Raw genomic sequence first — 72089 nt, 5'->3', positions numbered from 1 at the left:
GGTTAATTCACCTAGTGTCTATATTTACTATAATGAGACCGAGTTATGTGACAAGGTATTATATATAAGACATTAATATTGCGTTCTGTTGGGAATTAGGATGCCTGAATTTGGGGACGCAGGATTTAGGGTTATCCATGAGTAAAACCTGACTGCCCGCAATAAGGCATCAAGTGCACATGCGTGGAGTATAAATCTCTCCTTGCGGTGTTATATCTGTTGGCCGCGCACACTGGATGCAACCGCGCTCAGGCGGAGAGGACTTGGCAGAGTAGGCGCTGGCTGTAATTAAGCTCGGGTCAGGATGACACTTTACTCGCACGTTAAGCCGTTTCCCGAACATCTCAGCGGATTTTATCTGCGTTTCGTGAAGTGATGTTATCACGAAACGTGTAGGGTCAGAGGTCACGGCACCTTGGAAGAAACCGGAAGTGCATCACGCGGTAGATCTTCTCACAGCTCACGGAGATTGTGTAGGAGCGGTTCCTGTGTGTTGCTGGGCTATTCATTGGGTTCCTTGCGGCCAGCGGGAGGAGTGTACGACTACCCCCCACTTGGGCAGGTGTCTGCAGAGGATTTTTCGTCCGGAGGATTTCCCTATTGCCTGGTGTTTACACGCTTGTTATTCCGGTCCTGTTGTAAGTAGGGTTTTGGGTTTTAACCCCTGATGATCCGCTGCTACAGGCATCCTTGTCTTAATAAATTAGTTATATTCATCAGCTTCTGTGTTACATGTTCTATGTTGTTTGGTGTTAGTTAGTACTGTTTTATGTTTATTGTGTTTACAATACACACTATGATGATTATTCTCTTTCTATTTTTCTGCATGTCACGAATCTACTGAGTGGAGCCTGATCTTACATTACGACTGATTGGACTATATCTTGGACTCGGTGGACATTTCATTACTATTTTGGGCGCTAGTCTGTATTTGTTTTTGTTCTGATTTTTGATGACCCAAAGAGTGGTGCAACTCTGAGCAATCTTCGGCAAGGAACACTTTCAACAGCTGAGTATGCCGCTGAGTTCCGCAGATGGGTTACCAATGCTGAGTGGAATGAGGCCTCCCAGAGATATCATTTTTGGCAGGGTCTCTCTGAGCAAATTAAGGACGAACTAGCCTGGGTGGTGCCTCCAGAGGGGTTTGAAGAATTTGTCCGTTTACGCGTTGAAATCGATCGAAGGCTTTCAGAAAGACGATTGGAGAGACAGGTTCATGCCAAACAACTCCAGGGTCAGAGATGTCAGCACCCCAAGACGTTCCAGGGAGACCGAGGAAGAGCCAATGCAAGTAAACACATTGCAAGGACCTATTTCAACTGGAGAAAGGAATAGACGCCGAACAGAAGATCTGTTTGTATTGCGGAAATGAGGGACATTATCTCGCCGATTGCCCAAATAACTCCAGGCGGTCCTCTTTCCAGAGCCCTAGGAGAAATCAGCTGCCTGCCATTTCAAAGACTGTTTTCTCTGCTTCTCAGAATAAAGGTAATCCTCCTTCTCTGCATCCACACTTCCTTGTCCCTATTATAATCGAGGAGGGAACACATCGTTTCTCTACCACAGTAATGGTCGACTCAGGAGTGGCAGGGAATTTTATAGACATAGAATTCGCCAAGAGCCATTCAGTACCTTTTATAGCCAAGGAATCGCCAGAAAAGATGGGAGTCGTTGACGGTTCTCCTTTGAGCTGTTACGCATGAAACAAGCAACGTAACACTAATCATAGAGCCCAATCACCAGGAGAAGATTTCATTTAGTCTCATTCCTTCACCGGTGTTTCCAGTGATTATGTGAATTCCATGGTTCATGAGCCACAACCCACTAATTGATTGGAAGACGAAGCCACTCACGTTTCCCTCGGAGCACTGCCAGGTAGCCTGCCTACCTTGAACTCCTATACCGGCTGTGGGAATACATAAGATTTCCTCGTCCCAAGAAAATCTACTGCCAACTCTATACTCAGAGTTTTGGGATGTGTGTGAAAAGAAGAACACGGATACACTTCCCGCACATCGTTCTTACAACTGCCCCATTGAATTATTACCGGGAGCTGCCACTCCTTTAAAAAAAATCTATTCCCTCTCAGAACCAGAATTGAAGGTCCTCAATGACTACCTACAGGAGAACCTGTCGAAGGGTTTCATCCGACCCTCCACTTCCCCGGCAGACGCTACTCTCTTCTTCGTGGGAAAGAAAGACGGTTCTCTATGTCCCTGCATTGACTATCAGGAACTAAATAAGATCACAATGAAGAACAGGTATCCGTTATCTTTGATTCCAGAACTATTGTAAAGAATTTGGTCAGCTAAAATCTTTACCAAATTAGATCTCCGAGGAGCGTATAATTTGATCCGCATCCGACCTGGTGACGAATAGAAGACAGCTTTCCGGACCCGTTATGGGCACTATGAAGGACTGGTGATGCCCTTTGGACTCTGTAATGCTCCTGCTACCTTCCTGCATTTAATTAATGATGTTCTCCGAGAGTTATTGGACCAATTCGTAGTGGCATACCTGGATGATATCCTAGTCTTTTCAGATAACATCATGGATCACCAGAAACATGTCTGGATTGTCCTATAGCGTCTCCATAAGACAAATTGCACATCCAATTAGAAAAATGCGAATTCGAAAAGACCCGCATGCATTTTCTAGGTTATGTCATCTTCCCTGAGGGTTTGAGTATGGACTCAGGCAAGATTCAAGCCGTGGTGGAATGGTCAATTCCTCGAGATGAGGACATTCAGAAATGTGTGGGCTTTGCCAATTTCTATAGACGTTTTATTTAAAAATTCTCTTGCATTATTGCCCCAATCACCTGACTCACACGGAAGGAATTCCCCTTCAAATGGTCTCCTGAAGCGGATGCGGCATTTGAAAAATTGAAGTCAATTTTCACATCTGCACCTATCCTCATCAGTCCAAATCAAGAACTAGCATTTATCATGGAAGTGGATGCATCCGACTCCGCTGTTGGTGCCATTCTGTCACAAAGAATTGGACCCAAGATGCTCCTTCATCCATGTGCCTTTTATTCGTACCAAATTTCAACAGCTGAAAGAAATTATGACATCGGAAACAAAGAACTTTTGGCTATAAAAGCCGCATTTTCTTAGTGGAAACATTTACTTGAGGGGGCCAATCACCCGGTTACTGTCTTTACCGATCACAGGAACTTAGAATTCATTCTATCTGCAAAGAGATTGTCTGCGCGACAAGCCAGAGGGGCTCTCTTCTTCACAAGATTTCACTTCCACATCTCATACCGCCCTGGCTCCAAGAATGGGAAAGCTGCTGCCTTGTCACGGTCATTGCCTAATCCTAGTTCTGATAAAGAGCAAGAAGAAACTATTCTTCCAAAAACAAATTTTTGGGGCGTTACATTTTCCGCCGATCTCCTCACACGAATTATGGGATCCTACTCAAATTACTCATTTCTTAAAAACCCGCCTCCGGAAGCTGAACTATTTCTATGTGATGGTCTGTGGAACTCTAAGGACCGTCTGTTCGTCCCTAAGGAGGTAAGATTAGAGGTGCTCCAAAAAATGCACGACTCCCGACCCGCTGGTCACCCAGGTGTCCTCAAGACACAGGAACTGTTGTCCCGCTCTTTTTGGTGGCCTAAATTAGCACAAGATGTTAAAGACTATGTCCTCTCCTGTGAGACCTGTGCTAGGACCAAGACTCCTCGATCATCACTGTGGGTTTGCTGCAGCCTCTTCCGATTCCTACTCGTCCTTAGGGGTCCATATCAATGGATTTCATTGTTGACCTACCCAGAGCAAGTGGACATAATACAATTCTGGTAGTGGATCGACTTACAAAGATGGCTCACTTTATTGCAGCACAGAATCTTCCTTCAGCGGACCAGACAGCCAAGTTGATTGTGAAAGAGGTGTTTTGGCTTCACGGGGCTCCAGATGAGATCATATCGGATAGAGGGGTGCAATTCACTTCAAAATTTTGGAGGACTACTGGTCCACTCTAGGAACTCGTTTAAATTTATCGTCTGGCTATCATCCACAATCCAATGGCCAGACAGAAAGGACCAATCAGACTTTGGAACAATACTTATGATGTTTTGTTTGTCTGCTCAAACCGAGAAAGGAGGCGAAGGCAGTTTTGCATTTGGATTCTTCCGCTAGAGGTATCTGCCAATATCCTTTCGTGAGATCTAGGGTGGAGATATACTCTGCTTTACCAAGAGAGTCAAGCAATTCATCCACCCTAGGCATTGGGTAAACATCGAATCTGGATACAGCATTTACCTTTCGCAGATGCACGCAAAACCTCACCTTCCCATCTGGTTTAGGGACCAACACTATAGGGCTACACCATTCGCTGTGGGACTCCTTGATCACGCCCAATTCCAACATGTCTATTATCTCCCTCTCTACCAGGTCTTTTCGGCCCTCTGGGAATCTATAGGGACGGGACCGTACTTTTACGCCAGGTTCTGTCTCAATCCTATGGGACACTAAATCAGTCTGCCCTGGAAGCTCAGAAAAAACATCTGGGAACTGGTCACATAATTCTAGTAGGTCTGACCTTTGTTCCATTGTTAACTGACCTCCCATCGGAACCTGATGGTCATTGTACGTACTACCCTTTGGAAGCTGTGGACCCAAATCCGTCTCTCCTTCCCGAGGGTGGATGAACAGAGATCTCATCGTTTTCCAGGGTTTCAGGAGGTTTACGTGGTAGATTTGTTTACCCTTCCTGGACCCTGGTTGAGAGATCTCATAGTTCACCTCCCCGGTGCGGCGGAGAACTTGGAAAGGACCCTGCCACTTCGCAAGGAGTTTACTCTCTGATGTCGGTAGTAGTAGCATCACTTGGTCCCAAGGGTGGAAGACCCTCAAGCGGGTATTTTGGTTGTACTGCCTCTCTTGACGTTCTTGAGCAGATTTGAGGTTTTCCTTAGCAAACTGACCTATCATGTCTTGGCGGTTTCTAAGGTCTATGACATACTGAAGGGTATTCTTGGAGGGGGAGGGCTCCTCCTCCCAGGATTCCTTCAGTAGGTCGAGAATACCCCGAGGTTGGCGTGCATATACACTGGCGACACACTTTATTCGAGCTCGGCTAGTCCCACGAATTCGGGTATACCCGGGTGTATTGAGGTTTGTGACTGTTTTCTGCCCGAGTGCATTGAGGTATTTTCCAGACATGGATTGAAGCATTTTATTCCCGCTGGCTGCAATACTGCACAGTATATATATATATACTGCATTACAATTCATGAATTTATGCCATCTGGTAGACACGCGAAGCATTGCAGCCTATTAAATCCTAATCATTATCATTTAACAGATCAGCCGCCCGTCAGCCAGGCATGAACCCAGGCTGGGAAGGCAAACGCAACGGGGCTTGTCAGAGGTGAGGAGCGGCGCATTCCAGGTATCTGCCAGGTACATACTGGGTATTTGCTCGAATAAAGTGTGTCGGTGCAGTAGGAGCTCAAACGGGGAGAAGCCTGTGGATGATTGGGGAACTTCTCGTACCGCAAACAGGAAAGGGAGAAATTCATCCCAAGCTCGCTTTTCAGTGTCCACAAACTTCCTAAGCATGGTTTTTAAAGTACGGTTAAACCTCTCTACCAATCCATCAGTCTGAGGATGGTAGACTGAGGTCCGGACGGATTTTACCTCCAATAACTTCAGGACATCCTGCATTAACTTTGCCATGAAATTTGTTCCCTGGTCAGTTAACATTACTTGGGGAAGTCCTACCCTAGAGAACAGTTCTTACAGCCTGTGAGCAACCTGTTTAGCAGTGGCTGATCTCAGAGGGAAGGCCTCAGGATATCTGGTGGAATAATCTACAACAACGAGTAAAAATTTATGTCCCTTCGCAGAGGGTTCTAAAGGTCTGACCAGATCTAACCCAATTCTCTCGAATGGTAAGGCTACCAAGGGCATAAGGACCAAGGGAGCCGGCTTCTGTCCTTTTTGGCTAGTTAACTGGCATTCAGGAAATGTCTCAAATAGTTTCATGATGTCACCATGTATGCCTGGCCAGTAAAACCGGGACGAGATGCAGTCCGTGGTCTTATCTCTGCCCAAATGACCACTCCATGGGAGAGTATGGGCTAGGGTGAACACTGTTTTAATCAATACTTTAGGGACTAGCATCTGTCAAATAACCTCCCCTGTTTGTGTAACCTTATTTACACGATATAGGATGTCATTCAATAGTTCAAAATGTGGAAACACTCTTACACCTTGTTCATCCATTATCTTGTTGTTGACCTGTACCACCTTCTCATATTGTCTAGCCAGAGCTGGGTCTTCCTTCTGCCTCTGACGGAAGTCAGGAAGATCCAGGTCTTGCAAAATTCCCGTATCTATCTGTTCCCGACCCTGGTCATCTTCGGCCATGACCTGCAGTCCTTTGGGCTGACTAATGTTACCAAGAGTCCCAGCCTTACTTAACCAGTCCTCTTTTTCCGCACGTCTCTGTTTACGTGTCTTTGGGACATGGTGCCTATGGGGAAAAATCTCTGGGGAAAAGGGAAACAAGTCTCCGGGCTTCACCGGTATGAGAGAAGAAGGCTCCTTGGAGTAAGGGGCCAACAATGTTTCAAAGTAGGGCCAGTCTCGGCCAAGTAGAACAGGAGCAGGTAGCCAGGGGGCAACTCCCACTAGTAGGCTAGCCTCTTGATCCTTGATACGCAGTAGAATGCTCGCCGTCGGGTATCTCTTTGTATCCCCATGGATACATTCGGTATTCCAAGGAGAGTCATAGGATAGTCTGTTGCTTGGAATTAGGCCCTCTAGGATCAGGGTTTTTCCAGATCCCGAGTCCAGCATGGCTTTTACTATTTTCCCCTCCAGAGATGCTGGGACTAACCACGGATTCCCTCGGAGAGAAGCTGTGGCAGTGGTTCTGCCATATGAACAGTCCATCTCATCATCTCCTGAGTCCGCAAACTCGGTCATCAGTGGAAGATCTCGACGGGGTTCAGTGTTTGGACCTCTCTGCTGTTGGATGGGATCCTCCCTTCTGGTTGGTGGTGGTATCCTCTCCACCGGATGGGTGACGGGAGTCCAGGTTCTCGGGGAATACTGTGGGTGACGGCCTCCCTTGAGTGATCCAATGGTCTCGGACCCGGGACGGGCGTCTCTGCGGGAATTTGTACCAGGAACCCTCCGAGATGGGAAAGGGTCTTCCGTTCGGGTTGACTGGATCTCCCGAGCTGGCGGGTTGTAGACCCCTCGATTGTCTGCTCTCCTGCCTCTGGCATCACTGGAAGCAACTGGTGTTTGCACGGACCGTTCCCAGCTATGTTGGGTGTCGTCACCAAGGATGTTTTCCACCAAGCGGACCGCTGAATCCAGGGAAAATGCAGCGTGTCTTTTTACCCAAGAGCGGGAGGAGGGGGGCAGTATCTGTATGAACTGCTCGAGCACAAACTGCTCAAGGATCTCTGCCTTGGTATGCTTCTCCGGTTGTATCCACCTGGTACATAAGTCTACTAAGCGGTGGGCTACGACCCAGGGTCTGTCTTTGTTTGTATATTTGACTGTCCGGAATCGCTGTCGGTAGGTCTCTGGAGTGAGGCCTAGGCGATCCAGAATAGCAGCCTTTAGATGCTGATAGTCCATGGCCTTGTCTGCTGGAAGAGCCTGCCTGCCTGAGCTTCTATGAGGAGTGGAGCCAGAGTTGTTACCCAGCGATCAACTGTCCAGCCGTGGGCCGTGGCTACCCTTTCAAAAGTGAGGAGAAATGCCTCTGGGTCGTTGGTTGGCTTCATTTTAGGCAGCATCACCGGTGGGTTATTTGGAATCTCTGGTCTGCCTTGGGGCTGGGCCTTCGACATGCAGTTAGAGTAGCTTTTCCTCTCGCCGGGCCTGTTGCTCATCTTGCTGGGCTTGTTGCTCAGCTTGCTGGGCTTGATGTTCTGCTTGCTTGGCCTGCCATTCTATTTGCTGGGCCTGTTGCTCAGCTTGTTTCTCTGCTAACCGGAGCTGTTGCTCAAGGAACTGAGAAAAAATGTTCTCCATTTTTTTTTTTTTGTGTGTGTGTGTGGCCCTTCACATACAGGGGCCGTCTGATATCCCACTTCTAACACCACCTGTGGCAGGATGACCTGTAGCCGAGGTGAGGGAACAGCCCACACGTGTAGTTTCAGGATAATGAAAAACGTTCAGTGGCTTTATTTCTCCACAGCATAACATAACATGTGGGTACACTGTCCCTTTAAACACCAAAAAAAATCCTGCTCCACATTGGGAGAACTGACTAACACTCCAGGCCTATCTAGCAGGCTGGCTGGCTAATCCATAACCAAACCGTAAGGGTATATTAAGCAGTCAGGAAAACAAATGAACAATTCTTACTTTGGTTGGAAGAGTTAGCTTGGTGAATCCGTCTGGCTAGCAGCTCACATAGCAGCATTCTCTGGTCTAAGGCAGCCAGCTACTGCCAGTAACAACATCCTTTTATACCTTGCTGGCTACCAGGTGTCAGCTTACATCCTGATTACCTAGCTTCCTCCTGAGTTAACCTGAGTGCTGGATGAAGCACTCAGACATATGTTTCCCAGGCATAACTGATAGGGGTTGACTTCACCCTGTCACACTTGCCCAGAAAGTATTTGAAGGCAAGACAGGAAAGGTGAACTTTGCGCCTAGACTCAAGTGATGACCAATCTAGTTCTTTGAGCATTTCGCAGTGATGTGTGTTGTAGTTGCATTGGAGAACGAAATGACAAATTGAATTGTGGAGGGTGTCAAGTTTGCCAAGGTGGGTTTGGGATGCCGAGCCATATACTATGTCTCCATAGTCGATAATGGGCATTAGCATCTGCTGTGCAATACGCTTTCTGACCAGCAGGCTTAGGGAGGATTTGTTCCTGTAGAGTACACCTAGTTTGGCATAGGTTTTGGATGTCAGGGTATCAATGTGCATTCCGAATGTTAAGTGGGAGTCAAACCATATGCCCAGGTATTTAAAACTAGTAACAGGCGTTAGGGTGGTGTTAGTGTTGGTTCTGACCTGGAGCTCAGTCACTGGAAGCTTTAAAAATTTAATCTTGGTCCCAAATACCATTGTTACAGTCTTGTCAGTGTTTAAAAACAGTTTGTTTTGGGAAATCCAGTTTTCGAGTCTCAAAAAGTCAGACTGAAGTATGTGTTCAAGGTCAGAGAGGCTATGGCTGTGTGCATATAGGATTGTGTCATCTGCATACATGTGTATTGAGGCTTCCTTACAAGCTGTGGGAAGATCATTGATGAACACTGAGAAGAGTAGGGGCCCCAGAACAGAGACTTGCGGGACGCCACAGGTTATATCCAGGGGGTTGGATTTAGAGCCTGAGATGGACACATGTTGGGATCTACCCGATAGGTAGGACTGAAACCAGTTTAAAGCACGCTTCCGTATTCCAGAGCTCTGGAGTTTGTTAAGCAGGATAGCATGATCAACTGTATCAAAAGCCTTTGGAAAATCTAGGAATATTGCACCGGTGAGTTGACCCCGTTCCATTCCACACTGGATTTCATTGCAAACTTTTAGCAGGGTAGTTACCGTGGAGTGTTTGGGGCGAAAGCCTGATTGGAATTGGCTAGGGAAACTTGTCTTGTTATAGTAATCGCTTAATTGGGAGTGGACACATTTTTCCATGAATTTGGATAGGATTGGGAGATTGGCCTGTAGTTTGAGACAGTGTTTTTGTCACCACTTTTGAAGAATGGGACAACTCTGGCTGTTTTCCAGGTCTTAGGGATATGGCCTGCAGACAGGATAGAGTTGACTATGGAAGCAATTGGTTTGGCAATTGCTGGGGCATCAAGTCTTAGGAACTTAGATTGTAGTAGGTCTGGTCCACATTGGCTGCTTGGTTTTAATTTGAGGAGCGCTTGTGTAATCTCCTCTTCGGATACTGGGACAAATTGAAAATTGTGGGCAGTGTTGGGAGGGGGTGGGGCTATATGGGTACTCCCAGAATGAGATTCAGGTTTGTGGTTTGGGTTGCGTTTCGCTAATAGGTTAGTAGCACACCCCAGTAATCATTGAATGCATTTGCAATGTCGGTGGGGTTTGTCAGAGTAATACCCCCCTTAGTAATATTACTTGGCTGTTGATGGTTAGAAGGCTGGAATATGTTGTTGATAACCTTCCAGAAGTTAGCTGGGTTTGATGTATTCTGGAGGAGATTGTCAGAGTAATATTGTGCTTTTGCATGCCTTGTTTGCCTTGTGCACATGTTCCGCAGGTATCTGTAGTGATTGAGATCTTTGGTAGTGCCAGTTACTTTGTAGCTTTTCCACAAGGCATCCCTGAACTGGTAGAGTGCTATAAAGTCAGGTGTAACCCATGGAAGGTGGGCACCCCGTACCCTTATTCTGCGTAGTGGAGCATGGGTATCACAGAGTTTTAAGAACTCGGACTGGAAATAGTAGAGCGCAGAATCAGGGTCAAGAATTAAATCGATTCTGTGCCAAGGGCAGTTGGTAAGGTCAGCCAGAAACTGTTGTGGGTTAAAGTTTCTAAATGTTCTAGAGAGGAGAACTTTAGGGCTTGATTGGGGCGGTTTAATTTTCCTTAAACAGTACACTATTGCATGGTCACTGAAAATGTAAGGAAGGATGCCAGAGGATTGGATTCTGCTGGGATTTGAGGCGAGAATCCAGTCAAACAAGGAATGGTTGTGCGATTTCAGGTTTGTCCGTGTGGGTTGGGAAATGAGTTACGATAGGTTAAGCGATTTGATTTGTATCTGGATTTTGTGGTTTTTAGGGTCAAGCCAATTGAAGTTAAAATCCCCAAGAACTAGAAGTTCACTCTTCTCATTCAGAGAGGAAATGGAGCCAAGAAACTGGGTGATATCAGTCAGGGATTGTAGAGGGGCTTTAGGGGGGCGGTAGATGCCAGCAAGCAAGATGGGCTGAGAAAAGGGGAGGCATATTCTGCCAACTAGGATTTCAAAAGAGGGTGGGCTTGGGGGGCAATTTAACAGTGTAAATTGTAAGGTGTCTGCAATATAAAATAACACCCCTCCTCCACACTTTGACCTATCTCTCCTAGAAATGGAGTATCCCTGAATGGCAATATGTGCATCAGGGGTTAGCCATGTTTCTGTAAGAACGATGGCTTTTGGTTTATGCATAAGGCCACGTCCATACTTTATACTTTCTTGCTCAGGCGCGCTGACGCTTAGCTGCGACAGCCGTCAGCGCTCATTTTTCGTGGCCTTGCCTCAGAGACAGCGAGTGTACTCGCGAGGCTGGTGGGAGGCGGGGCTAGAGGCGGGATTCCTGCGGTGGCTATGTCGCGTCATCGCGCATGCGCGATGAGCACGGCAAGTTCTTGCAGTGCTGCCCAGCCCGGGGACAGCGACTGTGCTGCTGGGGGACACACATGTAGCTATGCTGCCCCTGGTACACGCAGTTCCTGCAGTGCTGCCCAGCCCGGGGACAGCGGCTGTGCTGCTGGGGGACACACATGTAGCTATGCTGCCCCTGGTACACGCAGTTCCTGCAGTGCTGCCCAGCCCGGGGACAGCGGCTGTGCTGCTGGGGGACACACATGTAGCTATGCTGGGGGAGAGAGTAGGACTTTACATGATGAGGACGAGGAGGTGGGCGAGCAGAGGGAGAGGATACCCCTTTTGAATTATTATCCCCGCTGGCGCCACACACTCAGTAGCCCGTCCACATATCCCTGCTCTCCTTTCATTGGTTGCTGAGGCGTCACGTGAGCGGAGTCAGCGCGTGAATTTTAAATTTCAGTGTCGGCTCTGTTCAAGCGCGCCTCAGCAAGCAACTGAAAGCATGCGCGAGCCCCTACAAAAGCCGCTTTAATTGCGGCTGTAGGGGCTCAGCGGGAAGCATCAGCAAGCGAGAGCAAGCAAGCAGTAAGCATGCCCTGGGCCTAAGGCACCATGCGCTTAGTTCATCCAGTTTGGGCAGCAGACTGCGGATATTTATATGGGCGACAGATAGCCCTTTTTGAAATTTGAAGGGGTATTCTCAGGGGTGTGGGACAGAGTTGAAGTGGGAGGGCCTGGGTTAGGTTCAATATCACCTGCTAAAGAGAGTAACAGTATGAGTAGAAATTTGAGTAGTTGTTTGCAAGTTGTTACTTTATAATGTTTGCCATTTGAGAGTGCAGTGGTTGGTGTGCTGGTTTTCAGGGTTCTCCACCAACATTCAGTAGATAGTGCAAGGCTTTTGAGTAATCCCAGGTGTATGGTGATGTTGGGCGTGGACCAGGAGGGGGGAGTTTGTAGTGGATAGAGATAATAACATTTTAATGAGGCCATGAGAAAGAACAAAGTAGAGGTAAAAAGCAGGTTCATTATGCCATAGGTAATGCTGCATGGAGCTGTTTTGAGCCAAGTGTGTGTGTAGACTAAACAGCAGGGGTGTGCCTTTACCTTGTCAAATGTTTTTCTTAATTGCAATGCTTGTGTCTATGGGAGTGATGTCACCACTCTGCCATTAACCAGCCGTCTGTGGACCTGCGAAGAGCTTCTTCTGAGACGTGGAGGAGATTTCGGAGACTTCAACAACTAACCATTATTAGTATATTACATTTTTTATATATATAAATATACAGTGTTCGACAAATCACCCAAAAATCTACTCGCCCAACCAAAAAATCTACTCGCCACCTAGTCCCGCCCCCAACCCCGCTTTAAAATAAAATATATAAATAAAATACATTTAATAAATTCCTAGTCAGAACAACATTCGTTTTTGACATAAATGTATTTATTGTATTACATTATACTAGTGTGTGTGTGTGTGTGTGTGTGTATATATATATATATATATATATATATATATATATATATATATATATATATATATATATATGTTGGATCTAGAAGTAAAAGCCAGATGTGAATGACTAGTTTCCTGAACCCCTTAACCAGTGTCTGGACGTCCCTGCTTCACAATATCTAAAGCAGCAATCCCACCTGGGATCTTACCTGATCCGCAGTCCCTCAATGTCCAGATACCTTCATTCCCGCAATCTTATACATTGGAGGGGAGGTGTTCCCTACCTGTCTTCTGGGTTAGGGGGGATTCCGATGTCTCCCGTGTGAAGCTTGAGTCAGATCTGGAAGAAAGCAGTATAAGTTATTTAGGTGTAGTATAGGACAGTTAAGATATATAGGGTAAATAAGAGATACAGATCCAGAGTGTGAGACAGAGAGGAGAGTGTGAGACAGAGAGGAGAGTGTGAGACAGAGAGGAGAGTGTGAGACAGAGAGGAGAGTGTGAGACAGAGAGGAGAGTGTGAGACAGAGAGGAGAGTGCGAGACAGAGGAGAGTGCGAGACAGAGAGGAGAGTGCGAGACAGAGAGGAGAGTGCGAGACAGAGAGGAGAGTGCGAGACAGAGAGGAGAGTGCGAGACAGAGAGGAGAGTGCGAGACAGAGAGGAGAGTGCGAGACAGAGAGGAGAGTGCGAGACAGAGAGGAGAGTGCGAGACAGAGAGGAGAGTGCGAGACAGAGAGGAGAGTGCGAGACAGAGAGGAGAGTGCGAGACAGAGAGGAGAGTGCGAGACAGAGAGGAGAGTGCGAGACAGAGAGGAGAGTGCGAGACAGAGAGGAGAGTGCGAGACAGAGGAGAGTGCGAGACCGAGACAGAGAGGAGAGTGCGAGACCGAGACAGACAGGAGAGTGCGAGACCGAGACAGACAGGAGAGTGCGAGACCGAGACAGACAGGAGAGTGCGAGACCGAGACAGACAGGAGAGTGCGAGACCGAGACAGACAGGAGACCGAGACAGACAGGAGACCGAGACAGACCGGAGACCGAGACAGACCGGAGACCGAGAGACAGACAGGAGACCGAGAGACAGACAGGAGACCGAGAGACAGACAGGAGACCGAGAGACAGACAGGAGACCGAGAGACAGACAGGAGACCGAGAGACAGACAGGAGACCGAGAGACAGACAGGAGACCGAGAGACAGACAGGAGACCGAGAGACAGGGAGGAGACCGAGAGACAGGGAGGAGACCGAGAGACAGGGAGGAGACCGAGAGACAGGGAGGAGACCGAGAGACAGGGAGGAGACCGAGAGACAGGGAGGAGACCGAGAGACAGACAGGAGACCGAGAGACAGACAGGAGACCGAGAGACAGACAGGAGACCGAGAGACAGACAGGAGACCGAGAGACAGACAGGAGACCGAGAGACAGACAGGAGACCGAGAGACAGGGAGGAGACCGAGAGACAGGGAGGAGACCGAGAGACAGGGAGGAGACCGAGAGACAGGGAGGAGACCGAGAGACAGGGAGGAGACCGAGAGACAGGGAGGAGACCGAGAGACAGGGAGGAGACCGAGAGACAGGGAGGAGACCGAGAGACAGGGAGGAGACCGAGAGACAGGGAGGAGACCGAGAGACAGGGAGGAGACCGAGAGACAGGGACAGAGACAGGGAGAGAGGAGAGACAGGGAGAGAGGAGAGACGGAGAGAGGAGAGACAGGGAGAGAGGAGAGACAGAGACAGGGAGAGAGGAGAGACGGAGAGGGGAGAGACAGGGAGAGAGGAGAGACAGGGAGAGAGGAGAGACAGGGAGAGAGGAGAGACAGGGAGAGAGGAGAGACAGGGAGAGGGGAGAGACAGGGAGAGAGGAGAGACAGGGAGAGAGGAGAGACAGGGAGAGAGGAGAGACAGGGAGAGAGGAGAGACAGAGACAGGGAGAGAGGAGAGACAGACAGAGAGGAGAGACAGAGACAGGGAGAGAGGAGAGACAGAGACAGGGAGAGAGGAGAGACAGAGACAGGGAGAGAGGAGAGACAGAGGAGAGACACACACTCCCATATACACACACTCACTCCCGTATACACACACACACACTCCTATATACACACACACTCCCATATACACACACACACTCACTCTCATATACACACACACTCACTCCCATATACACACACTCACTCCCATATACACACACACACTCCCATATACACACACACACACTCCCATATACACACACACACACTCCCATATACACACACACTCCCATACACACACTCACTCCCGTATACACACACTCACTCCCGTATACACACACACTCCTATATACACACACACTCCCATATACACACACACACTCACTCTCATATACACACACACTCACTCCCATATACACACACTCACTCCCATATACACACACACACTCCCATATACACACACACACTCCCATATACACACACTCCCATACACACACTCACACACACACTCACTCCCATATACACACACACTCCCATATACACACACACACTCCCATATACACACACACTTCCATATACACACACACTCACTCCCACTCACTCCCATATACACACACACTCACTCCTATACACACACACTCCCATATACACACACACTCACTCCCATATACGCACACACTCACTCCCATACACACACACACACTCACTCCCATATACACACACTCACTCCCATATACACACACTCACTCCCATATACACACACTCACTCCCATATACACACTCACTCCCATATACACACACTCACTCCCATATACACACACACACACTCACTCCCATATACACACACACTCACTCCCATATACACACACACACTCACTCCCATATACACACACACTCACTCCCATATACACACACACACTCACTCCCATATATACACACACTCACTCCCATATACACACACACACACACTCACTCCCATATATACACACACTCACTCCCATATATACACACACTCACTCCCATATACACACACACACACTCCCATATACACACACACACTCCCATATACATACACTCACTCCCATATACACACACACACACTCACTCACTCCCATATACACACACACACACTCTCATATACACACACTCACTCACTCCCATATACACACACACACTCACTCCCACACACACTCCCTTACACACACACACACTCACTCCCATATACACACACACACACCCATATACACACACACTCCCATATACACACACACTCCCATATACACACACACTCCCATATACACACACACTCCCATATACACACACACTCCCATATACACACACACTCACTCCCATATACACACACACACTCACTCCCATATACACACACACACTCACTCCCATATACACACACACACTCACTCCCATATACACACACACCCTCACTCCCATATACACACACACACACACACACACTCCCATACACACACACACACACACACTCCCACTCACTCCCATATACACACACACACTCACTCCCATATACACACACACACACACACACACCCATATACACACACACACACACTCCCATATACACACACACTCCCATATACACACACACTCACTCCCATATACACACACACTCCCATATACAGACACACTCACTCCCATATACAAACACACTCACTCCCATATACACACACACTCACTCCCATATACACAAACACACTCACTCCCATATACACACCCTCACGTCCATATACACACACACACTCACTCCCATATACACACACTCCCATATACACACTCACTCCCATATACACACACACTCACTCCCATATACACACACACTCACTCCCATATACACACACACACTCACTCCCATATACACACACACCCTCACTCCCATATACACACACACACACTCCCATACACACACACACACACACACTCCCACTCACTCCCATATACACACACACACTCACTCCCATATACACACACACCCATATACACACACACTCACTCCCATATACACACACACTCCCATATACACACACACACTCCCATATACACACACACTCACTCCCATATACAAACACACTCACTCCCATATACACACACACTCACTCCCATATACACAAACACACTCACTCCCATATACACACACACCCTCACGCCCATATACACACACACCCTCACTCCCATATACACACACACACTCCCATATACACACACACTCCCATATACACACACACACTCCCATACACAAACACACACTCACTCCCATATACACACACACTCACTCCCATACACACACACACACACACACTCCCATATACACACACACACTCACTCCCATACACACACACACACACACACTCCCATATACACACACACCCTCACTCCCATATACACACACACACACACACACACACACACTCCCATACACACACACACACACACTCACTCCCACTCACTCCCATATACACACACACACTCACTCCCATATATACACACACACACACACACACACAAACACCCATATACACACACACATTCACTCCCATATACACACACACTCCCATATACACACAGACTCCCATATACACACACACTCCCATATACACACACTCCCATATACAAACACACTCACTCCCATATACACACACACACTCACTCCCATATACACACACACCCTCACTCCCATATACACACACACCCTCACTCCCATATACACACACACACACTCCCATATACACACACACACTCCCATACACAAACACACACTCACTCCCATATACACACACACACTCACTCCCATATACACACACACACTCACTCCCATATACACACACACACACTCTCTCCCATATACACACACACACACTCTCTCCCATATACACACACACACTCACTCCCATATACACACACACTCACTCCCATACACACACACACACTCCCATACACACACACACTTTCTCTCACTCTACACACACTGGGGGGGGCGGAAGAGAGGAAAGGCCGCGACCAGTACCAGTACCACCACCCCGCTGGGGAGCGCCGGGGACAAGGGGGGGGAAGAAACCCCCCGCTACCACCTCCATGCAGGCAGCGGGACCGCCGGGGACATGGGGGGAAGAAACCCCCCGCTACCACCGCACGGCAGGCAGCGGGAGCACCGGGGACGAGGGTGGATCAGGGGGAAGCGGGGACCTGAGGGGGCATCCCCGCTCCCATCTCCTGCCCCGCGGGCTGACACGGGGGGAAGCGGGGACAGGAGAACACCCCCGCTACCACCTCCATAACTGTGGGCAGCAGGAGCGCTGGGGACAGGGGGGAAGGCACAGATAATACTTACTGTGTCCTCCCTGGGAAAAGAATGGCCGCTCGTTGGGGGCGGGCTCATATAGAGCCAATCAGCCGTCAGGTAGGGGGAGTTTTTTTGTTTGTTTTTTAGCGCGAGCAGGGAAAATTTAAAAAAACAAACGTGTGCTGCTTGGGCCAATATTTACTCGCCCGGAGGCTAAATCCATTCGCCCCGGGCATGTAAATGTATAGCATTGTCGAACACTGTATATATATATATATAAATATATATATATATATATATATATAAATAGATTATATTTATTAGCTTTATAGATTATATTTATTAGCTTTATAGATTATATATATATATTAGAACTGAGTGACTTCTAGAAGGGGTCATCAGAGAAATCCCGATTGCGGCGCCTTCCAGCTAGCAGGCCAAGCACTTCCCAGGGAGATGGAGCCGCGCTGGGTAAGATCTGATTAAAGGAAACCTCAGAATGCATCAAAACACCGTGTGATGTGGCACGTAACAGAATGATATAGGGGGGAGATCTGACTGCCCGGGGGGTCCCTGTGTGAGACATTGGGACACTTCCAAATACCAGTGCACCACATCCAAATAAACACCCAATATGGCTAATTATTAAATATTTATTGAATGATTGGCATATGTTTCTATTAAATAATGGTCTTTAGTTACCCCATTAGGTCTGGTACCGTCAGGTACTACAAATGTGTTACTTTATACTTCAAAGACAACGTGGAGAAAAACATTGAGGCCATATTTACTAAGTGGTGCTGGTCCACAAGACACCGCCTGGTGCCGGAAGACATACTGCTCTTTCGTATGAATGGGCTGTAAGGGATCTAATGAAATAGTACTGCTTAGTAAATATGGGCCTGAATGAGCTATATGTTAGCTAAAGTGTCATTGAAACGGCAGTATTACTGTAGCAAGTCATTTGCAGCTTGTTGCTGTGTGAAGTAATCAGAGACTCCTGGTATAACATGGTGCAAATTGGTGCACGCTTGGAGTGAAACGTAGAACATTTACGTCCCTGAGGAACGTCACGTTCTGATGACCGAAACGTTGGATGCAGTGCCATGTATTTCTTATGAACACAGTGTTTTGTACTTCCCTGGCTGTGTGCTGTCTGTTTTCCGGACCTACATCTGGTAAAATTTTCTGTTCATGTGTGTATATGGGATGAGCATCAGTGGATCATCAGTTTACAGTGTGCCAACTGCCTTTGTTTTTTTGTATATATATATATATGCAGTACACATGACAACCACTGGTGTCTGCTGCCTTTAAAGAGTTGAGCACACGTGGTTGCCTTGACAACCGGGCCTGCTGATGCAGCATCAATTTGTTTACATGCAATCACACTGACAGCTTGGGTTTGATCATGTGACTTGGATTCCCCAATAGGAGTACAGACATGGAGTTGGAGCATGATCTAATTAAATTGTATTATGCACAGCTATTTTGTCACCCTATGATGATGCTTTCTGATGATGTGGAGATGTTTGTCACCTGGGTGTTGGGGTACATAAGTCACTCACTGTCCTGTGTCTGTTGCACCACCATGAGGAAGATCCCCCTGTGGGATCGAAACGTTGTAGTTATGTGCTGTATTTAATACATTTATTTTCATTCACCTGAGTGCTGTCTCCCTTTTTGCTGCTATGCGGTAATGTATACTTTTATTATTTATATGGGACATGCACCTATTCATTATTGAATTTCTATTGGAGTGCCAGTGATTTTTTATCATATATATATATACACACACACACACAGTGGTTGACAAATCACCAAAAAATCTACTCGCCACCTAGTACCAAACGTGTGCTGCTTGGGCCAATATTTACTCGCCTGGGGGTTAAATCCACTCGCCCGGGCGAGCAAATGTATAGGTTTGTCGAACACTGTATATATATATATATATATATATATATATATATTACAAAAAACAAGGGCAGTTGGCACACTGTAAACTGATGATCCACTGATGCTTATATATATATACACCCTGCACGTCTGCAGTGACCCACCACCGTGTTACCCCCACACCGTGTCCAAAGTACTGTTCAGGGCCCTTGGCCACTCTACCACGTAAATGTCACTAAGTGGTGCCCCCACCCTTTAGGCGTGATCCTTGCGTTGCTGTACAATGTAGGTGCACTTGTAGAACGATTCCTGCATCCGGGTTCCGCAGAGTACGACAGGGATTCCGTCTGGTCCGACGTCGTCATGCGCAACCGCGTGGGGTGAATTCCGGCGTGGATAATATTACCGTAACTCTCTGTGTCCTTGGTGGCGTTCTGATCACAGAACCCACCTTGCAGAGCTGCGCTGTGTTGCATTGTGTCCCTGACTACCAAATAGATAATGGGGCAGAGCCCCTACCTAAGAGCCTGTCCCTAAAGCAATCACTGCTCTACTAGTGAGTCGGGGCCTAACTGGGGCCTGGGGGACACAGTCTGGCCTAGCCCGGAGGAGCACAACTCCCTGGACACTACCTGACCCTTTGCTGTCCCTCTTCCGACTGGCGTACTCCTCACAGCTCGCAAAATGTCTCTTCCTCAAGGCAGGCAATTGCTGCAGCCCTATAGGCTCCCTGGCGTCATGTGGGGCGCCCTGGAGGCTCATGTGACTTGTAGTCCTGGCTAATAGCCTCCTCTGATTGGTTGCCCATTTGCGCGCATGTACTGCGACTGCGCCAAGCTCCGTAATGGCCGCCGCAGTCCTAACCTGCACTGCGCATGCGCGACCTATCCAAAATGGCAGCCCCCTCTGCAGGAGCCGCCGGGAGTCCCCAGCGACGCGATCGCCACCCAGCACCCACATGCACCCCCCCCCCCCCTTCCTGAACACCGGCAGGCGCGCGCACTCGCGCCCGATCCTCACCAACCACCGCAACCGTCCACATCCCTCCCGGTCGCCGCGGAGGTAAGCGCAGTGAGGGGGGGGGGGCACAAAACACCCAGAGGGGACCCGGCTACATTCTCCCCTTGGTGAAAAATTCATTGAGAGGGGATATGATCGGGAGACCCTCCAAGCCACACTACAGGTAGTCACGGAAATTGAACGTGAAACTGTATTGCCGTCTGGATCCAGAATGAGGGATGGCTCTCGCATTAATTCTTCTAAAAATACAAAAAGAGAGACTAAGGAAGATAGGATTTGTCCTTTGTTCATTTCCCAATTTAATAAATCAAGTAATCAAGTAAACAAAATTGTAAATAAGCATTGGGAACTACTAAAAATGGATCCTATACTTCGTGAATACACAGAGAAAGGCCCAAAATTCGTATACAGAAGAGCCAAGACATTGGCCACATTCCTATCACCCAGCGTGATATCCACGCCTGTGAAAGATTCAGAACGTTTCTTTACTAAAGGTTCTTTCAGATGCAATCATTGCAATATGTGTAAATTCATGAAGCCTGCTCGACATGTCTTTTCCCACAGTCCACACAAACGCCACACTATACACAGTTTTATTAATTGCAATACCACCTTTGTGGTATATCTTATCACCTGTGGCTGTGGGAAAAGATATGTCGGTAGGACTACAAGGGCATTAAAGACAAGGATGCAGGAACATTGCAGATTGATTCGCAAACAAGACACTGATCACCCTGTGTCTAAGCATTTTACGGAATGCAGACAGGGAGGCATAAATAGCTTCTCATTCATGGGTGTTGAGAGGATAATGAAAAAAGAAAGAGGGGGAAACACTGTAAAAACATTAGATTGCAGATAATCCTACTGGATATTCACATTAAAAACTAGATACCCAGATGGAATAAATGTGGAATGGAATATTAATCACTTCCTGAAATAAGAACCATTCAGTATTCCAATAAAGATCCAAAATAGACAAAAAATGTTAACACCACAGATAATGCAAGAATATTTACTGTTTATTGTTCTTACTAAACATCTTTAACAAAAATATCATTGGGATTTATTTATCCCCCAAATGTACACCAAATGTGACTTCATTCTAGGAACATATTAATCTACATTTTGATAAAGGATTTATACTCAACAAAAAGTGCATTAAAAAGACACCACTCTGTTTTCTTTAGCATATTTGTTGTCACCTGATATAATAATGTATCTTGACTTTTTGATGAAAAATGTATATTGCCTTAATTAATTTGTGATAAAAGTCATGTGTTATTCTATGCTCCCATCTATTCAACCGAGGTATAGAAATATTGTCTAAGAAATCTCTTCATATAAATTTATATGCCTAATATATGGCACTTCACATTATATAAATGTACAATTGTATTTGATGTTAAATATAATATAAACTCCATTTCATCAATAGGGGCATGCAATTTGCTGTTCTCTAGATATAGGTATAAGATATGTTTACACCTTTTTAATTTGTTTTAACATTGCTCTTTTAGCATTTTTAAGTAATAAACCTATTTTGATTTAATAGTTTTCTTCTAAATATATAATTGTGTTGATTTATGTATAGATATATGTATTCTTTTTTATATATTTTTTTCTTATATATTTTTTTCTTATATCTTTTCTTTAAATTCAACAAAAATTTATATAATTATTTCCTTTTTCATTAGTTCCTTTTTCTGTGTTTAGTTATTGATTTATACAATGGTCTTATATTTGATTGCATTCGTTTATGTAATATATAATGTAGCTGCCTGCCTAGTGATTTTCAGCAACATCCATATGTGTGTATACCAGCACACATTGCAATATATGCCCCCTAATCAGTTATGGGCCGCTGCTGCGGTTCTCATTGTGACTGGGGAAATACATAGTAGTCTGCCTGCGCATGCGCCGAGCGGGGAGTAGGAGGTGATCCTCTGCGGTTGTCAGAGGTGCGCTCTCAGTGGGGAGGCCGCCCAGAGAGGCGTGCCGCTCATGATTGAGCTCGGCTGAAATTAGCAGGGAGTCCCAGAGTGCTCTGGCGCGCGGCGCATGCGCGGAGTACACAATTCTCATTGGTTGATGACGCGTAATGACGTCACTATTGGCGCGAAAACAAGGCAGTCAGCTGCATTTAAATTGTTGATTTTACAATGTACAGCACTTCTTGATAAAGTTCTCTGAACGAAACGCGTTGAAGTTTGCTGCTGTCCCACATCCATATGATCCAATAATAAAGGACTGTTATTGCAAGACCTGCTCTTTTCATCTTTGCTGTGCGCTGCACACCCTGGCTTTTAGTCCTGGCTAATAGCCTCCTCTGATTGGTTGCCCGTTTGCGCGCATGTACTGCGACTGCGCCAAGCTCCGTAATGGCCGCCGCAGTCCTAACCTGCACTGCGCATGCGCGACCTATCCAAAATGGTAGCCCCCTCTGCAGGAGCCGCCGGGAGTCCCCAGCGACGCGATCGCCACCCAGCACCCACATGCACCCCCCCCCCCCCTTCCTGAACACCGGCAGGCGCGCGCACTCGCACCCGATCCTCCCCAACCACCGCAACCGTCCACATCCCTCCCGGTCGCCGCGGAGGTAAGCGCAGTGAGGGGGGGGGGGCACAAAACACCCAGAGGGGACCCGGCTACATCCTCCCCTTGGTGAAAAACCCCAACGGCCTTGCTTGGGCCGATACAACTTATACAACTATATACATGAGTTATATAATAAAAATGCATATCTAGAAGAATACAACTTAACCATCTAATTGCTTTAAACGATGTTACACAATTCTGTGAGCATCACAATTACCGATTGTATTTTGCTGCGAGACCACTGCTGAGCCTCATAGTGGGGTGCCCCAATTTGATCATAGTTTACCCAGTTTGGAGGGTACCTAGCTCTTTGGCTCCTTCAGAGCTGTTCTTCAACCACTCCCTCTGGGGAGTAATAGGTACAGTCCCGAGGCTCAGCCTCTTCCCTTGAGGGGAGAAATGTCTCTGAACAGTCTCTGTTTGGTACGAAGCATGGGCTTTGTGGATCCAAAGCCTGGCCCGCTGGAGCCACCTTAGTGTGCGTTGGTCTACGGGGCCCTTTACCCATAGCTCCTCCGGGAGATGCCCCTCCAGTGGGAGGGTCCCTTTGAGAGGGTCCTTCAGGAGTTTCAGCGTTGGTATAATTATTTACAGTCTCTTGACCAATCTCTGATGAATCGGGCTCACCGTTCAGCAGTGTGGCCAGTATTTCTGCTTCCTCGTCTCCCACTTGTGGAATGGGGAGAAGATGATTACGATGCCAGACCTTTACCCGGCCTTCAGTGTATTTGATACGATAGACCAGGAGGCCAGGGATCTGTGACTCTACCTCATATACACCATCTCTCCAACGGTCAGCCAATTTATGTTTTCCTGGGACTCCCAGATTGCGAAGCAACACAGCGTCCCCAGGACGAAGTTCCTGATGTTTGACTTTATGGTCGTATCGTCTTTTATTGTCGGCATTCAGTTTAGCTGTAGACTTCTCGGCCTGTTGGTAAGCCTGTTGCAGACTGTCCTTAAGTCTTTGTACATATTTGAAATGGGTAGCATTGTGTATCCCATCCGTCGAAACTTGAAGACGTACATCTACTGGCAGTCTCGCCTCTCGCCCAAACATAAGGAAGTATGGGGAGTATCCAGTTGACTCGTGGCGGGTACAGTTGTACGCATGTACCAAGGCCTCCACGTGTCGACTCCATTCAGTCTTCTGAGCACCCTTCAGGATTCCGAGCATGTCCAATAAGGTCCGATTAAATAGTTCTGGCAAAGCGTCTCCTTCAGGATGGTACGGAGTCGTCCAGGATTTAGCAATGTTCAGCATTTTGCGCAATTCCGGATCAGAGTGCTCTCTAAATCCCAGCCTTGATCGGAGTGAAGACAATTTGGATGACCGTAGTGGACGAAGTACTTCTCCCACAGGATATTTTGCCACTGTGATGGCTTTCTGGTCTTTAGTGGGGAAAGCCTCAGCATACCGTGTATAATGGTCCGTGATGACCAACACGTTTCTTATTCCTCTGGTGTCAGGCTCAATGCACAGGAAGTGCATACACACTAGATCCATTAGGCCAGAACTTTTCAGATGACCCATGGGTGCTGCTCGGGTGGGCATAGTCTTGCGTTGTATACGAGAACATCGGCGGCAATGTTGTTCCACCGCATCTCGCGTCTTGGGCCAGAAGAAACGGTCTCGGACCAACCCAAAGGTCTTCTCTACACCGAGATGGCCATGTTCATCATGTAGGGACTTCAACACCATATACTGTAAGTTCCTAGGTAGGACTAATTGTCATCTATCCGGGTGGTTGTGGTATTGCACCACCCGATAGAGTAAGCAGTTGTCAATTTCAAATTTGTCCGCCTCTCGCATGAGTAAAGCAACCAAGTCTCTGGGAGCACTCTTTAGGAGTGCTGGGTTTTTCTTTTGAACGGCTTGCCAAATGATACTGATTACAGGATCTCTCACTTGGTAGTCCACCAGGTCTTTCCATCGTATAACTTTGTCGTGGGTTATATTCATTCCCTTGGGATCGCAGTAGGCGGCTGGGATAGCCTGCGACTGGCATCCTTTGGAGTCTGCAACTCGTAGTTCCGAAAAGGCCACTTGATCATTGATCATGGCGGCGGTGCTACACATAGCTCGCATCCCTGGTCCCGGGATCTCTTCCCACTCATCATGATCTGGAGTAGCACTCAGTCCGGGTCATCGGGATAGAGCGTCAGCTCCGATGTTCAAAGGACCCGGTTATACTTCAGAGAGAAGTTGTAATTGGATAGTGCTGCCAGCCATCGGTGACCTGATGCATCCAATTTAGCGGAGGTCTGAATGTACGTGAGGGGATTGTTATCCGTCCTTACCTCGAATGTTAACACTGTAGAGGTAATCGTGGAGTTTGTCCACGATCGCCCATTTGAGAGCCAGAAACTCTAACTTGTGGACAGGGTATCTTTGTTCACTGGGAGTCAGTCTGCGGCTGACATAGGCCACAGGCCGAAGACCCTCTGGGTGCTTCTGATGTAAGACTGCGCCCAGTCCACTGATACTAGCATCCACGTGCAGAACGTAGGGTTGTTCTGGGTCAGCATATGCAAGAACCGGCGCTTCCGTCAGGCTCGGCTGGCTGCTCACTTACTGCAGCGGTGTTCACTTGTGGCATTGTTTCCTCAGGACTGACCGGATATATGCAGCCCAAGCTTTGTCCTGCATCGAATTCCATCGGAAATGGGGAAATATTCTGAACATATACATGCGTTCGGAGAGGAATTTTAGTTGTCCATTCTCTCACTTCAGATATTACCCGATACCCCCTCCGAACATCTTCCTCTATGGTGCTTTCCAGAAAGAACAGATGGTCGATCTCATCTCAATCGTGATAGCAACACCAAGCGGCCATGCATTGCACTCCCCCTGGTAAAATGGTCGTCAGTCCCGCTTGACGGTTGTAGAGGTCCCCGTGACGCTCTAAGGCATATACCCGGTTGCCCTCCTCACGCAGGCCTGGATCAAGTAGTGAGTTGGACAGAGGCAGTTCATTAGTCTCTTTCAAGTATGTCCTGATTACAACTCGCACTATGTCGGTATTGGTTCCCAGGATGATCGGGTACTTGCACGGCTCTTGAGGTTCAGGACATTCCATAGCTTCTATATACATGGAGTGGGTCTTGCCGGTGTTCAGTTTGACTATCTCCACTTTGACGTGTACGATCCCATCAATAGGGTAATTTTCGTTGCTCAACCCTCTCACCTTCCTATGCTCCGCCGACCGCAAGGGGCGATGAGTTAGGTGTTGATTTGTAGAATGTTCGATATATTATGGTCACCTGAGATCCGGTGTCCTGTAGAGCAGAGGCATAAATTCCTTCTAGTACCACACGTACGATGGCAGAGGGGCCTACCTGACTGTAAGCATCCAATGGTGAGGTCCCTTCGTTGGGGCTTGGTTCAGGAGGGATTTCGGGGGACGCCTCAGATGTCTGGAACTCTGCAATCTGTATGCGGCAGATCATTGACCTAGCGGAGCTTCCCTTACTTGGAGGTTTTTTTCCTTGGTCGTCCCTCTCGGGGCATTCCCTGGAGAAATGGCCCTTCTGTCCGCAGCCATTGCAAACAACATCCTGGGGATCAAATCGTCCTTTGTACGTGGGTGACGGTATCTCGGAGGTTCGGCCTTTCACTGCGGGTGACTTGGGCATCGCCTCTTCCTCCCTGGTGGAAGATTTCTTGCCCTTTGGGGTTGATGCGACGGGAGCGTCACTCTTGAGGAGTTCCTTGGTCTTTTTGGCGTCATGAAAGTGTAGCTGCACCTCATGTCTTCTGATGTGCCGCAGTAATTCCATGTAGCTAAGTGGTACGGCAGTGATCGGGGCGGCCCGCATCACAAGAGCTATGGGGTGGTTAGGCAACGAATCCTTTAGTAGCTGTTTGAATCGGTACCGGTCTACTTCAGCGGCCGAAACAATGTTTTTGGATAGAAGGTTCCCCAAGGCCAACTGGATCTTGCGGACGAAGGCAGACAAGTCTTCTCCTTTTTGGAGGAGAGCCTTGAACTGCGCCATCAGCTCGTCCTCATCGTCTTCTCCCGTATAGGACTGGATGAGCATTTCCACTAGCTCCTGTGCCGTAACTTCTCCTTCCACTTCCCGATGCATCCATACCAATTGAGAGGCTGGGGCTCGGAGACACTCAACCAATCTTTGTCTTTTGATGGCTTCGGAGCACAGCCATTCCGCTAATACTTGGATGGTATGTTCCCGCCATGTCTCAATCCCTTCTTCTCCTGAAGGCGTCGGTAGGATTCCGGAAAAGGCTTTTAGTGTGTGGTAGTTCTGTGCTTGAGACGACATGGTTATAGCTTCCATTAGTTGGGGTACAGTCATATTCAATGAAGGATCTCCACTTAGGGGGCGACTACTAACTCCAGGTCCGACGCAAGACATGGGCGGGAGACTTTTTGATAATCTATCAGGAACGGGTGACGGGGGTGGGCTCCCAGCCCAGCTGGTGGCTCCTTCTAAAGCACTCAGGGTGAAGGAGACCTTGGGAGTACCTACCCTGTGAGGAGTACTGGTCAGCCAATGGGCAGTGGGTGGCCAAGTACTGTGGACGGTTCTTCTGGAACCAGTGCTTCGGGGTAAATAATTAGGCAATCCCCTAGGGAGGGCTCCGGTAGGTTTAATACGCGAGGGACAGTCTCTGAGCATATGTCATGCTCGGTGGCGAGGAGATAGGTAGTCCACCGGCCGTCAGCATCAGGTTTCAAGTTTACCAACCGGGGGGTGGCCAGTTCCGGACAATTCCTTATTTGTTTGCGCACTGTGAATACAGACATGTAATTGGATACTCCCGCCACTGCAACCACGCGCCTTGGGGACATATGGCGCACTAAGGCCCAATCATGGACCTCTTGCTTTGATGGCACGGACATGATGGAAATTAAATCGAACAATTTGGTAATGAATAGGGCACCCCAGGTCTGCTCTCAGCAGCGCCTCCAAATGCAACACTATTTCCTCATGAACACAGACGCTACTAATGCTGAATTTTACCTGTGTGGCCCTCAGGAGCCTAAGCATCCGCACAGGGAGCCTGGGGTACATATATAATCACAATACTCGTGGTGCAATGCCTCCACCTGAGAGGGATTCCCAAAGGAGCTGGAGGGGCCCCTCACAGGGCACAATCCAATAACACACAATATGAATAAACAAGAATAACCTTTACTGAATCTGCATATAGGATATATGTCAATGACTCTTATTTTGCATAAAATATATATATATATATATATATATATATATATATATATATATATATATAAAAAATATATATATATATACAGTGGTTGACAAATCACCAAAAAATCTACTCGCCACCTAGTACCAAACGTGTGCTGCTTGGGCCAATATTTACTCGCCCAGGGGTTAAATCCACTCGCCCGGGGCGAGCAAATGTATAGGTTTGTCGAACACTGTATATATATATATATATATATATATATATATATATATATATATATACACACCCTGTACATCTGCAGTGACCCACCACCGTGTTACCCCCACACCGTGTCCAAAGAACTGTTAAGGGCCCTTGGCCACTTTACCACATGTGTCCCCAAGTGGTACGACCACCCTTTAGGCGTGTTCCTTGCGTTGCTGAACAATGTTGGTGCACTTGTAGAACGATACCTGCCCGGGGCTCCTGCACCCGGGTTCCGCAGACTATGACAGGGATTCCGGCCGGGGACAGGGGGGGACTGGAAACAACCACCGGGGAAAGGGGGGGGTTGGAAACAAGCACCGGGGACAGGGGGGGTGGAAACAAGCACCGGTGACAGGGGGGGTGGAAACAAGCACCGGGGACAGGGGAGGTTGGAAACAAGCACCGGGGACAGGGGGGGGTTGGAAACAAGCACCGGGGACAGGGGGGGTTGGAAACAAGCACCAGGGACAGGGCGGGTTGGAAACAAGCACCGGGGACAGGGGGCATTGGAAACAAGCACCGGGGACAGGGGGGGTTGGAAACAAGCACCGGGGACAGGGGGGTTTGGAAACAAGCACCAGGGACAGGGGGGGTTGGAAACAAGCACCGGGGACAGGGGGGTTTGGAAACAAGCACCGGGGACAGGGGTTTGGAAACAAGCACCGGGGACGGGGGGGGTTGGAAACAAGCACCGGGGACAGGGGGGTTGGAAACAAGCACCGGGGACAGGGGGGGGTTGGAAACAAGCACCAGGGACAGGGGGGGTTGGAAACAAGCACCGTGGATGAGGGGGTTGCAAACAAGCACCGGGGACAGGGGGAGGGTTGGAAACAAGCATCGGGACAGGGGGGGGTTGGAAACAAGCATCGGGGACAGGGGGTTGGAAACAAGCATCGGGGACAGGGGGGGTTGGAAACAAGCACCAGGGACAGGGGGGGGGTTGGAAACAAGCACCGGGGATGGGGGGGGGGTTGGAAACAAGCACCGGGGACGGGGAGGGTTGGAAACAAGCATCGGGGACAGGGGGGGTTGGAAACAAGCATCGGGGACAGGGGGGGTTGGAAACAAGCACTGGGGACAGGGGTGGGGGGGTTGGAAACAAGCACCGGGGACAGGGGGGTTGGAAACAAGCACCGGGGACAGGTAGGGAGGGGGGGTTGTAAACAAGCACCGGGGACATGGGGGAAGGGGGGGTTGGAAACAAGCACCGGGGACAGGGGGGAAGAGGGGGTTGGAAACAAGCACCGGGGACAGGGGGGGTGTAACAGGGGACTTATCCCTGTTCACAAATGTGCCTCTAATCCAGCAGTGTGGTGGTTAACTGCTGGTAGGCAATTAACTAACACCACCTGGCTGATTACAGGTAGTAGAAAAAGCCTGCCTCTGAGACAGGAAGTAAGACTCCTTAGCTCACACCTGAGCTGAACTAGGAGACAGAGCAGAGATTCGTGAGTCGCACAATTGGGGAGACTGACCAGAGGAACTGCTGTCTTGAGCTGCAGAAGGCCTGGACTGTATGCTGATAGCAAGACACGGGGACCAGACCTCAAAACCTGGACAGACATTGCTGTAGCACACAAAGGTGCTTACCCAGGAGAGCAGAGAGGACTTCCCCTACAGCTTCAGGACAGCAGATAAGACTTTATTTTCCAATGACTGTTGTCTATATATATATATATATATATATCTATATGACTTGGGCTGATGAATAGCTTGGGTAGCCACCCAGTTAAAAGGGGCTGGAATATAAGGATACATATATGCCAAAGTGGAGCAGGTTTTGTTTGGCTCACTATTTCGCTTATATTGATTTTTTGCTGTGTTTAAAGCGACAGGCACAATAAAGTTTTGTTTTAATTTCACCTTACAACTGTCTCCATTGTGTACCTCTGCACATGTCCTCCTACATATGGTGTTAGAAGTGGGATGAGAGGTGGTCTTTGAAGTTAGAAGGACCCGGAGATTGCCTGTGGAATTTTTTTTTTGTGCTTTTTGCCTACAAACAGCCTGAGCAACATAAACAATCACATGCAGCAGAGATCAGAGTTAAAACGACACACCCAGGCAGGAAATCTACACTGCACTGAAACTTAGAAAACCACAGATGGACTCTTTTCCCCAATCCCAAGAGGAGAGAGAGAGACTGCTGAAGCAGGTAAACCTTATTTGCCTATCACAATAAAGTGTAATATGGACATTGAAATAGGGGTTTTGCCTACCAGCCGTAGTCAGGGTTCAAGAAGTGAGTTAGCCCTTAAAAGGGATAGGCGTTTGTTGTTTTCAAATGTTTCGCTGAAGCAGTGAATACAGATGGTGACCCACGAGCGGTACCGATTCTGCAAATAAAGGTTGCCACACCGCATCGGACTACCAGCTGTGAATGGAGTATATGCAGAAAAGTGTGAAAATTGATGCAAGACTGTGCTGAAGCAGGGGAATTTTCAGCAAACAAATGCTAAGTGTAAAATTGCCCTACCGGGGAAAAAGGGATTGCTGAACTGTGTTAAAGGTACTCCAAAGCCAACTGCTGAGTGTTGAGTCACCCTGCCAGGAGTGAAAGAAATATTCCACTGCAAAGAATGTTTTTTTTTTTCTGCAAGTAAAAAAGTCTGCCTATGTATCTTGGGAGTAAAACAGGCACCCAAAGTGTGAAGAGTGAATGCCATAATACCCAAAGATGAGACTGAAAATTACTGAACTCAAGCAGAAAAACAAATTCTGTTGCTGAAGCGGAGGGATTGGACATAGCAAGTAAATAGTGTAAAGCAAATGCCTTTGCTGAAGCCAGAAAATGGGCAGCTAGCAAGCACTTTATTTAAAGAAATAGAACCCTGGGAATTTAAAATGGCCACCCAGCTGAAGTCAAATACAGACTCTGTAAAAATAGGGAAGAAAATGTGTTCCTGGTGTAAAGAACCCCACCACACGGAGCAGTGTCCCTTCAGGCCTTATTCAGATGACGAGAGTGAATGCATGCACAGTAATGCTAATATTGTAAAACTTACCCAAGGGAAGAAGAAGTCTACAGAGAGGCCTGTTAGAGCTACGACCTCTACAAGCAAAATATGCCCACCTGTAGGACTACAACCATTTGAGGTTCTAGCAAATACAGTGGCAAGACCTGCAATAGTGCCTCCTGAGGTCAGGAAAAAAATACACCTGATAGCCCCAAAATGGAGGACAAGATGCAGCGTTCCTGTAATGAACCCTACCCCACGGAAGAGTGGCCCTTCCAGTCCGATGAGGAGGAAGACATCTCTTATGGGGAACCCAAACCGAGTCACACCCACAAAACATCCCAAGAATGGTGGGGGTGCCTGAACACGGTACGAACCAAAAAGACCGCTCCCTATGATGACAAATATGATCGGCAGGAGAAAGAGCGGGAGCAGTGGATCACCGAATATTTCCGTCAGCTGTTAAAGTTGCAAGAAAAGCCAGGTGGATCCAGTGACGCTGCTAAAATTTCAAATGAAGATGGAGACCCCATTACCCCTGAGGGGACGGTGTCATCCAAAACAAAAAGGCAAAAAAAGAAAAAGAAAAGCAGTTCTTCACTTACCGTGGAAGGAACAGACACATCTGCAGATCTTGCGGAGGAAAAGGGGGTCCGAAATGCCCTGCAGCCTAGAGAAAATGGAGAAGACGTCCTGCGGATGACCGAATATCCAGAGGGCCCAAGGCAGATGTCGTGTACCCCAAAGAAGTGTCTGTCCGGTGCTAATAGTGAAAAAACCTCAACCAACCATCCCAGGGAAGCGAAGCCGGAACCGCTGAGTGACGATCCCTTGACCAGCCCTGGGGATGCCCTGAAGGTTGCCAGGCATGACTATAATCGGCTCTGGGAAAATAACGTGAAGCTACAGAAAGATGTGCTCACAATGTACTCTTTGGCCAGGACAGAATTGGACAATCTCAAGACTGAGCTAGATACTGCAAACTCTACTATGACCGCCATGAATGAAAAGCAGAGCCAATCTGATAAAATGATGGCTAAGCTGAAGCGGAAGTATGAGGAGGCACTGAAGCAGATGACAGTCTTCCAGCAAGAGATGCACACTCTTCGCATAGAGCTGAATGCCTCACAACAGGAGGTCAACAGTGTTCGGACAGAGGTGGACGTATCTCAGAAGGAGGTTCATACACTCCGCAGAGCACTGGATGCCTCACATCATGAGATCAACAGCTGCCGCACAGAACTGGAAGTCTCCAGAAAGGAACTTCACAGTCTCACTGAGGAGCTTGACATTTCAAAGAAAACTATCCTCCATCTTAACTTAGATCTCAAAGTCTCTCAGAAGGAGCTTCAGAACCTAAACCTGGAGATGGAAGTCTCACGCCAGGAGACAGCCCGCCTCCAAGCAGATGTGCAAAAATGGAAGGTGGACTGCAAGGAGGCCCTGAATAGTACAGAGACTGAAAAAAAGAGAAAATTTAAGATTAAAAAAAGAAAATTCGGAGTTGACAGAACACGTCAAGGGAAAGAATGAAAAGCTGCACGAGCTTAAAGAAATAAATAAACTTTTGTAAGATGAAAAGTTTGAAGCAGAGCACTGACTGCAGAAGGTCTGCGTACGCACCTCCAGTATGCCGAGGAGAAGCAGCAAACGCTGCAGGAAGAAAAGCTGCAGGCTGCTAAAGAGGTACAAGCACTGCAGGAACGTCTGAATACCCAGTACGTTCCCACAGAGCAGTATGAGGAGCTAAAGGCCACGCTGCATGTCTTCAGAGCATCATTGGAGGCGAAGCTTCGATACCAGGTGACTCTGTATGAGAGGGAGCGGGAGAAGGCTCAGAAACTGGAGCAAGAGCTGGAGAGACAGAGAGACTGTTCCATTCCCTTGAGTCAGTACACCAAGGAGAAAACAGACGCAGCGGCAACCTTGACGACAAAAATTACAGAGCTCCAGAATATGAAGGATACACTGATACAGACTCAGAGAAAGCAAAGTGCGCAGATAAATTCCCTAAAAAGAGACTTGCAAGATGCACTCAAACAGAGTGAGACTCTGCAGACCAGTAACTTACGGATTCCTCCAATACGGGAAAAGGTATTGGCTCTGCCCAAGCACCGGTATCCCACAGTAACTAATGCCCGTGAGGACAAGGGTACAGTGAGAGTTGGGGACTCCACGCACCTTCAAAACAAGATTACGAAGTTTGAGCCACCTAAGAAAGCACTAGCCAAACCTGCAGCTGCCCAACAGGCAACAAACAGGGTAGGAGTGCAGAATCAAAGCCAGAAGAATCCTTAGCTGAGGAAGCTGAAAAGATAGGACGTTCTCTGGAAAGGGAGGTGGAGGTGCAACTCAAGCTGAACTGGCGACTCCATGTTGTGGAGGAGGTTCAGAAAGACCGCTTCAAGAGCGGAAAACTCTAAGGGCTAGTCCTAACTGCTCTACAACTATTGACATACAGTTTGTCTACAAAAAGAAGAGTGCCCGACGCAACGGAAATCTCATGACCGCGCACTCGGTAAAAAGACTTTACTTGGAAAAAGTCCTCCTCGAGCGACTGAGGAGTGCTGATCTCAAGCACCTTCGGGAGGAGACAAAAATAAACTGGAGAAAGGGCTCCAATCCCAGTGGGACAGAGGGTTCTCTTCCTCCATCCACTCTCATTCAAGTCACAGAAAGATCTCGAATGAGAGTGGAAGGATGGTTTTTGGACGTGGTAAGCCTGAGCTTCCCACAAACAGGGGAGGTATGTAACAGGGGACTTATCCCTGTTCACAAATGTGCCTCTAATCCAGCAGTGTGGTGGTTACCTGCTGGTAGGCAATTAACTAACACCACCTGGCTGATTACAGGTAGTAGAAAAAGCCTGCCTCTGAGACAGGAAGTAAGACTCCTTAGCTCACACCTGAGCTGAACTAGGAGACAGAGCAGAGATTCGTGAGTCGCACAATTGGGGAGACTGACCAGAGGAACTGCTGTCTTGAGCTGCAGAAGGACTGGACTGTATGCTGATAGCAAGACAAGGGGACCAGACCTCAAAACCTGGACAGACATTGCTGTAGCACACAAAGGTGCTTACCCAGGAGAGCAGAATGGATTTCCCCTACAGCTTCAGGAGAGCAGATAAGACTTTATTTTCCAATGACTGTTGTCTAATATATATATATATATATATATATATATATATATATATATATATATATATATATATATATATATATATATATATATGACTTGGGCTGATGAATAGCTTGGGTAGCCACCCAGTTAAAAGGGGCTGGAATATAAGGATACATATATACCAAAGTGGAGCAGGTTTTGTTTGGCTCACTATTTCGCTTATGTTGATTTTTTGCTGTGTTTAAAGTGACGGGCACAATAAAGCCTTGTTTCAATTTCACCTTACAACAGTCTCCATTGTGTACCTCTGCACATGTCCTATTACAGGGGGGGTTGGAAACAAGCACCGGGGACAGGGGGGGTTTGAAAAAAGAACCGGGGCCTGGGGGGGGGGGGGTTGGGGTTAGAAACAAGCACCGGGGACAGGGGGGGGGGGTTGGAAACAAGCACCAGGGACAGGGGGGGGGGTGTTGGAAACAAGCACCGGGGACAGGGGGGGTTGGAAACAAGCACCGGGGACAGGGGGGGGGGTTGGAAACAAGCACCGGGGACAGGGGGGGTTGGAAACAAGCACCGGGGACAGGGGGGTTGGAAACAAGCACCGGGGACAGGGGGGGGGGTTGGAAACAAGCACCGGGGAGAGGGGGGTTGGAAACAAGCACCGGGGACAGTTGGGGGGTTGGAAACAAGCACCGGGGACAGTTGGGGGGTTGGAAACAAGCACCGGGGACAGGGGGGGTTGGAAACAAGCACCGGGGATGGGGGGGGGTTGGAAACAAGCACCGGGGACAGGGGGGGGGGTTGGAAACAAGCATCTGGGCAGGGGGGGTTGGAAACAAGCACAGGGGAGAGGGGGGGGGTTGGAAACAAGCACCAGGGGCAGGGGGGTGGGGTTGGAAACAAGCACCGCGGACGGGGGGGAACCGATCGCCTGGGAGCCTCCAGTCTTCCCCCCCGTGCGCCTCCAGCTTTCCCCCACGCGCGCCTCCAGCTTTCCCCCACGCGCGCCTCCAGCTTTCCCCCACGCGCGCCTCCAGCTTTCCTCTATGCGCGCCTCCAGCTTTCCCCCACGCGCGCCTCCAGCTTTCCTCTATGCGCGCCTCCAGCCTTCCCCCACGCGTGCCTCCAGCTTTCCTCTATGCGCGCCTCCAGCCTTCCCCGACGCGTGCCTCCAGCTTTCCCCCATGCGCACCTCCTGCCAATTGCGGCAGGATGAGTGAGGCAGCGGCCGGATCAGTGAGGCAGCGGCAGGATGAGTGAGGCGGCAGGACGGGTGAGCTCCCCCCCCCTCCACATGCTACGTGCTGCTCTTGCCCCTCCGCTCCCAGCTCCCCCCTGTCACCGCATGACAGGCCGCGGGACGTGAGATGGGAGGGGGGATGCCCCTACGGTCCCGGCTCCCCCCTAGGCCGCGGGACGTGAGATGGGAGGGGGGATGCCCCTCCGGTCCCGGCTCCCCCCTGTCACTGCGTGACAGGCCGCAGGACGTGAGATGTGAGGGGGGATGCCCCTCCGGTCCCCGCTTCACCTTCTCCCCACCGTTGTCCCCGCTGCCTGCGCAGGAGGAGGGGGGGGGGAGCAGGTGTTGGTGCTGGTGTGTGTAATTGTGTGAGACTGTGTGTGAGTGTCTGTGACTGTGTGTAAGTGTTTGTAAGTGTCTGTGACTGTGTGTAAGTGTGTGTAAGTGTCTGTGACTGTGTGTAACTGTGTGTGACAGTGTGTGTAAGTGTTTCACAGTGTGAGAGTGTGTGAGTGTGTGTAAGTCTGTGTAAGTGTCTATGACTGTGTGAAACTGTTTGAAACTGTGAAAGTGTGTGTAAGTGTGTGTGACTGTGTGTGAGTGTGTGTAACTGTCTGTGATTGTCTGTAACTGAGTGTGTGTGTGTGTGTGTGTGTGTGTGGTGCACTGTGCAGTGTGAGCAATGAGCAGTGTGTCAGTGTGTGCAGTGTGAGCAATGACCACTGTGTGAGCAGTGTGTGTGCAGTGTGCAGTGTGAGCAGTGTGTGTGCAGTGTGTGCAGTGTGAGCAATGAGCAGTGTGTGTGCACTGTGTGCAGTGTGAGCAATGAGCAGTGTGTCAGTGTGTGCAGTGTGACCAATGAGCAGTGTGTGTGCAGTATGCAGTGTGTGTCAGTCTGAGCAGTGTGTGTGCAGTGTGCAGTGTGACCATTGAGCAGTGTGTGTGCAGTATGCAGTGTGTGAGCAGTGTGTCAGTGTGAGCAATGAGCTGTGTATGTGTGTGTGTGCAGTGTGAGCAGTGAGCAGTGTGTGTGCAGTGTGCAGTGTATGTCAGTGTGACCAGTGTGTGTGCAGTGTGTGTCACTGTGAGCTGTGTGTGCGCAGTGTGCGTCAGTGCGACCAATGAGCAGTGTGTGTGCAGTGTGCAGTGTGCAGTGTGTGTGTGCAGTGTGCAGTGTGAACAATGAGCAGTGTGTGTCAGTATGAGCACGGTTCACATCCCGGGCAACGCCAGGTCTCTCAGCTAGTATTACATACTTTTTTGTTAAATCACAATGTATAACTGGACGTGCATTCCCTCTTACCCCCTCCCTCTCTTATCCCCCTCCCACTCCTCTTCCACTCTTCCCCGCCTCCCTCCTGCCCTCACTTACCAGGCTTCGGTAGAGGGGTGGGTGAGAGGGATATTGGAGTGAGAGGGTGAGTGAGACTCAGGAGATATGCGGGAGGAAAGTATGATCATGGATAAATAGACCCAAACAGATTATTATTTAATTTCTGCCTCACTCCTGCAGGTCTTGGGAAAGACATATAAGATACAAGGAAGAGAAGTGGATGTGGACGAGAAAGAAGGAAACATCAATGTGGAGGACGTCTATAACAGCGGCTTTGAGGCTCACTTACCAGGCTTCGGTAGAGGGGTGAGTGAGAGGGATATTGGAGTGAGAGGGTGAGTGAGACTCAGGAGATATGCAGGATGGGCTGTATGAGGTGAAGGTGCTTGAGGGGTGAGCGAGAGGGATATTGGAGTGAGAGGGGGAGTGAGACTCAGGAGATATGCAGGACGGGCTGTATGAGGTGAAGGTGCTTGAGGGGTGAGCGAGAGGGATATTGGAGTGAGAGGGGGAGTGAGACTCAGGAGATATGCGGGAGGAAAGTATAATCTTGGACAAATAGACCCAAACAGATTATTATTTAATTTCTGCCTCACTCCTTCAGGTCTTTGGAAAGACACATGAGAAGAAAAGAGGAGGACAGCTGGCTGTGGACGAGAAAGAAGGAGACATTGATTGGCAGGAACTCTATAACAGCAGCTTTTGGGCTATCAAAATGATGGGCATTACCGAGGTATTGGAGGACTGTGTGACCGAGTCCAGCCTCAGTGATAAAGCCAGTTTGAACGTGCATTTTGCCCCGGACTGGGTGTTGGAGGACGTGGAAAGCGAGGTCGATGTGAGTATTCTGTTCCAGGCGCCGTGTCACTAATGAGTAGGCACAGGAAGCTTAAACTCGTCCCCTTTAAATGCACACGGAGTACTTCTAGTTTCTGTTACTTTATTGGGTGGGGGATAACAGAAACATAAAGGAACTTGCAGGTAGTATTTGTGACAGGAAGCTAAAAAAAGAAAGCATTTTCCAAGGGCGCCGTGGAAGATATACGCGTTCTCACTACTGGTGCTGGGAGTAAAAGAACGCACATTTTCCTGTGCAGACAGGAATAACAATGGGGAATACTAGTACACAAAACATAGCAGGGGGAGAAGTCTTATTAACCAGCTCAAGTTTGAGCAGAGGGAGGTTGCCAAGGCAACTGGCAGAAGCTAAGGGAAACCACAGGGGGTAGCAACATTGTTGCAACTACACAGAGGAGCTGGCAGCCTCAGAACAGGGAAAGAACATGCAACTGGTTCGAGAACAGTGAGGATTAAGGCTGAGTCCATGGTGACTCAGCCCGTGCGGAGGCGCGTTGAGGCTGAGGGAAAGCGGGTGCTTTCCCTGGCCTTGGTTAGCGCGCCGTCCGGGGGCGGGCCAGTGACGTCACGGAGCTGGTTCGCCCTCAATGGGCGAACCGCTCACGTGACCGGCCCTGCGCTACCGTGAGCGCTTGAATCTAAAATTTTCTTAAGACCCACGCTTCCGCATGCTTGCGGAAGCGTGCGCGAGCCCCTGCTAAAGCCGCTCTCATTGCGGCTGCAGGGGCTCACTGGTAATCGTGAGCACGCCTCAGCACGGGCGCTGACCATGCCCGAGGCCTTAGGCTGCGTCCCCACTAGCGTTGAGCGAGCGGCGCTTGCGCGGTTACTTACATATATAGCTAAGTTAAGTAAACAAAAAACCTATACTTTCCCGCGCGCTCAACTACCCGCAATGCCCCCCCCCTCCCGCGCACGCATACAGGCAGGACACCCGGTGCTCATGCTTGAAGCGCTCTCCAAGCATGAGCGCGCTGAGCACCAGGGGGGACTCATTCTAAGGAGGTGGACAACGGAGACAACATTGTGGACGCGGTCACTGAAGACACTGGCCAACGATGTTGCTGAAGAGGTTGAAGACCTGGTCATGGAGGACACTGGATGTTACCTTCCTGGAGACAATGAAAAGGAGAGTCACCTTCTCATTCCCCGTGGAGGAGCCAGCAGACCAGGAGCTGAGCTTCACTCTCTCATATCACGATCTACAGCAGCTTCTAGTGTGTTACATGGATAGGGTGACCAGATTTTGAAAATGAAAAACCGGGACACATTTTTTATATATATATATATATATATATATATATATATATATATATATATATATATATATATATATATATATATATATATATATATATATATATATATATATATATATATATATATATATAACAGTTTATTTATTGTAGTACACTTATACTTTACTACCATTAGAGAGAGTGTGTGTGTGTGTGTGTGTGTGTGTGTGTGTGTGTGTGTGTGTGTGTGTGTGTGTGTGTGTGTGTGTGTGTGTGTGTGATCATGTGAATGATTCTGAACCCATTAACCAGTGTCTGGATGCCCCCTCTTCACAATTTCTAAAAGCAGCAATCCTGCCTGGGATCTTACCTGATCCGCAGTCCCTCAAGGTACTATACTGGAGGGGAGGTGTTCCTTACCTGTCTTCCTATGTCTCCCGCGTGAAATTTGAGTCAGATCTGGAAGAAAGCAGAGTAGGTTACTTCGGTGTAGGTATACGGCAGTTAAGATAAGACAGAGGGTGAGGGAGACAGGGAGGGAGGGCGAGGGAGGGAGACAGGGATGGAGGGAGACAGGGAGGGAGGGCGAGGGAGGGAGACAGGGAGGGAGGGCGAGGGAGGGCGAGGGAGGGAGGGAGACAGGGAGGGAGGGCGAGGGAGGGAGACAGAGAGGGAGACAGGGAGGGCGAGGGAGGGAGACAGGGAGGGCGAGGGAGGGGACGGAGGGAGAAAGGGCGAGGGAGGGAGACAGGGAGGGCGAGGGAGGGAGAAAGGGCGAGGGAGGGAGACAGGGAGGGAGGGCGAGGGAGGGAGACAGGGAGGGAGGGCGAGGGAGGGAGACAGGGAGGGAGGGCGAGGGAGGGAGACAGGGAGGGAGGGCGAGGGAGGGAGACAGGGAGGGAGAGCGAGGGAGGGAGACAGGGAGGGAGAGCGAGGGAGGGAGACAGGGAGGGAGGGCGAGGGAGGGAGACAGGGAGGGAGGGCGAAGGAGGGAGACAGGGAGGGAGGGCGAGGGAGGGAGACAGGGAGGGTGAGGGAGGGAGGGAGGGTGAGGGTGAGACAGGGAGGGAGGGTGAGACAGGGAGGGTGAGACAGGGAGGGAGGGTGAGACAGGGAGGGAGGGAGGGTGAGACAGGGAGGGAGGGTGAGGGAGGAGGGTGAGGGAGGGAGGGAGACAGGGAGGGAGGGAGACAGGGAGGGAGACAGGGTGGGAGGGAAGGAGAGAGACAGGGTGGGAGGGAAGGAGGGAGACAGGATGGGAGACAGGGTGGAAGGGAAGGAGGGAGACAGGGTGGGAGACAGGGTGGGAGGTATGGAGGGACACGGGGTGGGAGGGAAGGAGGGAGGGAAGGAGGGAGACAGGGTGGGAGACAGGGTGGGAGGGAAGGAGGGAGACAGGGTGGGAGGGAGACAGGGTGGTAGGGAGACAGGGTGGGAGGGAGACAGGGTGGGAGGGAAGGAGGGAGACAGGGTGGGGGAGAGAGGGAGGGAGAGAGGGGGAGGGAGAGAGACACACACCCACACACACTGACACACACACACACACAGATACACACACCCCCCACTGATACACACACACACACACACACACACACACTGATACACCCCCCCCCCACTGATACACACACACTGATACACACCCACCCACTGATACACACCCACACCCACTGATACACACCCCCACCCCCACTGATACCCCCCCCCACCCCCACTGATACCCCCCCCACTGATACCCACACCCCCCCACTGATACACACACACCCCCCCACTGATACACACACACACACCCCCACTGATACACACACAACCCCCACTGATACACACACAACCCCCACTGATACACACACCCCCCCCCACTGATACACACACACACCCCCACTGATACACCCCCACACACCCTGATACACACACACCCCCACTGATACACACACCCCCACCCCCACTGATACACACACACACCCCCAATGATACACACACACACCCACTGATACACACACACACACCCACTGATACACACACACACTCCCACTGATACACACACACCCCCCCACTGATACACACACACACACCCACTGATAAACACACACACACCCACTGATACACACACACACACACACACTGATACACACACACACACCCACTGATACACACACACACACTCACTGATACACACACACACTCCCACTGATACACACACACACCCCCACTGATACACACACACACACACCCACTGATAAACACACACACACCCACTGATACACACACACACACCCACTGATACACACACACCCACTGATAAACACACACCCACCCACTGATACACACACCCACCCACTGATACACACACCCACCCACTGATACACACACACACATCCACTGATACACACACACACACCCACTGATACACACACACCCACCCACTGATACACACACACACCCACTGATACACACACACACACACACTGATACACACACACACCCACTGATACACACACACACACACCCACTGATACACACACACCCACTGATGCACACACACACACACACACTGATACACACACCCACCCACTGATACACCCACCCACTGATACACACATACACACACACACACACACACACACACACACACAGATACACACACACACACACACACTGATACACATACACACACTGATACACATACACACACACACACACATACACACACACACACATACACACACACACACACACACCCACACCCACAGATACACACACTGATACACCCCGCCTCCCCCTGCACCGCCCACCAGCCCCTGCACCGCCCGCGACCGCGCAGCAACCACTGCCCGCCCCCGACCCCATCTCCCACACCAAGAGGACGGGGGGAAGTGAGCGCCGGGGGGCAAAGCTGTGAGCGCCGGCGGGGCAAAGCTGGGAGCGCCGATGGGCAATGGTGGGAGCGCCGATGGGCAAAGGTGGGAGCACCGGGGGGGCAATGGTGGGAAAGCCGGGGGGGCAATGGTGGGAAAGCCGGTGGGGCAATGGTGGGAGCGCCGGGGGGGGGCAATAGAGGGAGCGCCGGGGGGGCAATAGTGGGAGAGCCAGGGGGGGCAATGGTGGGAGCGCCGGGGGGGGCAATGCTGGGTGCGCCGGGGGGGGCAAACGTACAAGGTGGTACAAAGACAGGCACACCCCTGCTACCACCTCCTATTACCCCCCCCTGGCTGGGACCCGGGACAGAAGGGGGACACTCACCGCGCACAGAGGAGCCGGGTACGGGAAGACACGTGTGCTCTGCACAAAGCGGAAGTCCTGCCCCCAGCTTCCTCTGACCTGCCTGCAACCAATCCCGTGCGGGCCGCCGGCATTCTAAGTCCCGCCCCCGGCATTCTCCTTCATTCAGTCCCCAAGGCAGCATTCACACACACACATACAAAATACTTACAGGCCGCCGCATTCTCCTCACCGCTGCTGCCTCGCAATACCGGGACAAAAACCAGGACGACTTAAAACCGGGACAGGACACAAAAAAACAGGACTGCCCGGTAAAACCGGTACGAATGGTCACCCTATACACGGAGAGACATTTCCCAAACAGACACATTCATTATTCACTGCTCCCCAACATCAGGCGTTATCACCCAACACATATACCCTGCGCACGTCACAGGACGGTATTAACAGCATAAAATAACGCTCCCAAGTAAATTACACACAAAATGATTCTGCAAAGCAGGTTTTATAACAACGTAAAGGGGAAATGAAAGGGATTTTTATCTCTGGAAATGGTTGTGGTTAAGTGACTCAAACAGTTTGATAATGTACCTGGTATAGTGATCGGTACCAAAAGATACAAGCAGATATACAGAGCCCAGATTCCCATGTTGCTGGTGCTGTGTGATTGGGGGAAGCTTAGATCCAGTTCTAACAAGACGTCTATGTTCTCTTTTGGAATTTTTAGGCGTTGGACCAACATCTGGAGGAAGACGCGGTACCACTGCCGTGTGTTCCGGAATATTTCCCTGCGTATAACACACTGCAGGCACAGAACATAGTGATGTAATGCTTTGTAATGCAATATAATAACATGCAGAACATGTGTAACAAGCCCCTCTAGTAGCAAAGCATGTGTGTCCCCAACAAAGACGGTAAGTATTATAGGGGCGCGCGGGTCCCTTATCCCATTAGCGCAGCTGTGCGTCTGCGCACTTTCATAGAAGCAAAGATGCTGAGCGAGTAACATCAACACCTTGCTCATCACATTTATTCTAATAGTGTAAAATGATTATGCCAGTCAGCCCCTCACATATTACACGTGTGTGATTAAAAGGTCCCCAGCAGGAACCCACATCCTCTTGGGATTTTCTCTCTGTCCTACTAAAGCGGGTTTTCAGTTACTGTGCGTGAATAGGAGGGGGCTCACTTGTAGGAAGCACATCACCTGGAGTACCTTAGGTGACAGGGTCCATGACCGACAGGGTTAGGCTCCGTGGTGCCACGGGGAGGTTATTTAAATCCTGTGCAGGGGTAGGAAGTCAGTCGGTGCACTGCCACAAAAGTTCTCAGTCTGGAGCTGGCTGTCGGCTCCAGGCCTCGGCCCGCTCCTGTGTGGCATCTGGCTACAGCAGCAGCTTCAGCAGCTCGTGGGGTTGGACTGTCTGCGTGCGGAGGATTGGGAGGTGCCGGAACAGCGCATGCGCAGTGCAATGCTGCCGGACTGAGGAGGTCTGGCCTTGGGTGGCTCTGGTTGAAGTTCGGGGATCCACCTGTACCCCTGGGAAGCGCTGGTGCTGTGCCACGAATTGCTGGGAGTTAAATAGAGGGCCTTGGCCCCTGTGTTTTGTAATATTGATTAGTTTCCCATCCCAGTGGGGTATATAGGTGGAGTTTCCACTTGTGCTCCCGCTGGGATGTGGGGGAGAGACCCCTACTTATATCCCAATCGGATGGGGAGGCGAAGACCCCACTTTTACCCTCTGGGATGGGGGATCAGAGATGGAATGGGAAGAAAAGAGACCCACTTGTACCCTCATTGGGATGGGGGTAAGGGGCAGAGGCCCAATTTGCATCCCCACATGGATGAGGGGGGCAGAGGCTCCACTTTGCCTCAACTGGGTTGGAATGGGATTAGAGATTCCATGCATACCTCATCTGGGATGAGGGAGTCAGAGACCCCTACTTTAACCCAAATAGAATGTGGGGGTGGGGGGAAGAGACCCCACTTATATCCTCGCTGAGATGGAGGGGTCAGAGATGCCACCTATACCCCTTCTGGGATGGGGTGGAGTAGAGCCCCCATGGTGGGGTAGAAAACGCTCACTTCGTATAGAAATTCGAAAATTCTTGTGCAATTTCTTTTTCATTCTATGTGGTTGGCCCTGCTTTTGTTCGGATTACTGGGATTTGAGATTTAACTCTCAGACCTCTAAATTTGCTGGCCAACAATCTATCTGCCTTGTTTCCTTTGTCATAATATCTTTGGTCTGTCCACCTTAGTGCTCTCTCTACCTCGTCAATTTGGATTCATTTTAAGTCCATTATAGTTTTTTCTAGTAATTTAAGGAGCTTTTTTGAAGGTTTATCTTTATGTTGTTTTTCTAAGGAAACTAATTTTTCAGATATTTCCTTGGATTGTTTTTGGTTCTCTTTTTTTTTGTATGCTGCAATGGATATCAGCTCTCCTCTAATCGATGCTTTGTGTGCCACCCATAAAATAGCTGGTGAGGACACAGAGTCTTTAAGTTCAAAATATTCTGATAATTTTTGTTTGATCGCCCTCTCTATCTTTTGCGAATTTAACAAGAGAGTCGTTCACTTTCCAGAATATCTACTATGTTTTTGGAATGGCAGAGAAAGCACTAGTTCAATGGGAGCGTGGTCAGACCATGATATAGACCCTATATTAGACTGGGCGGATACCTGGAGAATATTTTTGGTACCCAGAAAATAATCAATCCTCGAGTAGGTCTGATGTGGGGCTGAGTAGAAAGTGTAATCCCTTTGTCCCTGGTGCTGAGATCTCCATATATCTGTGATAAATTTCTTACAATTTTTTGAGTCTGTCTAGACTGGATTTCCCCAGGTATTATAGTAGGGACAGAGGGGGGGTTGGGAACAAGCACCGGGGACAGAGGGGGGGGGGAACCGATCGCCTGGGAGCCTCCAGCCTTCCCCTGCGCGTGCCTCCTGCCCAATGCGCCATTCTCGGCCACTCCCCCCCCCCCTCCCAACCTGGGACGGAGTGGAAGCGCCAACCAAGCTTACCCTGCGCACACCTCCTGTCACAGCCCGGCAGTCTCGTGCCCACCCCCAAAGCTGCCAACTTCACACCCGCTCAAGGTAAGTCACCCACTCACTGTTTCCCCTCAGCCACTCTCTCCCTCCACCCACTCACCCACACATTGTCTCCCCCACCCAGTAACCCACCCAGCCTGTCAGTCAGTCAGTAACCCACCCAGTCAGTAAAGGGTCCGTAAAACATTCACAACCCCACCCAACAATTATTAGGTATTCACATCACGGGCAACGCGGGTCTCTCAATATATATATTGTGTGTGTATATATATTACATAATTTTTAGTTAAATCACAATGTACAACTGAGCGTGCACTTCCTCTTACTCCCCTCCCTCTCTCATCCCCCTCCCACTCCTCCCCCTCCCTCCTGCCCTCACTTACCAGGCTTCGGTAGAGGGGTGAGTGAGAGGGATATTGGAGTGAGAGGGTGAGTGAGACTCAGGAGATATGCAGGATGGGCTGTATTAGGTGAAGGTGCTTGAGGGGTGAGTGAGAGGGATATTGGAGTGAGAGGGTGAGTGAGACTCAGGAGATATGCGGCAGGACGGGCTGTATGAGGTGAAGGTGCTAGAGGAGTGAGTGAGAGGGATATTGGAGCGAGAGGGTGAGTGAGACTCCGGAGATATGCGGGAGGAAAGTATAATCTTGGACAAATAGACCCAAACAGATTATTATTTAATTTCTGCCTCACTCCTTCAGGTCTTGGGAAAGACACATGAGAAGAAAAGAGGAGGACAGCTGGCTGTGGACGAGAAAGAAGGAGACATCGATTGGCAGGAACTCTATAACAGCAGCTTTTGGGCTATCAAAATGATGGGCATTACCGAGGTATTGGAGGACTGTGTGACCGAGTACAGCCTCAGTGATAAAGCCAGTTTGCACGTGCATTTTGCCCCGGACTGGGTGTTGGAGGACGTGGAAAGCGAGGTCGATGTGAGTATTCTGTTCCTGGCGTCGTGTCACTAATGAGTAGGCACAGGAAGCTTAAACTCGTCCCCTTTAAATGCACACGGAGTCCTTCTAGTTTCTGTAACTTTATTGGGTGGGGGATAACAGAAACATAAAGGAACTTGCAGGTAGTATTTGTGACAGGAAGGTAAAAAAAAGAAAGCATTTTCCAAGGGCGCCGTGGAAGATATACGCGTTCTCACTATTGGTGCTGGGAGTAAAAGAACGCACATTTTCCTGTGCAGACAGGAATAACAATGGGGAATACTAGTACACAAAACATAGCAGGGGGAGAAGTCTTATTAACCAGCTCAAGTTTGAGCAGAGGGAGGTTGCCAAGGCAACTGGCAGAAGCTAAGGGAAACCACAGGGGGTAGCAACATTGTTGCAACTACACAGAGGAGCTGGCAGCCTCAGAACAGGGAAAGAACATGCAACTGGTTCGAGGACAGTGAGGATTAAGGCTGAGTCCATGGTGACTCAACCCGTGCAGAGGCGCGCTGAGGCTGAGGGAAAGCGGGTGCTTTCCCTGGCCTTGGTTAGCGCGCCGTCCGGGGGCGGGCCAGTGATGTCACGGAGCTGGTTCGCCCTCAATGGGCGAACCGCTCACGTGACCGGCCCTGCGCTACCGTGAGCGCTTGAATCTAAAATTTTCTTAAGACCCACGCTTCCGCATGCTTGCGGAAGCGTGCGCGAGCCACTGCTAAAGCCGCTCTCATCAGATATGCGGGAGGAAAGTATGATCATGGACAAATAGACCCAAACAGATTATTATTTAATTTCTGCCTCACTCCTGCAGGTCTTGGGAAAGACATATAAGAAGAAAGGAAGAGGAGAGGTGGATGTGGGCGACAAAGAAGGAAACATCAATGTGGAGGACGTCTATAACAGCGGCTTTGAGGCTATCAAGGCGATGGACATTACCGAGGTATTGGAGGACTATGTGACCGAGTCCAGCCTCAGTGATAAAGCCAGTTTGCACGTGCATTTTTCCCCGGACTGGATGTTGGAGGACGTGGAAAGCGAGGTCGATGTGAGTATTCTGTTCCAGGCGCCGTGTCACTAATGAGTAGGCACAGGAAGCTTAAACTCGTCCCCTTTAAATGCACACGGAGTCCTTCTAGTTTCTGTAACTTTATTGGGTGGGGGATAACAGAAACATAAAGGAACTTGCAGGTAGTATTTGTGAGAGGAAGGTAAAAAAGAAAGCATTTTCCAAGGGCACCGTAGAAGATACGCGAACTCACTATTGGTGCTGGGAGTAAAAGAACACACATTTTCCTGTGCAGACAGGAATAAGCAATGGGGCAAACTAGTAACAAAACATAGCAGGGGGAGAAGGCTTATTACCCAGCTCAAGTTTGAGCAGAGGGAGGTTGCCAAGGCAACTGGCAGAAGCTAAGGGAAACCACAGGGGGTAGCAACATTGTTGCAACTACACAGAGGAGCTGGCAGCCTCAGAGCAAGGAAAGAACATGCAACTGGTTCCAGGACTGTGAGGATTAAGGCTGCGTCCCCACTAGCGCTGAACGGGCGGCGCTTGCGGCGGTTAATTACATATATAGCTATGTGTAAGTTCCCGTTCATGCTGTGCGTGCGCGCTCATGTGCGGGCTCACACGCTCATCTGCGCTCGCCGCTTAAGTAAACAAAAAAACTATACTTTCCCACGCGCTCAACTACCCGCAATTCCCCCCCCCCTCCCACGCACTCGTACATGCAGGACACCCGGTGCTCATGCTTGGAGCACTCTCCAAGCATGAGCGCACTCAGTGCCAGCGGGGACTCATCCTAAGAAGGAGGTGGACAACGGAGACAACATTGTGGACGCGGTCACTGAAGACACTGGCCAACGACGTTGCTGAAGAGGTTGAAGACCTGGTCATGGAGGACACTGTGGATGTTAACTTCCTGGAGACAATGAAAAGGAGAGTCACCTTCTCATTCCCCGTGGAGGAGCCAGCAGACCAGGAGCTGAGCTTCACTCTCTCATATCACGATCTACAGCAGCTTCTAGTGTGTTACATGGAGAGACATTTCCCAAACAGACACATTCATTATTCACTGCTCCCCAACATCAGGCACTATCACCCAACACATATACCCTGCGCACGTCACAGGACGGTATTATCAGCATAAAATAACGCTCCCAAGTAATTACACACAAAATGATTCTGCAAAGCAGCGTTTATAACAATGTAAAGGGGAAATGAAAGGGATTTTTATCTCTGGAAATGGTTGTGGTTAAGTGACTCAAACAGTTTGATAATGTACCTGGTATAGTGATCGGTACCAAAAGATACAAGCAGATATACAGAGCCCAGACTCCCATGGTGCTGGTGCTGTGTGATTGGGGGAAGCTTAGATCCAGTTCTAACAAGACGTCTATGTTCTCTTTTGGAATTTTTAGGCGTTGGACCAACATCTGGAGGAAGACGTGGTACCACTGCCGTGTGTTCCGGAATATTTCCCTGCGTATAACACACTGCAGGCACAGAACATAGAGGGCGATTGTGACGAATATCAGAAGTCACCTGGCTGTTACTGCTGCATATGGACAGTGAGACCAAAGAGATCCCTATTCAGTTCCATCAGGAGATGGATCAGCAAAAGGAGAAACAGAGTTGTTCCCTTTTAAAGCAGCTGCAGGATCGAGTCGACACTAAGACCGTCAGAGACATCATGTTTTCGATATAATCCCCTGTGCTACAGGGGTCTGTAATGCATTGTAATAACAATGCAGAACATGTGTAATACAATAACATGCAGAACATGTGTAACAAGCCCCTATAGTAGCAAAGCATGTGTCCCCCCAACAAAGACTGTAAGTATTATAGGGGCGCGCGGGTCCCTTATCCCATAAGCGCAGTCGCGCGTCTGTGCACTTTCATAGAAGCAAAGATGCTGAGCGAGTAATATCAACACTTTGCTCATCACATTTATCCTAACGGTGTAAGATTATTACGCCAGTCAGACCCTCATATATTACACGTGTGTGATTAAAAGTCCCCAGCAGGAACCCACATCCTCTTGGGATTTTCTTCCTGTCCTACTAAAGCGGAGTTCCTGTCACTGAGCGTGGATAGGAAAAGGGCTCACTTGTAGGAAGCTCATCACCTGGAGTACCTTAGGTGAGAGGGTCCATGACCGACAGGGTTAGGCTCCGTGGTGCCACGGGGAGGTTATTTAAATCCTGTGCAGGGGTAGGAAGTCAGTCAGTGCGCTGCCACGAAAGTTCTCAGTCTGGAGCTGGCTGTCGGCTCCAGGCCTTGGCCCGCTCCTGTGTGGCATCTGGCTACAGCAGCAGCTTCAGCAGCTCGTGGGGGTGGGCTGTCTGCGTGCGGAGGATTGGGAGGTGCCGGAAAGGGCGCATGCGCAGTGCAATGCTGCCGGACTGAGGTCTGGCCTTGGGTGGCTCTGGTTGAAGTTCGGGGATCCACCTGTACCTCTGGGAAGCGCTGGTGCTGTGCTACGAATGGCTGGGAGTTAGGGCCTTGGCCCCTGTGTTTTGTAATATTGATTAGTTTCCCGTCCCAGTGGGGTATAGGTGGAGTTTCTCCCCCACTTGTGCTCCTGCTGGGATGTGGGGTAGAGACCCCTACTTATACCCCAATCGGATGGGGGGGTGAAGACCCCACTTTTACCCCCTCTGGGATGGGGGATCAGAGATGGAATGGGAAGAAAAGAGACCCACTTGTACTCTCATTGGGATGGAGGTAAGGGGCAGAGGCCCCATTTGCATCCCCACATGGATGAGGGGAGGGGGGTAGAGGCTCCACTTTTCCTCAACTGGGTTGGAATGGGAAGAAAAGAGGAGGACAGCTGGCTGTGGACGAGAAAGAAGGAGACATCGATTGGCAGGAACTCTATAACAGCAGCTTTTGGGCTATCAAAATGATGGGCATTACCGAGGTATTGGATGACTGTGTGACCGAGTCCAGCCTCAGTGATAAAGCCAGTTTGCACGTGCATTTTGCCCCAGACTGGGTGTTGGAGGACGTGGAAAGCGAAGTCGATGTGAGTATTCTGTTCCTGGCGTCGTGTCACTAATGAGTAGGCAGGCACAGGAAGCTTAAACTCGTCCCCTTTAAATGCACACGGAGTCCTTCTAGTTTCTGTAACTTTATTGGGTGGGGGATAACAGAAACATAAAGGAACTTGCAGGTAGTATTTGTGAGAGGAAGGTAAAACAGAAAGCATTTTCCAAGGGCGCCGTGGAAGATACGCGCGTACTCACTATTGGTGCTGGGAGTAAAAGTACGCATATTTTCCTGTGCAGACAGGAATAACAATGGGGCAAACTAGTAACAAAACATAGCAGGGGGAGAAGGCTTATTAACCAGCTCAAGTTTGAGCAGAGGGAGGTTGCCAAGGCACCTGGCAGAAGCTAAGGGAAACCACAGGGGGTAGCAACATTGTTGCAACTACACAGAGGAGCTGGCAGCCTCAGAACAGGGAAAGAACATGCAACTGGTTCGAGGACAGTGAGGATTAAGGCTGAGTCCATGGTTACTCAGCCCGTGCGGAGGCGCGCTGAGGCTGAGGGAAAGCGGGTGCTTTTCCTGGCCTTGGTTAGCACGCCGTCCGGGGGAGGGCGAGTGACGTCATGGAGCTGGTTCGCCCTCATTGGGTGAACCGCTCACGTGACCGGCCCTGCGCTACCGTGAGAGCTCTAATCTAAAATGTTCTTAAGACCCACGCATCCAAGCGTGCGCGAGCCCCTGCTAAAGCCGCTCTCATTGCGGCTGCAGGGGTTCACTGGTAAGCGTGAGCGCGCCTCAGCACGGGTCAGCGCCTAAGCGCTGACCATGCACGAGGCCTTAGGCTGCGTCCCCACTAGCGTTGAGTGGGCGGCGCTTGCGCGGTTACTTACATATATAGCTATATGTAAGTGGCCGCTCACGCTGTGTGTGCGCGCTCATGTGTGGGCTCACGCACTCACCCGCGCTCGCCGCTTAAATAAACAAAAAACCTATACTTTCCCACGAGCTTAACTACTCGCAATGCCTCCCCCCCTCCCGCGCACGCGTACATGCAGGACACCCGGTGCTCATGCTTGGAGCACTCTCCAAGCATGAGCGCGCTCAGCGCCAGCGGGGACTCATCCTAAGAAGGAGGTGGACAACGGAGACAACATTGTGGACGTGGTCACTGAAGACACTGGCCAACGACATTGCTAAAGAGGTTGAAGACCTGGTCATGGAGGACACTGTGGATGTTAACTTCCTGGAGACAATTAAAAGGAGAGTCACCTTCTCATTCCCCGTGGAGGAGCCAGCAGACCAGGAGCTGAGCTTCACTCTCTCATATCACGATCTACAGCAGCTTCTAGTGTGTTACATGGAGAGACATTTCCCAAACAGACACATTCATTATTCACTGCTCCCCAACATCAGGCATTATCACCCAACACATATACCCTGCGCACGTCACAGGACGGTATTATCAGCATAAAATAACGCTCCCAAGTAAATTACACACAAAATGATTCTGCAAAGCAGCGTTTATAACAATGTAAAGGGGAAATGAAAGGGATTTTTATCTCCAGAAATGGTTGTGGTTAAGTCACTCAAACAAGCTTAGATCCAGTTCTAACAAGACGTCTATGTTCTCTTTTGGAATTTTTAAGCGTTGGACCAAGATCTAGAGGAAGACGTGGTACCACTGCCGTGTGTTTTGGACTATTTCCCTGCGTATAATACACTGCAGGCCCAGAACATAGAGGGCGATTTTGACGAAGATTAGAAGTCACCTGGCTGTTACTGCTGCATATGGACAGTGAGACCAAAGAGATCCCTATTCAGTTCCATCAGGAGATGGATCAGCAAAAGGAGAAACAGAGTTGTTCCCTTTTAAAGCAGCTGCAGGATCGAGTCGACACCAAGACCGTCAGAGACATCATGTTTTCGATATAATCCCATGCTACAGGGGTCTGTAATGCATTGTAATAACAATGCAGAACATGTGTAATACAATAACATGCAGAACATGTGTAACAAGCCCCTATAGTAGCAAAGCATGTGTGTCCCCAACAAAGACTGTAAGTATTATAGGGGCACGCGGGTCCCTTATCCCATAACGCAGTCGCGCGTCTGTGCACTTTCATAGAAGCAAAGATGCTGAGCGAGTAATATCAACACCTTGCTCATCACATTTATTCTAACAGTGTAAGATTATTACGCCAGTCAGCCCCTCACATATTACACGTGTGTGATTAAAAGGTCCCCAGCAGGAACCCACATCCTCTTGGGATTTTCTTCCTGTCCTACTAAAGCGGGGTTCCTGTTACTGAGCGTGGATAGGAGGGGGCTCACTTGTAGGAAGCACATCACCTGGAGTACCTTAGGTGACCGGTTCCATGAACGACAGGGTTAGGCTCCGTGGTGCCATGGAGAGGTTATTTAAATCCTGTGCAGGGGTAGGAAGTCAGTCAGTGCGCTGCCACGAAAGTTCTCAGTCTGGAGCTGGCTGTCGGCTCCAGGCCTCGGCCCGCTCCTGTGTGGCATCTGGCTACAGCAGCAGCTTCAGCAGCTCGTGGGGTTGGACTGTCTGCGTGTGGAGGATTGGGAGGTGCCAGAACAGCGCATGCGCAGTGCAATGCTGCCGGACTGAGGTCTGGCCTTGGGTGGCTCTGGTTGAAGTTCGGGGATCCACCTGTACCCCTGGGAAGCACTGGTGCTGTGCCACGAATGGCTGGGAGTTAAATAGAGGGCCTTGGCCTGTGTTTTGTAATATTGATTAGTTTCCCATCCCAGTGGGGTATATAGGTGGAGTTTCTCCCCCACTTGTGCTCCCGCTGGGATGTGGGGGAGAGACCCCTACTTATACCCCAATCGGATGGGGGGGGCGAATACCCCACTTTTACCCCCTCTGGGATGGGGGATCAGAGATGGAATGGGAGGAAGAGAGACCCATTTGTACCCTCATTGGGATGGAGGTAAGGGGCAGAGGCCCCATTTGCATCCCCACATGGATGAGGGGAGGGGGGCAGAGGCTCCACTTTTCCTCAACTGGGTTGGAATGGGATTAGAGATTCCATGCATACCTCATCTGGGATGAGGGAGTCAGAGACTCCTACTTTAACCGAAATAGAATGGGGGGGGGGGAAGAGACCCCACTTATATCCTCGCTGAGATGGAGGGGTCAGAGATGCCACCTATACCCCTTCTGGGATGGGGTGGAGTAGAGCCCCCATGGTGGAGTAGAAAACTCTCACTTCGTATAGAAATTCGAAAATTCTTGTTCAATTTCTTTTTCACTGTATGTGGTTGGCCCTGCTTTTGTTCGGATTACTGTGATTTGAGATTTAACTCTCAGACCTCTAAATTTGCTGGCCAACAATCTATCTGCCTTGTTTCCTTTGTCATAATATCTTTGGTCTGTCCACCTTAGTGCTCTCTCTACCTCGTCAATTTGGATTCGTTTTAAATCCATTATAGTTTTTTCTAGTAATTTAAGGAGCTTTTTTGAAGGTTTATCTTTGTTGTTTCTCTAAGGAAACTAATTTTTCAGATATTTCCTTGGATTGTTTTTGGTTCTCTTTTTTTTTGTATGCTGCAATGGATATCAGCTCTCCTCTAATCGATGCTTTGTGTGCCTCCCATAAAATAGCTGGTGAGGACACAGAGTCCTTGTTCAGTTCAAAATATTCTGATCATTTTTGCTTGATCGCCCTCTTGCGAATTTAACAAGAGAGTCGTTCAGTTTCCACGAATATCTACTATGTTTTCGGAATGGCAGAGAAAGCACTAGTTCAATGGGAGCATGGTCAGACCATGATATAGACCAGTGGTTCCCAATCTGTGCGCCGCGGCCTCCTGGTGCGCCGTGGCTTGTGTAGAGGGGCGCCGCGATTATCCTCCCCACCAACCCTCCGATTATCCCTCCCCTCCCCACCATCCCTCCTTAATGCCAGCCGGGCCGCAGGGGATTGGCAGCAGGTCAGAGGAAGCCGGGGGCGGGGCTTCCGCTTTGTGCAGAGCACACGGTGAGTGTGTGTGTCTGCCTTCCCGCTCCTGGCTCCTCTGTCTGCTGGTGGCTGCGCGGTGTCCCGTCCCCTTCTGCCCCGGGTGATAGGAGAAGGTAGGGGGTTGAGGGGGGAGTTGTACATTTGCCTGTCCTGGCGGTGGGTGCAGGGGGAGGCAAGGAGCCGCCTGCACGGATCTCCTGCCTGTATCTGTGTGTGTATCAGTGACTGTGTGGAAGGAGCTGCCTGCACGGATCTCCTGCCTTTCCTCCCCCCCAGTCACTCACATCCGTCGCTGCCTCTGCTCTCCACTGTGTGTGCATCAGTGTGTGTGTGTGTATCTCTGTGTGTGTTTATCTGTGTATCTGTGTGTATCAGTGACTGTGTGCAAGGAGCAGACTGCACGGATCTCCTGCCTTTCCCCCCTCCCTCCCCCCCAGTCACTCACATCCGTTGCTGCCTCTGCTCTCCACTGTGTGTGTATCAGTGACTGTGTGTGTATCAGTGACTGTGTGTGTGTCTATCAGTGACTGTGTGTGTGTGTGTGTGTGTGTGTATCAGTGTAAGGAATCCACACCTCAGTTTACTGCTTACCTTGCCTTACAGACCTGTGCAGTCCTGGAACACTCCCCCTGGTATCTACAGCAGCTGTGCAAGCTATTTACTGCAGCTCCAGCCTTGTACTCACTCATTGGAGCAGTGCCGTCTCACCCTCCTCCGGGGATTGGCCCACTGGCCTTTAAGTACTGCATTCCCCACAATCCTTCTCTGCCAAGCATAATCCTTCTTGGATGTTCACTGTATTTGCCACAGCTACCTGTTTGGCCGCCTTGTTGCTCTTCATGTTCCTTGTTCCTTATTCATGTTCCTGGTTCCTGGGGCCTGCTGCTCTCTCTCCATTGCAGAGGCCGAGTCCTGGTTCCTGTGCTGAAGCGGTGGATCTCCAGCGTAACTTCAGCTCCCCGTTTCCTGTGTGGAATGTGTGGAATGAAACCTTATAAATGGAGCAGGCAGGTGTAGGCAATTCTTCCAGACTGAGGCTAACTTCCTGCCTCAGTGGCCTTGTTGGTGGGGGCAGAAGTCCCTGCCTCAGCAGCCATGTTGAGAGGTCCTATATGGAGCGGAGGTGTAAGAGAAAGCAAGGTGAAGGTGGTAAGGGCTAATGGCCTGTTGCCATGGAGCTTGGGTGTGTCACATGTGAGCGCCGCGTGTTGATGATGTGCGGCGTGACCTGGGGGCAGAGACGAGACCCGCAGCTGCGGGTGATATTACGAGTGTGCGCCGCGCGAGTCACGGGCAAAGTCCTGTCGGAAGTAGTTCTGCGTGTGCGCGGGGTAAGTACAGGAGTGCGCGTGGAGCGGCGCTGTTCTGGATTCCTTACACAGGTTTACCGTCATGCCCCGGGAAATCCATGGACAGTATGACCAGGGATGGGATGGGAATTAAGTAACTCTCATGGTAGGTAGCGTGGCACCATGGTTTGTGCGCATACCGTGTAGGCCAAGATGAAGTCCTTGACGTCGTTCCTGATCACCGGCTACCAGAAGGTCTGCACGAGAAACTCTGCCGTTTTCTTAATCCCAAGGTGCCCCACAATTCTGGATTTATGACCCCGTTGGAGAACTTGTAGACGAAGAGGGGAGGGAAGGAAGAGCCGACAAGGAGGTACAGAAATATCAGTGGGGAGCTCAGAATGGGCTTTACGAATGAGATCCATGACCGTGGGAGTGATAGCGGTGACAATTCTGGAAGGAGAAATAATGGGCACCTCGTTGGTCTCCAGTGCATCCTCAGAAGAAAAGTGACAGGACAAGGCATTGGCTTTAACATTCTTGGATCCCGGTCTAAAGAATATAATATAGTTGAACAGAGTGAAAAGAGAGCCCATCTCGCTTGGCGGGTATTCAGCCAACATGCCGCCCCCAGTGACTCCCAAGTTACGGTGGTCCGTTAGCATGGTCACAGGCATTGAAGTTGCCTCAAGGAGATGTCTCCATTCCTCCGGTGCCATCTTTACCACCAAGAGCTCCTGATTCCTGACATAGTTACGCTCTGCTGCAGAGAACTTCTTAGAGAAGAAGCAACAAGGATGCAGACGTGACTGGAAATCCGTTCTCTGCACCAACATCAACCTCGAGGATGAACAGACGGAGAGGATTCGGGTGAAGAAGAATAGGAGACCTGGAAAAGAGTCTCTTTATTTTGAGAAAGGCAGCTTGTTCCTCTGGAGACCAAGAAACATGCTCTGCCCCCGTTTTGGCAATGACCGTTATAGGTGCGACTATTTATGACAAATCACAGAGGAAACGACGGTAATAGTTTGCGAATCTAAGGAACTTTTGAATGGCCACTGCCCAAAGGACTTAAACCCAATCTAGGATGGCAGAGACCTTGGCAGATCCATCTGTAAGCTTTGAGCAGATATGATATATCCAAGGAATGCAAGACAGAAGAATGCAGAAGGAAGAAGCAGACTCGGCAGTTCTTTCCCAGCATCTTTTTCTCTTTTCCTTCCCCTTTTCCCATCATGTCTCTCTCTCTTCTCTCCCTCATGTCTCTCTTTTCTCTCCCTCATGTCTCTCTTTTTTCTCCCACTCATGTCTGTATCTCTTTTCTCCCCATGATATGTCTGTTTTCTACCCCTCATGTCTCTCTCTGTCTTTTGTCCCACTCATGTCTGTCTCTATTCCCCCCCTCATGTTTGTCTCTCTCTTCTCTCCCTCATGTTTGTCTGTCTTCTCCCCCTCCTGTCTGTCTCTCTTCTCCCCCTCCTGTCTGTCTCTCTTCTCCCCCTCCTGTCTGTCTCTCTTCTCCCCCTCCTGTCTGTCTCTCTTCTCCCCCTCCTGTCTGTCTCTCTTCTCCCCCTCCTGTCTGTCTCTCTTCTCCCCCTCCTGTCTGTCTCTCTTCTCCCGGTCCTGTCTGTCTCTCTTCTCCCCCTCCTGTCTGTCTCTCTTCTCCCCCTCCTGTCTGTCTCTCTTCTCCCCCTCCTGTCTGTCTCTCTTCTCCCCCTCCTGTCTGTCTCTCTTCTCCCCCTCCTGCCTGTCTCTCTTCTCCCCCTCCTGCCTGTCTCTATTTTCCACTCATGTCTATCCTTCTCATCTCTCCCTCTTGTCTCTCTCTTCTTCCCCTCATGTCTGTCTCTTCATGATATTCCTGCCAGTGTCTACTCTTGACAGTTTGAGTTCTCCCTTTCTGTTCTTTGTCTGTCCACCGGCTGTGCTGCTGTTTCTGCTTGCTTCCTCTAATTGTCTCCTCTTGAGTGCTCCTGTCTTCTGTCTCTGCCTGCCTTAATAGTTTCCTGTTTCCTGCACCTCTTTACCTTTGCTTTGTTTCTGTCCAGACTCCTTCTGTCCCTGATCTGTTTCTGTTTTGTTCCTGTAAAGGCCATTGCTATTGAACTATCTTGCCCCCGTCGGTTTCCTGGTCCCAGTGCTCCCCTGCCCTGTTCCAGCCTTCCCCTTGCCGACCCTTGCCAGGACCCAACGATCCTGCTTGCCGCCTGCCGCCGAACCATGCCCATGACCCAGAAGATCCTTGCCTGCCGCCAACCTCAGCCATGACCCCGAGTCTCGTGACAGAGACATGAGGGGGAGGAGAAAGAGAGACAAGGAGAAGAGAAGAGGGAGAGAGACATGGAGGGGAGAAGAGAGAGAGACATAAAGGGGAGAAAAGAGAAGGATAAAAACATGAGGGGGAGAAGAGAGACGGGAAGGGGAGAAAATAAAGATAGAGACATGAGGGGTGGAAATGACACGAGGGGGGAAAGAGAGACACAAGGCGAAAAGAGAAAGACATGAATGGGAGAAGAGAGAGACATGAGGGGGAGAAGAGAGAGACTGTCAGGAATATTCGTTCTCCCCTCATGTCTCTCTCCTTTCTCCCCCTAATGTCGCTCTCTCTTCCATTAATGTCTGTCTCTCTTTTCCCTCATGTCTATCGTTTCCCCCTCATGCCTCTATCCTTTTCTTTTCTCCCCCTCATCTCTCTTTCATTTCCCCCCCTCATATCTCTATCCCTCTCTTTTCTCCCCCTCTCTCTCTCTGCTCCCCCTCATGCCTCTCTTTCTTTTCTCCCCATCACATATTTCTTTTCCGTCTTATGTATTTCTCTCTTGTACTTCATTTTCTCTGTGTTTCTCTTCATTTGTCTTCTTCCCTGTCATGTCTTTTTTTTTTTTTTTTTTTTTACCCCAATGATTTAACCCATCCCCTACCTCTCACCTTTCCCAGCCTGTCTGTCAGGCTGCAACCCCAGCCCCGCCCACTGGCAGAGGCCCCACACCTTCCCCTCCCTCTAACCTTTCCCAGGCTGGCTCTCAGGCTGCAGCCCAGCCCACTGACTGAGGCCCCGCCTCTCCCTCTCACCTTTCCCAGCCTGCTCTCAGGCTGCAGCCCCAGCCCCACGCTGCTCTATTTGAGACCCGACCCAAGCCCCGCCCACCTACACAGGCTTTGCAGACAAAGGGATTTCCCCGCTGTCCTTCCTGCTGTATCTTAGGGTCCGCAATGTGCGGGCTGCAGGGGGCCGGGCCACCTAAACACACTGGACCCGGGGCAGCAGTCCTGTCTATGCAAACAAAAGAAAAATTTGTGCGCCTGGTGATCTGTTCCTGAAACCACTCACCGTAAAATGGATTGTTAAATAAATCCAAGTGTAATTAAAAAAAAAAAAAAAAGGGGGGGGGGGGAATTTTTTTTAAAATATAATTTGAATGGAAACGAAAATCTACCTTGATGATGTGAGTAGTTAAATCCTATGAATACATATACTTTTATACCATTAATAGGTTATGTGACATGAACCATTAGGAGTGAGAGGGGTTAATTGTGTTTATAGCACAAAAAATGGCAGACGGAACCAAAATGATCCAAACACATAAGCAGCTTCCAATGCAAGGTACCCAAACCTTGCTGAATAAGGACAATAAAGAAAACAACCAGGGAAGCGCTATATTAGTTGGGATCAGGCTCAGCAGCCAATTTTATGTATAAACCACATATAAAACAATAGCATATAATAGCATAAATGAATACACAAAAATATAATATATAAAATGAGTAACACAAGTCTCTGCCAGTTGGAGATTGTCCAGGTGATGTAAGTGCAAGTTAATGCCCCTGTCTGATGTGACAGACTCGGGCAAGAGTGACCTTTGAGAGGTATATATCCAGAGTGGAAAAAGCTCACCCAGACTTCAAACTCTTTGCGCTGGTGGCTCCTTTTGTTTCCTCCTTCACAGCCTCGCTGCAGAAACTCCGCTGCACAGCTCTCCTGGGCTTGCACACCAGGGATGGAACTACTCACAGGGCGCCGGGTTTCCGGGTATGACGTCACGGCCGGACGTGACGCACCAACCCTTCCCGGCTGTGCCTGGAGCTGCCGCAGCACACAGGGGCTGAGAGCCGAATTTCACACACCTCACACAGCTTCAAAGTTCCACAGCCTCCGCAGTACACTCTCCAAGGGACTCCACGTTAGACCACCAGGACTGGGGCAATGAGACAGGGATGCACAAGAGCTGCAACCCCTCTAGACTCCTCCTCCTACGCGTTTCAGCACGTGACGTGCTTTCATCAGGGAAACAAAAGGAGCCACCAGCGCAAAGAGTTTGAAGTCTGGGTGAGCTTTTTCCATATTTGATGCCTACGGCACCTTCCCATTTCTACACACTTCATTACCTGCACAGTTGGTAGCGCTTTCCATCCCAGCTACCACTCTGGATATATACCTCTCAAAGGTCACTCTTGCCCGAGTCTGTCACATCAGACAGGGGCATTAACTTGCACTTACATCACCTGGACAATCTCCAACTGGCAGAGACTTGTGTTACTCATTTTATATATTATATTTTTGTGTATTCATTTATGCTATTATATGCTATTGTTTTATATGTAGTCCTGTCTATCCCCCCCCTGTCGGCGGCCCTACTTTCCAGTGATCAGAGTACCTTAAAAAAAGTATTAGGTCTGTGTCTGATTCTAAACCTGTTACACATGGGGGGGGGGGGGGCGCAAGATTTATGGAATATTTAGGTTCCGAAATAATTAATACTTATTTCTTTAAAATTGAAGTGGAACTGTAGGTTTTTAAATAACATAAAAGTGGTTCTCCTGCCTTGTAAATAATAAAAAGTAGTGGTTCTCTGTATTATCAAACTTTGGTTACTCATTTGACATCACTCTTTCCTGTACATTGAATCCTAGTAAAGATTTGTCAGAGAAATGTGTGATCGGGATTAAAAGCAATTTCTAGGGGGCATTGACTTGCTGCCTTCCGGAGGCATCTGCAATAGATAACTCCCCCACCCCAGTGTTGGCGTCCTTGCGAGACCCCCCCACCTCTCTTCTCCCCAAACCCCCCTCTCCTTCCACACTCAATAACCTCCCCTCCCCAAATACACACTAAGCCCCCAATACACACAATAACCACCCCATCTCCCAATACACATACTAACCCCCCAATACCATATTAACCCCCCAATACGCATAACAACCCCCTCCCCAATATACAATCTACCTCACCCAATAACTAACACACACCAGTCACTTATTGTAGAAACCTGTTGCTTAACACATATGCCTAAACGTTTCTGTTCTCTGCTGCCTCATTCTATTACCACATCCATTACTATAATAAAGGGGTGCTTATTATTTTGCCATTAGCTTCTTCTGTATAAACTCAATTTCTAATTGGGAAGTGTACTGTTAATAACTGTAAAAGCTGTGTGTATTAAAATTAAAATCTACCACTTTTGTCACATAGTAGTCCTGTTTCTACCTATAGCTTTTTACATTTTGATATATTCTTGGACATTACTGAAGGCTTTTTGCAGAGGGCGAGCAGAAAAAGAGGGAGGGGGGTAAAGGGGTGCCCCCAGAGAAAATGCACAGACTCACCCCCCCCCCCCCTCCAAGAACGATACGTGGGGGGGGGGGGGGCGGGGAGATAGGACTGCTCTGGTCTGTTTGTAAATGCTCTGTAGAGCTCAGACACGTGGGGAGGAGAATGGCGGCCCCGCCTCCTCACAAGCAGGGAGAGAATCTGCAACGGGAAATAGAGGTACTGAGTACCTGCCAGTAACATAACACACAAAAAGCCCTGCAAATAACAGCAAAAAACAGCTATTCAATATTTTGTATTGCCAAATTCTCCTTATTAACTCAATTCCTCAGAGTGAAATGATGCAAGAATGTGCCTGAGTTTCTGGTGTAGTGTGTCTGAAAGCCTACAATAGGTCTTAATTAAGTAATAATCCCCTCAGAACAGGGCATTACTGGCCAATAATGCCCTGTTCTGAGGGAATTATTACTATTATAGGCTAAATGTACAGTAGGCTTATTTCATAAATAATAGACACTTTTGTATAGTTATATAGATTATTTAATTAAAATAAAATGGTAAACACATGAATCCACCTCTATATACTCTTACACTGCAGATATCTATATCCACACACTGCCGCCCCCTCTGTGTACACACACACACACACAACAACCTCTACACACACGCACGCACACACACACCAGCTCAACACACAACACAGCAGATCTACCCACACAAACTGCTGCTACACACACACAACACAGCACCTCTACACTCACAACACAACACCTCTACACTCACAGCACCTTTACACACACACACACAGCAGCTCTACACACACACAGCAGCACAACACACACAACAGCACAACACACACACACTGCTGCTGCTATACCCATAAACACTGCTACTGACACACACACACACACAACACAGCAGCTCTACACACACACACACACACACACACACCACAGCAGCTCTACACACACACACCACAGCAGCTCCACACACACACACACACACACACACACACACACACACACACACACACACACACACACACACACACACCACAGCAGCTCCACACACACACACACACACACACACACACACCACAGCAGCTCCACACAGACACACACAACAGCAGCTCCACACACACCACAGCAGCTACACACACACCACAGCAGCTACACACACCACAGCAGCTCTACACACACCCATAAACACTGCTGCTGACAGACACACACACCAGTTCTACACACACAACACACACACAAACTGCTGCTACACACACATACAACTGCACAACACAACACACACACTGCTACTGCTATACCCATAAACACTGCTACTGACACACACACACACTCACACACAGCAGCCACAATCAAAAATGCAGCCACTTACTAAACTTTGCAGACTCTCTCCCCCCTCTTCAACTGAAACTGCTCAGAAAATCTCAGTCAGCTCGGGAGGGGGAGGAGTCAACCGGTGGCTGATATTTCCTGACCAATCCCCTACTCTGTCTCAGAGCTATTACTTCATTCTGACCAATCCCCTGCTCTGTCTCAGCTGTTATGAAAGCTGATTGGCTGGAAAAACACAGATTAAAAATTACACTTTGCAAGTTGCTAAAATTCTGGGCATTACTGATTGGTTAAAATTCCGGGCATTATCCAATCAGAGAGCAGGGTTTTAAATAATGCCCTGAATTGTACTCCTTTAGCCTGTAATGTGTCTTACATTATTTGTCTTGGAAAAGTGTGTCAGTGCTTTGTGCACTGTACGTCAGGGGTGGGCAAATCCAGTCCTCAAGGGCCACCAACATGTCAGGTATTAAGGTGATCGCAACTTCAGCCCAGGTGGCTCAATCAGTGGCTCAGTCTTTGACAGAGCCACCTGTGCTGAAGCAGGGATATCCTTAAAACGTGACCTGTTGGTGGCCCTTGAGGAGTTTCCCACCCCTGCTCTATATAATAACACAACTACCGCAGGGCCCCACTAATACGGCGGGTTCCGTTCCCGGCACAAAAATGATGTGCATTGCTTACCTTCCGTGAAGAAAACACAGCGCCAACTTCTAAATACAAACAGTGACTAACTATCCCGCTGCTGGATTGTGGGTGGCGGAAGGAGGGGTGATTCAAATCCTCCCAAAAAGTAATATATAAAGGAAAAAAAGAATACCAGCGCGTGGATTCAATTGCTTACCTTAAAAAGATATTTTAACATCGGGCGCCATTTCAAGTGATCACGCTACGTTATCAAGCGCGGGAAGAGAAAGACCAATTGTGCGCCGACACGCACTACTTCCGGTTCTACGGTGGCGCAGAGCAAGTGTATGGTTTCCCCAGAGCAGAGACGTCATCTCAGAGCGTCCCTGACAACCAGGAAGCATCAAATGGCAACTTGCACTGCATCCATAGCGCAACCACAGCGGGTTAGGCTGCGTCCATAGAACGTTGGGCAGCGCTGAGCCGCGCGGACGCTGATGCTCACCTGATCAAGCATGAGCTATGCAGGCGAGCCAGCGGGCGCGATCGGGATGCGGGGGGAGGTGGTGGGAGGCGGGGCAGTGACGTAGCTGGGCCCATAGCCCACGACGCACCGACTTCAACGTCACGGCGCTGACGTCACGGCGCCGTGACGTTGACTCTGATTGGATCTTTTCAGCCGAATGTGCGCTGAAAAACAGCTTGGCTGTCGGCTGAAAAATCCAACTCGTCAGCACGCCTGCGGACGCTCGCGTGAGCCCCCTCTAAAGACATCCTCATTGAGGATGCCGGGGCTCAGCGTGGAGCGTCCGCACGGCTCAGCACTGCTTGTCCTTCTATGGACTCGGCCTAAGAAGGCACAGAGATGGAAGTTACTGTACAGTAACCCGGTGCTGCCCGCAGACCAGACCCGTCCCCTGAGCTGAAGGGGGAAGTGGTAATACACACACCCGCAGCAAAGGGAGCGTGTCCGGAGTGTGGTATAAAGTGTTGCCAGGCCAGGTGTAGTAAGGTAGACAATACTTGCCGGTACCGGTTGTAGAGATAGAGTGAAGAATACCTTGCCGAGGTCAAGGAGTGGAGAGCGGAGATAGGTTGTAGTCCAAGCCGGGTTCGAGGGGTATCAGAGTGAGCGTTGTCCAAGGAGCGCCGAGATCGAGAGCCAGAGGGGGTAGTCGTACGAGCTGCGTCAGAACCTGTGAAAACACTGAGAGAATCCAGAAGTACTTCCATACAGAGGCTATGTCGAGCAAAGACTGAGAGCAGAGAGAAGCTAGATAAAGCAGGAAAGTCCAATTAGGAACAGAGGCGGGACAGGAAGAGATACAGGGAGACACTGCAGATTGGTGCAGGCATAACAGGCCAGGTGAGTCTTGTTAGTAACCTGAGTATGCCCGTGCAGTGTGCGGGGGCGGAGCCTGAGGTCCAGGGGACGGGAAGAAGAGTGTGCAGACTGAGCGCGCTCCGTAACGCGTGTACGCGTGTGGACCGAGCCAGTGGATGGTGCAGGTGTGCGCACGGGAGGGCATGGGCGCGCCCGGCGCTGAGCAGAGGAATCGCCGAGGGAAGTGAGTGCACTGTGTGGGGAGTGTGGGGAGCGTGGAGAACGCTGATTCCTGACACCCGGGCACAGAGCTGGGTAAAGGGCACAGGGAGGACACTAACCCGGGCACAGAGCTGGGTAAAGGGCACGGGGGACACTAACCCGGGCACAGAGCTGGGTAAAGGGCACTGAGAGGACACTAACCCGGGCACAGAGCTGGGTAAAGGGCACAGGGAGGACACTAACCCGGGCACAGAGCTGGGTAAAGGGCACTGAGAGGACACTAACCCGGGCACAGAGCTGGGTAAAGGGCACTGAGAGGACACTAACCCGGGCACAGAGCTGGGTAAAGGGCACTGGGAGGACACAGTAACCCAGGCACAGAGCTGGGTAAAGGCGCACAGGGAGGACACAGTAACCCAGGCACAGAGCTGGGTAAAGGGGCACTGGGAGGACACTAACCCGGGCACAGAGCTGGGTAAAGGGGCACTGGGAGGACACTAACCCGGGCACAGAGCTGGGTAAAGGCGCACAGGGAGGACACAGTAACCCGGGCACAGAGCTGGGTAAAGGGCACAGGGAGGACAGTAACCCGGGCACAGAGCTGGGTAAAGGGGCACAGGGAGGACACTAACCCAGGCAAGGAGCTGGGTAAAGGGGCACTGGGAGGACACTAACCCGGGCACAGAGCTGGGTAAAGGGGCACTGGGAGGACACTAACCCGGGCACAGAGCTGGGTAAAGGGGCACTGGGAGGACACTAACCCGGGCACAGAGCTGGGTAAAGGGGCACTGGGAGGACACTAACCCGGGCACAGAGCTGGGTAAAGGGCACTGGGAGGACACAGTAACCCAGGCACAGAGCTGGGTAAAGGGGCACAGGGAGGACACAGTAACCCAGGCACAGAGCTGGGTAAAGGGGCACTGGGAGGACACTAACCCGGGCACAGAGCTGGGTAAAGGGGCACTGGGAGGACACTAACCCGGGCACAGAGCTGGGTAAAGGGCACTGGGAGGACACTAACCCGGGCACAGAGCTGGGTAAAGGGCACTGGGAGGACACTAACCCGGGCACAGAGCTGGGTAAAGGGCACTGGGAGGACACTAACCCGGGCACAGAGCTGGGTAAAGGCGCACAGGGAGGACACAGTAACCCGGGCACAGAGCTGGGTAAAGGCGCACAGGGAGGACACAGTAACCCGGGCACAGAGCTGGGTAAAGGCGCACAGGGAGGACACAGTAACCCGGGCACAGAGCTGGGTAAAGGCGCACAGGGAGGACACAGTAACCCGGGCACAGAGCTGGGTAAAGGGCACAGGGAGGACACAGTAACCCGGGCACAGAGCTGGGTAAAGGGCACAGGGAGGACACAGTAACCCGGGCACAGAGCTGGGTAAAGGGGCACAGGGAGGACACTAACCCGGGCACAGAGCTGGGTAAAGGGGCACAGGGAGGACACTAACCCAGGCAAGGAGCTGGGTAAAGGGGCACTGGGAGGACAGTAACCCGGGCACAGAGCTGGGTAAGGGATTTGGTCATTTCAAAGGATGTAAATGGACTAATACAAACTACGGTCCATACGAAAAAGACCGCTACAAATAATCTCTTACTTGCCAGCAGCCACCACCCTAAACCACTCGTACAAGGAATCCCCACTGGCCAATTTTTAAGAGCTAGACGTAACTGCTCTACACAAGCGAACTTTGAAGAACAAGCTTCTATAATGCGTCAAAAGTTCCAACAAAGGGGCTATAGTCGTAATAGCAAAGAAAAGGGCCAAAAACACCAACCGCAACAGCTTACTGTATGATAAAAAAGATCAAAACATCGGCCAAAATCCTATAAGGATTATAGGCACGTACAATAAGCAATGGCGAGAAATCAAATCTGTGCTGAATACACAATGCCACATTTTGCTAAACGACCCAGACTTAAAAGAGTCACTTACAACGAGCCCATCAATAACGTATAGACGCCCCCAAAATTTGGCAGATACATTTACACACAGCCACTTCCAGGGGACAAGCAGAGATACGTGGTTAAAATCTAAAGCGGTGGGGACATACCGTTGTGGGACTTGCAAGGCGTGTCCATTGATCAATTCGTCCAAAAGTTTCCACAATTGGAATAATTCCAAAACATATAACATTAACACATTTACTAACTGCAAATCAGTGGGTATCATATATCTGGCCTCGTGTCGTTGCGGGATCAAATATGTTGGCAAGACCTCTAGGGAGTTCAGGAGAAGAATCCTTGAACATGTCAGTACCATCAAAAATCTACATGACATTCCCATAACCCGACATATAAATACCATGCACGGAGGTCATTCATCATATCTCTCCTTTCAAGGCATTAATCAGATCTCTCTGGGAATCGGGAAAGGAGATCTTGATAACGCCCTATTAAAATCTGAGGCAAAATGGATCTATATGTTGGGGAATTTGGCACCCCAAGGTTTAAATGAAGGACTAACATACACTGCATTCCTTTAATATGTTTCCTCAAGATGTTAGATCCAGAAATTTTGACTAGATATTGAATAGCATGATATTCCAATATCTTTGAATTTGGTATTTGCCTATAATGGTATAATTCAGAGACTAGAAAGTAATCATTTCACTAATAGTATCTGCACTTACCGTGTGGATATCCAGTGATCTTCCGTTTCCTGCAAGGGAAAGAAAACATATGTATTATATATCTATAATCATATGTTAATGCAATACTTCTGTATTCTGCAGTTATTTTGGATACATAACATTCAGTTGCCTGTAGGTATCATAAGAATTACATTAATCTCACTGAATTTTGGGCAGTGTTAACTTAGAACATTAGCCCTATAACAGTTTAATTCCTTTTAATCAAGATATGTTTTCTCCCCTTTTTAAATAAGCTTGCCTCAAGTCCTCACTATATTTATCTGTGCCCAGTATAATATGGGAATATACAAAGTAATATGCATACTTACCCATACTTAAATTAACATTAGCACCTGAGCACGAAAACGGGTTGCCATGGTGACGGAAGGGTACATAAACAGAGCAGGACACGTAGGCACGCCCACCCCCGATGAAGTTCCTGGTGGAATGAAACGCGCGTCGGGTGTTGATGCATCTCATATATCATACTGTTGCTAATCCCTGATATCACACAGATAGCTTAAGAAGATGTGGGCTGAAACAAGCATCCACTAGTTTCTAGTTAGAACCGCTACCCACTCCCACTCATCTCTGAACTCTTCGACAGACTTCAAGGTGCTAACCTGTTTTCCAAGCTCGATCTTCGCGTTGCTTATAATCTCATTCGCATCCGAAAGGTCGACGAGTGGAAGACCGCCTTCAACACCCGTAGCGGCCACTACAAATATCTTGTGATGCCCTTCGGCTTATGCAACGCTCCAGCGGTCTTTCAGGACTTTATCAGTGACATTTTTCGTGATGTCTTTAACCGTTTCGTAATTGTTTACCTGGACGACATTCTTATTTTTTCTAAGAATCTACAGGACCATGTTATCCATACGAAGTTTGTGCTCTCCCGCCTTTGAGAGAACCGCTTGTTTGCCAAGATGGAGAAGTGCCTCTTTCACCAGTCTACCACCTCCTTTCTTGGGTATATTATTTCCAGCAGGGGATTGGCCATGGATCCTGAGAAACTGAAAGCCGTAGTGGATTGGCCGCAACCCGATTCCCTCAAGTCTATTCAGCGGTTTCTAAGATTTTCCAATTATAATCGGAAATTTATTCGCAACTTTTCCACCATCATCGCCCCGATCACGGCGCTGACCCAAAAAGGGGCTGATCCTTCGTCTTGGTCACCTGAGCCTGTCATGGCTTTCAAGACATTGAAACAAGCATTTGTCTCAGCTCCCATCCTCCGACACCCGAATACCAATTTTCCATTCACCCTAGAGTTAGACGCTTCGGACTGCAGGGCCGGTGCAGTCCTATCCCAGAAATTTTCTCCTCAGGATAAACTTCACCCTTGAGGTTTTTTCTCTAAGAAGTTTTCTCCAGCTGAGAGAAACTATGACATGGGCAATAAGGAACTTTTGGCCGTCAAGTTGGCTCTTCAGGAATGGAGGCATCTACTGGAGGGGTCAAAAGAGACGTTCACGATTCTCACGGACCATAAAAATCTGTAATACATCGAGAGTGTCCGCCGCTTAGGTCTCCGCCAAGCCCGCTGGTCGTTATTTTTCTCCAGGTTTAATTTAATTTTGTCCTACATTCCCGGCACCAAGAACGTCAAGGCGGATGCCCTCTCTAGGCAATATTCTTCTGAAGAGAAACCGGAGAAGACTACAGAATCCATCCTTCCCAAGCAAAAGATCCTCGCGGTCGCTGCATTCAAGAATCTTGAAAAAATCATCATGTCTCAAAGACACCTTCATAGTGATCTCGAGGTACCGAAGGACATCTTGTACGTAGAGGCCAAGTTTATTCCTGAGATTCTGGATTGGGGGCACGCTTCCCGTTCGGCAGGACATCCGGGATTCAAAAAGACATTGGACCTCATCCGTCGCACCTTCTGGTGGCCCAATATGGCCAAGAGCATCTTTGAATTTACTCGGGCCTGTCCGGTATGTGCGCGCAATAAGATTCCTCGTCAGAGACCCCATGGTCTTCTCTTGCCTTTACCAATCCCGGAGCGCCCCATGGTCCCACATATCCACGGACTTTATCGTTGAACTGCCTAGGTCGAATGGCATGAACACCATTCTAGTAGTGGTGGATCGGTTTTCCAAAATGGCATATTTCGTTCCTCTCAAAGGATTGCCCACCTCGCCCGCCCTAGCCGATATTTTCTCCAAAGAGATTTTCCGGATCCATGGCATTCCCACATCCATCGGATCGTAGCTCTCAATTTGTTTCCAGATTCTGGAGGACCTTCACCAAAAGACTGGGTATTTCCTCTTCTTTTTCTTCGGGATATCACCCTCAATCTAATGGGCAGACCGAGAGGGTTAATCAATCTCTCGAGAAGTATTTAAGGGGCTTCATCTCTAACTCCCAGGATGACTGGGCGGAATTACTTCCCTGGGCTGAGTATGCATTTAATTCCTCCAGGAATGAATCCACTCATGAAACGCCTTTCTTAATTAACTACGGATTCCATCCAGCTCGCCTACCTATTTCTCTGGAGTACCAGCCGTGGATGAACACATCTCTCTCCTTCAGGACTCTTGGGCTAGAATTCAATCGGCACTTCAAAAGACCTCCTTGACTTCGAAAATCCAGGCTGACCGTCACCGCCGACCTGCACCCAATTACAAGCCAGGGGATAAGGTTTGGTTGTCTTCCAAGAATATCCACCTCAAAACCCCTTCCCCTAAATTGGCACCTAGGTTTCTGGGTCCTTTTCCCATCTCGGAGCAGGTAAACCCGGTGGCCTTCCGTCTTCAATTACCTCAAAGCATGAGAATTCCTAATGTTTTTCATACATCTCTTCTGAAGCCGTTCATCTCCAGTCCTCTCATTCCGGACCACTCTCTTAAACCAGATCCAGTGATCTTACAGGGCAACGAAGAGTATGAGGTCGAAGCTATACTATATTCCCGTCTCTCTCGGGGTAAGGTCCAATTCTTGGTCCATTGGAAGAGCTTTGGACCCGAAGAAAGGTCTTGGGATCCTCTCAAAGACATTCACGCACCTGGACTTCTCAAACGCTTCCGTAAGAAGTTCTCATCCAAACCGTGGGAGTATCGTCCTGAGGCCGACCCTGAAGGGGGGGTACTGTAAGGATTCGGGGGTCACGGCGGTCGCAGCGTGACCCCTCTTACCTCTCGTTGTGCCCGCTACCGCGGGACGCCCCCCTCGCCGGCCCCCGTTGTTGGATGACTCCCCTTCGTCCCCGGCGAGCAGCTGGGGCTCCGGCGGCTGTGATGTCTCACCGGCGCACGCTCCCCCTCGTTACGGAGCGCGCGCCAGAGCAAGTTAATTTATTCACTGCTCCTGCAGTGAAGCCACGCCCCCAGCTCACAGACCGGCAGCAATTATGCCTCAAAGCTGCTGACCTGCATCTTCCTCAAGGCATATTTTAAGTAGGAAGGGGAGTCATTCCTGCTCTTCCTCAAGGCAGCCTATCCAGGGCAGCTCCATGCACCCCTCCAGGTCTGCCCCCTCTGTCTATTCGCCAGCCGCACTATTTAATGCCTGTCTTGCCATTCCCACATCGCTCTACATAGTTTCTTCTAGCGGATGTCTATGCTGGCTCTCTCTCTCTTCTCTTCGTTGTTCAGGTTACGACACGGCTTGGCGGACTTCACTCTCTGGCTCTGGACCTCGGCGTTCACTTGACCTCGCAGCTTCTCACGCCCCTTGACCTCAGCTTGGACACCGACCTTCCGGATCTCTCCTCTCCCTGACCTTGGCTAACGGCTACACGACGTCTCTTCTTGTATCGGTACCGGCAAGTATTGCTACAGCTATTTTCACCTGGCCTGTCAACGCCAAAACACCACACTCCGGACACGCTCCTTCTGCTGTGGGTGCGGGCATATATACGTCTCCACCTCCGTATAAGGGATCCCCTTCCCCCGCACGTGCGTACAAGCAGGACATCCGGCGCTCATGCTTGGAGCGCTCTCCAAGCATGAGCAAGCTCAGTGCCAGCAGGGACTTTGGCCTCGGGCATGGTCAGCGCTTAGGCGCTGACCCGTGCTGAGGCACGCTGCTGCTCGGCAGTGAGCCCCTGCAGCCGCAATGAGAGCGGCTTTAGCAGGGGCTCGCACACGCTTGCGGAAGCGTGTGTCTTAACAAATCTTACGTTTCTGAGCTCGCCGGAGCGCAGGGCCGGTCACTTGAGCGGTTTGCCCAATGAGGCGCGCAGACGAAGGCCA

At 49.6% G+C, this 72089-nt stretch overlaps 1 protein-coding gene across 1 annotated transcript; it reads left to right on the top strand.

The window, feature by feature from the left end:
* Positions 1-19358: 19358 nt before the first annotated feature.
* On the top strand, positions 19359-50472 carry LOC142469153 (uncharacterized). Its single transcript, XM_075576096.1, has 6 exons — positions 19359-19710; positions 37781-37906; positions 38205-38438; positions 46674-46907; positions 47722-47955; positions 49332-50472. Exons 3-6 carry the CDS (start codon positions 38316-38318, stop codon positions 49557-49559), a joined length of 819 nt encoding a protein of 272 aa, XP_075432211.1. The 5' UTR covers positions 19359-19710; positions 37781-37906; positions 38205-38315; the 3' UTR covers positions 49560-50472.
* The last annotated feature ends 21617 nt before the right edge of the window (positions 50473-72089 follow it).

Source organism: Ascaphus truei, chromosome 18, assembly GCF_040206685.1.
Source record: "Ascaphus truei isolate aAscTru1 chromosome 18, aAscTru1.hap1, whole genome shotgun sequence".
Taxonomy (NCBI): Eukaryota; Metazoa; Chordata; class Amphibia; order Anura; family Ascaphidae; genus Ascaphus; species Ascaphus truei.
This window is presented reverse-complemented; position numbering and strand designations above follow the sequence as displayed.

What these genes read in the sequence shown, in the direction of transcription:
- LOC142469153 (XM_075576096.1), top strand. Translation starts at nt 38,316, where the DNA reads ATGATGGGCATTACCGAGGTATTGGAGGACTGTGTGACCGAGTCCAGC. An exon ending in ACGTGGAAAGCGAGGTCGAT is followed by an intron (nt 46,908 to 47,721) that starts GTGAGTATTCTG and finishes TCACTCCTGCAG; the next exon opens with GTCTTGGGAAAGACATATAA. An exon ending in ACGTGGAAAGCGAGGTCGAT is followed by an intron (nt 47,956 to 49,331) that starts GTGAGTATTCTG and finishes TGGAATTTTTAG; the next exon opens with GCGTTGGACCAACATCTGGA.